This window comes from Sminthopsis crassicaudata, chromosome 6, assembly GCF_048593235.1.
Source record: "Sminthopsis crassicaudata isolate SCR6 chromosome 6, ASM4859323v1, whole genome shotgun sequence".
Lineage (NCBI taxonomy): Eukaryota > Metazoa > Chordata > Mammalia > Dasyuromorphia > Dasyuridae > Sminthopsis > Sminthopsis crassicaudata.
This window is the reverse complement of record NC_133622.1, coordinates 62,770,140-62,842,228: the sequence shown is the minus strand read 5'-3', so window position 1 is coordinate 62,842,228 and position 72,089 is coordinate 62,770,140.

Below are 72,089 nucleotides of genomic sequence, written 5' to 3'. Positions count from 1 at the left end.
TACTGAGTCTGTATCCCAAGGACATCTTAAAGGAGGGAAATGGCCTCATAAGTTTAAAAAAATGTTTGTAGCATCTCTTTTTTGTGGTGGCAAAGAATTGGAAAAGAATAGATGCCCATCTGTTGGGGAATGGCTCAACAAGCTGTGGTTTCTAAAGATAATGGAATATTTTGTTCTGCAAAATTGAAAGGCTTAGAAAGATTTATAGGAACTGATGCTGTGCAAAGCAAGAAGAACCAGGAATGCATTATACATAATAAAAGCAATGTGCAGGATAAATTATGAAAAACTTAGTCTTTTCTCAGTGGTTCAGTGATCCAAAACAATCCTAATAGAGTTTGGATAGAAAATGTCATCTGCATCCAGAAAAAGATCTTAGGATAATGAATGTAAATCAATATATGTTATGTTCACTTCCTTTTTCAATTTTTTTAAAGTTCTCCCATGATTTTTCCCTTTTATTCTGATTTTTCTCTCCCAAAATCATTCCTAAAGCAATGTGTATTAAAAATAAACAAATTTACTGGGGAAAAATAATGGAAGTAATAGAGATCAATGTGAAACAAAAGAACAAATTTAGGGACACAATGAAATGACACCAGATAATGATCAGTTATAAACTTTGGAGTTTATAAATAAAAACAACAAAGATGGATTACTTGTAGGTGATGACCAAAACAAGAATTAGACCAAATCTGTGTTAGCTGAAGTAGAGTGATCATGGAAACTGAGCTGGATAAGAAACTAGAATGTTAGGGTACTTGAATACAAACTGCTCAGCACAACTGACAAATACCTAGAAAATATCTATTAAATTTAGTGTTGAACACCCTTAGTTTTTACCTTGATAAGAAAGTATTCATTCTCCATTCTTTTTTTTTTTTTTTTTAAGAGGTAAGCTGGTCATTGTGATTTTGTGGAAAGCTTTCTATTGCTATTCTTTTATGTTATTTTTAGCCATTATGTGTATTGTTTTCTCGGTTACATTTGCTTCAATTTTAATCATAAATCAGATAAATTATGCAAGTTAGAATATACCAGAAATGTACAAAGTGAATGAACTCTCTGACTGAGAGCTTGATGTCTTAAACTAAAATGAAAATCATCCATCCCATTCAGCAGAAAATTCCTCAAAGTCTGTATGAGTCAAAACACAAAGTCACAATCTTATTGCAAGACTATCTTTCCCCTATCTGCCTTTTAAAATCTTTTCTCTTTCTTTTCTGTTTGCTCTTGTAAGAGGATATAATACCATGTATTACCTTTCTCAAAAAAAGTTCTCTCTTCTTTCAAGGTTTTACCAGTTTCACTCCTCAAGTGTAAAAAGTGAACTAGTTGAGTAATGATAATAAAAGTATAATATAAAATTTGACTGACACTGCTTGCATTGAAGACATGAAATCTTAAATGCAAAGTTGGGAATCTCTAGCACTTAGAGGAGATTCATCAAAGATGATTTTTAAAAAGAACCTATATAAACACCATACATCATGAGGAAGTATAATGAACATGTTATGGTTTTAGCAAAGAAAAGATCAATAATGTTACATCAATTTAAGAAATAACACATAGGCTCTGGTCCAGAGGTAGGACCTGTGGTTTTCAAGATGAGGCTCATTCTTGGAGGCTTTTCAATAGTTATGTGTAGTATAAGCCATATCAAATCATACCTAAGATTTTAAATTGTGTCTAGTCTCTACAGAAAAGATAACAAATTTTAGTCTTCATAAAAGCATGGATACTTATTATTGATCACATATAGAACAGACTTTACTCATCTTGATAAAAATAAAAAAGCATACATTTTGAAGAAAATAGTCAAAATAATTTCCTTCCTTTTCTGTTAAACTGTGCCTTCTCAAGGAAGTTATAACATCCTCCTGACCATTCTCTTAGGATTAAGGTCTTTCTCTCCCTACAAATAGGTGGAAGTGTTTAGCACTGCTCAGTAGCCCTTTCCCCACACCGAGCCATATTCATAACTCATTACCAGTGAAAACTTCAATTTGTTCCTTCATACTATTTCTTTGTTTCCTGTTCCAAAACTCTGCCTCCCAACTGTCAGAAGAACATACTAGTATAGACTAGTATAGAAATTCTTCAACTTGACCAGATCACATCATTGCTAGGAGGAGCCAAACATTTTTTTTTTCTCTCTTTTGTCAACCTGTCCTTCCTAGAGTGGCTTTACCACTGGAAAAGTAGCTCAGTTTGTTAGTATATTCCTTTTTTTTTCTTTTTTAATTTTCCATTTCTAGGCATGCAATATTGATCTGTAACATATAATAATTAGCATTTCTATCTTCTAAAGGTATGCAAAATGATTTACACATATACTCTCATTTTATCTTCAAAGCAACCCTGAAAGATAGGTACTATATTTTTTTTTTTATTAAGAAATCAAATAGGACTTCCGGCCAAGTTGGCAGCATGGAGGCAGACAGCTGCTTGAGCTCCCTGTTTTCTCTCAGGACTTACTTCATGACAAGCCTCGGAGTTAATGCTTGACCGGAAAAGAAACGCACAAATAATCACCAGCAGAAGACATCCTTGAAATTCCCCAGAAAAGGTCTGTGTTTGTTCAGGAGAGGGTCAAACAGACTGGGCACAGATTGAGGGCAGGCAAGCCAGAGTGAGACAGACAGATCACACAGCTCAGACCAGAGGGGGGAGGGGTACAATCTCTGCCATTTCTGCAAAAAGACTTTTACCGCAGTGTGGATATTCTGTCTTGGCAGCAAGCCAGGAGCATCAGAGAGGGTGTAAACACTAGAGGTGAAGAATAAAACCCTGGAAAGCTAGCATCTCTCAGGACCCAGCCACCCCCAACCCCCACCTGGAGTTACTCAGCGCATTCTTAGAGCCTCAGAGCACAGACCTGGCACAGTCATCTCTATTCTGTTAGTGGCTCGCTGCTGCCCTCCCCACCAGTCTGTAGAGGAAGCCCATTAACAACATCCAGCCACATCCCCCAAAAAACAGACCAATTGTTTCTCTTTTCATTTTGTTTTCTTTCATTCCCGCTCTGACAAAATGAACAAAAAATTCAAAAGGGCCTGAACCATTGACAGCTTCTGTATGGAGAGAAAGCAGACTTCAAATACTGAGGAGACTAAAAACAGACTGTCCCCTGAGGAATCCTATAAGGGGGATATAATCAGCTCCTCAATACAAAAGAATCTCATAGAGGAAATCAAAAAGGCTTTCAAAATAGAGCTAGAAGAGAAATGGGAAGATTGGTAAGAGAGCCTGGAGAAGTCATTCCACACATTTAAAGACAGAGTGGATAAAGAAAACAAATCATTGAGAAACAAAATTAGTGAATTGGAAAAGGTAAACAACTCCAAGGAAAACAGGATTAGTGAGCTAGAAAAAGAAAACAGCTCTCTAAAAAAGAAAATGGATAAAATGGAACAAATTTCATAGAAGAAAAAAACTCACTTAAAAATAAAAGTGGACAATTACAAAAATGTATAAAAAAGTGAGTGAAGAAAATATATCATTGAAAATTAGACTTGAACAAGTAGAAATAAATGAATCAGAAAGTAACCAAGAAGCAGTCAAGCAAAACCAGAGAAATGAAACAATTGAAAAGAATGTCAAGTACCTTATTAGAAAGACAACAGACCTGGAAAAAAGATCCAGGAGAGACAATTTGAGAATCATCAGACTCCCTGAAAAATGTGAGGAGAAAAAGAGCCTGGACAATACTTTCCAAAAAATTATCAAAGAGAACTGCACAGACGTTTTGGAAACAGAGGGTAAAATAGACATTGAAAAAAATTCATCGATCACCTACTTAAAGGGACCCTAAAATCAAAACACCAAGAAATATAGTGGCAAAGTTCAAGAACAATCAGACAAAGGAAAAATACTGGAAGCTGCTAGAAAAAAGCAATTCAGATATGGAGGAGCCACAATAAGGATAACCCAGGATCTAGCAGCATCCACATTAAAAGAACATGATATTCTAAAAGGCTAAGGAACTTGGTATGCAGCCAAGAATAATTTACCCAGCAAAAATGAGCATCATTTTCGAGGGAAGAAGATGGACATTTAACAAAATAAATGAATTCCATCTATTCCTGAAGATAAAACCAGACCTACATAAAATGTTTGATCTTCAAATACAGATCTCAAGAGATTTCTAAAAAGGTAAAAAGAAATCTTGAGAACTATACTTCTGCTATAAAAATATGTAAAGAACATATGTATAATTTGTCCTAGAAACTACAGGTGGAAAGGAAATTATATCATAAAAAAGTGTAAAGTGGTGGTACTACATCTCATGAAGAGGCAAAGGTAACCTAGTATATCTGAGAGAAAGAAAGGAGGAGATGACCATAGTGTGTACCAATAAACATATTCAATTTATGGTGAAACTTCTTCCACTTCACTGAAAAGTGAGAGGGAAGGAGTAAGCTAAAGGAAAGGAAACACAGAAATTGTGAGGAAAAGGGGTAAAATAAGGGAAGGAACTTTAAAGTGGAGGAGGGATACTAAAAAGGGAGGGCTGTGAAAACAAGTGGTATTCACAATTTTAATACTGGATAGGGGGGGTAAGAGGGAAGGAAAGGAAAAAAAGCATAAGCAGGGGTAAACAGGATGGCAAGCAATATAGTATTAGTCATTCTAAACATAAATGTGAATGGGGTAAACTCCCTCATAAAGTGGAAGCAGTTAGCAGACTGGATTAAAAGTCAGAATCCTACTGTATGCTGTTTATAGGAAACACATCTGAAACAGGATGATACAATCAAACTACAAGTAAAATGGTGGAGCAGAATCTACTATGCTTCAGGTGAAGCCAAAAAGCAGGGGTAGCCATCCTCATCTCAGATCAAGCAAAAACAAAAATTGATCTACTTAAAAGTGATAAGGAAGGGCATTACATCCTGCTAAAGGGTAGCATCAATAATGAAGCAGTATCAATATTAAACATATAAACACCAAGTGGTGCAGCATCAAAATTCTTAAAAGAGAAATTAAGAGAGCTGCAAGAAGAAATAGTCAGCAAAACTATAATAGTGGGAGATCTCAACCTTGCACTCTCAGAATTAGATAAATCAAACCACAAAATAAATAAGAAAGAAGTCAAAGAGGTAAATAGAGAAGTTTGATATGATAGATCTTTGGGAAAAGCTAAATGGAGACAGAAAGGAGTATACTTTTTTCTCGGCAGTTCGTGGAACCTATACACAAATTGATCATATACTAGGGCATAAAAACCTCAAAATCAAATGCAGTAAGGCAGAAATAGTAAATGCATCCTTTTCAGACCACAACGCAATTAAAATTATATTTAATAAAAAGCCAGGGGAAAAGAGACCAAAAAATAATTGGAAAATAAATACTCTTATACTAATGAATGATTGGGTAAAACAGCAAATCATAGGCATAATAACTTCACCCCAAAAAATGACAATAATGAGACATCATACCAAAATGTGAAAGTAAAAAAAAAAAAAAACAAAGAAAAAACAAAAAACACAAACAAACAAACAAAAAAAACTATTGAATTAATTAATAAAACTAAGAGTTGGCTCTAAGAAAAAAACAACAAAATAGACAAACCCTTAGTAAACCTGATTCAAAAAAGGAAAATGAAAAAGCAAATTGTTAGTCTAGAAAATGAAAAGGGAGAACTCACCACTAATGAAGAGGAAATTAGAACAATAGTTAGTAGCTACTTTGCTAAAGTGTATGCCAAAAAATTTGATAACTTAAATGAAATGGCAGAATACCTTCAAACATATAGCTTGCCCAGATTAACAGAGGAAGAACTAAGTATTCTAAATAGTCCCATCTCAGAAAAAGAAATAGAACAATCTATTAATCAACTCCCCAGGGCCAGATGGATTCACATGTGAATTCTACCAAACATTTAAAGAACAATTAGCCCCAATGTTATATAAATTATTTGAAAAAATAGGGGATGAAGGAGTCCTACCAAATTCCTTTTATGACACAGACATGGTATTGATACCTAAACCAGATAGATTGAAAACTGAGAAAGAAAACTATAGACCAATCTCCTTAATGAATATTGATGCTAAAATCTCAAATAAGATATTAGCAAAAAGACTTCAGGCAATCATCCCCAGGATAATACACTATGATCAAGTAGGATTTATACCAGGAATGCAGGGCTGGTTTAATATTAGGAAAACTATTAGTATAATTCACCATATTAATAATCAAATTAATAGAAACCATATGTTCTTCTCAATAGATGTAGAAAAAGCATTTGATAAAATCCAACATCCATTCCTACTAAAAACTCTTGAAAATATAGGCATAAATGGACTATTCCTTAAAATAATAACGAGCATATATTTAAAACCGTCAATAAACATCATCTGTAATGGAGATAAACTAGAACCTTTGCCAGTAACATCAGGAGTGAAACAAGGTTGTCCAATATCATCATTACTATTCAATATAGTACTAGAAATGCTAGCCTAGGGAATAAGAACCAAGAAAGAGATTCCAGGAATTAGAGTAGGAAACGAGGAAATCAAACTATCACTCTTTGCAGATGACATGATGGTATACTTAGAGAACCCAAAGACTCTGCTACAAAGCTATTAGAAATAACTCAGAAGTTTAACAAAGTTGCAGGATACAAAATAAATCCACATAAATCCTCAGCATTTTTATACATTACAAACACAATCCAACAGCAAGAGATAAAAAGAGAAATCCCATTCAAAATAACAGTCGATAGTATAAAATATTTAGGAATATATCTACCAAAGGAAAGTCAGGAATTACATGAGCAAAATTATGAATCATTTGCCACAAAAATAAAGTCAGATTTAAATAATTGGAAATACATTCAGTGCTCTTGGTTAGGCCGAGCGAATATAATTAAGATGACAATACTCCCTAAACTAATCTATTTATTTAGTGCTATACCAATCAGACTCCCAAGAAACTATTTTAATCACCTAGAAAAAATAACAACAGAAATCATATGGAACAACAAAAGGTTGAGAATTTCAAAGGAAGTAATGAAAAAAAAAATTAAATGAAGGTGGTCTATCTGTACCTGTTCTAGAACTGTATTGTAAAGCAACAGTCACCAAAACCAATTGGTATTGGCTAAGAAATAGACTAGTTGATCAGTGGCATAGATTAGGTTCACAGGGCAAAATAGTGAATAAAAATAGCAATCTAATGTTTGTCAAACCCAAAGATCCCAAATTTTGGGATAAGAATACATTATTTGACAAAAACTACTGGGAAAACTGGAAATGAGAATGGCAAAAACTAGGCATGGACCCACATTTAACACCAGATACTAAGATAAGATCAAATTTGGTCCAAGATTTAGGCATAAAGAACGAAATCATAAATAAATTGGAGAAACATTGGATGCTTTACCTCTCGGACTTGTGGAGGAGGAAGGAGTTTGTGTCCAAGGGAGAACTAGAGACCATTATTGATCACAAAATAGAACATTTTGATTACACCAAATTAAAAAAGTTTTTGCACAAACAAAACTAATGCAAACAAGATTAGAAGGGAAATAACAAATTGGGAAAACATTTTTACAGTTAAAGGTTCTGATAAAGTCCTCATCTCCAAAATATACAGAGAATTGACTTTAATTTATAAGAAATCAAGCCATTCTCCAATTGATAAATGGTCAAAGGATATGAACAGACAATTTTCAGATGATGAAATTAAAACTATTTCCACTCATATGAAAGTGTTCCAAATCACTATTGATCAGAGAAATGCAAATTAAGACAACTCTGAGATATCATTGCACGCCTGTCAGATTGGCTAAGATGACAGGAACTTAAAATAACGATGAATGTTGGAGGGGCTGTGGGAAAACTGGGACACTGATACTTTTTTGGTGGAGTTGTGAAAGAATCCAACCATTCTGGAGAGCCATCTGGAATTATGCCCCAAAAGTTATCAAACTGTGCATACACTTTGATCCAGCAGTGCTACTACTGGGCTTATATCCCAAGGAAATACTAAAAAAGGGAAAGGGACCTGTGTGTGCCAAAATGTTTGTTGAAGCCCTTTTCATAGTTGCTAGAAACTGGAAAATGAATGGATGTCCATCAATTGGAGAATGGTTGGGTAAATTATGGTATATGAATGTTATGGAATATTATTGTTCTTTAAGAAATGATCAACAGGATGAATACAGAGAGGCTTGGAGAGACTTACATCAAATTATGCTGAGTGAAACAAGCAGAACTAGTGGATCATTATACACTTCAACAATGATACTGTATGAGGATGTATTCTGATGGAAGTGGATATCTTCAACATAGAGAAGAGCTATTCCAATTCCATTTGATCAATGATGGACAGAATCAGCTACATCCAGAAAAGGAATAGTGGGAAATGAGTATAAAATGTGAGCATTGATTTTTGTTTTGTTTTGTTTTTCTTCCCAGATTATTTTTACCTTGCAAATACAATCCTTCCTTTGCAACAACAACGACAACAAAATTCGGTTCTGCACATATATATTGTACCTAGGATATACTATAAGATACTTAATATGTATGGAAATGCCTGTCATCTAGGGGAGTGGGTAGAGGGAAGGAGGGGAAAAATTCAGAACAGAAGGGAGTACAAGGGATAATGATGTTAAAAAAATACCTATGCATATGTACTGTCAAAGAAAATGTTATAATTATATAAAAAAGTTAATAAAAAATAAACATGAAAAAAAAGAAAATAAAGAAAATATCAAGTAGTTAACATGTCTTGCCCAGGGTCATGTAGTGAGTAATTGTCTGAAGCAGGACAGGAACTCAGGTTTTTCTGATTCCATGTCCAGCCATCTTTTTATTACTTAGCTGCCACCTAGGTTTTTTTGATAAAGAAAACTGCCTGAGAGCAGAGAGTTCACACAATATCAAAAATATGTTGTCATGTTGCATAACCTTATGGATACACAGAATCCCAGAGGCAGGTATCACCAGTGTATGCATTGTACACATTATATCCAAACATTTGTTGTATGTTTCTTAATCAGGCAAAAAAATAAACTGGAAGAATAGTTACTTAAGGGTGTCTAATAATCTGTCAGAGAGTAGTTTGAATTCTAGAATCTGAAGATAAATATTTTATTTATCTTTGATAGAGCTATACAGCAATTATTTAATGATACTCTATAGACACAGTCTATTAATAGTGATTTTGACTAATCTAACTGTGGCTTAAGGCTTATTTTCCAGTTCTGACACACCAGCTTTTTTAATGACCTTTTTTTTTCATCTCTTTTTCACCAGTAGCTATTTTGAGTAGTTACTCAACTAATTCAGCACTTTATATGCTTTCTGTTGCTAAATTTCCCATTTCACTGTAATATGAGCAGAAGAAATGGTGCACTTAAAGCATGGTAGAGAAATGTCAAAATATTTGATGAGTTGGTTCAGACAAGGAAAGTTATCTCAACCCTAGCTGATTTGGCTCTATCTCTGTGTATCTGTCTCTGTCTTTCTCTCTGTGTGTTTCTGTCTCTTTCTCCTGAATCTTCAAAGTGAAAATTTGAGTTCTTCCCACCCCTTATTCTTAAGATTTTTTTTTTTTACTTTCTTCTTCCCAGGGATTTCAGATTATTTTTCTCAAACAAGTATTTGGAAAATGTCAATGGAAAAAGGGGTAATGAAAACAGAATGCATTTTTTTTCTGATTATGATTTGACAGTATTTAAATTTCACCTATTCTAAATTTAAAATTAAATTCCCTAATATTTAAAAAGTTGTGAATTGTCACAAGCTCATGTTTAATAAAAATTTGTTTTTTCTTGACATTGTTGCTTTGCATAGTGAAATATACTCCTATAAATCATAATCCCTGATGACAGACAATCATAGAGATAAAGCTTTTCTGTTAAACAATTTTATTTTAAAATAATCTGTTTGGCAACATGGGTTTAAAATTTTTATACAGATCCCTAGGTTTTATTTAAAAATAGATATAAAAGGAATATTAGAATACCTAACAATATGTAAATTACTGCTTATTATAGTCAAATAGATACCTGAACATCCATATCATGCTTCTGTTAAGAGTACTTCCTTTTGTGCTTGCCTAGACCTCTACTAAAAATATGAAAATGCCACTGTTCTTGCTCATTACTAGTGAAGATCTGATAAATGTTATCCCACCCTCTTCATGTTCTCAATTTTCTTTTACTCTTATATAGTGTTCAATTTATTTTTCCTGATTCTTTCATTTTATTAAGTAATATAAATATAAATTGTGATTTTAAAAATAATACAGTTCAACAACCATTTAAAAACATTTATGAGTACCCTATCTGAATTCCCAACAATTGCTTTCATTCCTCTGATAAACACCTCTCCTTCAAGTAAATAGATAAATCAAAAATAAATTTAAGACAGTTCAATTCTAACAATTGGTTCCCACCACATAAGGCTCTTATAGAAGAAATTTCAAAAGCATCTTAAAAGAGAGCTAGAAGAAATTAAAAAAAAAGGAAAGGAAAGGGAAGCTTTGAAAGATGATCTGGATAAGACATATAACTCATTAAAAGATAGATTGGAAAAAAGAAAACAACTCCCTGAAAAACAGAATTTGTGAATAGGAGAAAGAAAATAATTTCCTTTAAATAACATTCCTGGTGAAGTGGAAAAAAAAACCCATAGAACAAAATGACTCATTTAAAAGTCAATTGGACAAATACAAAGAGAAATTTAAAAAGTAAATGATAAAAATTCATTAAAAATCAGATTTGAACAAATGGAGATAAATGACTTGAGGATACACAAAGAATTAGTCAAGCAAACCAAAAAAAAAAAAAAAAAAAAAAAAAAAAAAAAAGAAATAAAGAAAAAATGTTAAATACCTACTACTTGGAAAAAAAACAACAGACCTGGAAAATAGATCTAAGAGAGATATTCTAAACATTATTGGACTTCCTGAAAAGCATGATAAAAGACCCCTAGATACTATTTTTCAGAAAATTATCAAAGATAACTGCCCAGATGTCATATAATTAGAAAGAAAAATAGAAGTTGAAAGAATTCACTGATCACCTACTGAAAAAGATCCCAAAATAAAAACTACAAGAAATGTTGTGGCTAAAATCCAGAACTATCAGATCAAGGAAAAATTATCAGAAGTAGCTAGAAAAAGTAATTCAAATACCAAGGAGCAACAATAAAGATTAACCAGGATATAGCAGTGTCCACATTAAAGGATCAAAGGGTCTGGAATTTTGGGAGTACAATACTTTAACAACAGAAGATAATCTTGAAATTCTCCAGAAAAGGTTGTTTTTGCTCACAGCTGGGGATGGAATGGGGGGTAGGTCAAGTACAAACTTCAGGCAAACAGTAAGAGCATGGAAAACAGTTCACTTTTGAGCAGATTGACAGTGGTGGAGTGTGGTCTCAGCTGGAAGAAAATCTGCAGGAAGAACTTTATCATAGTGTGACCTACTTGATCCTGGCAACAAGAAAGATCAATAAAGAAACTCTAAACACAGAAGGTAGAGACTATAACCCAAAAGCTAGAGTCTCTTGGGAACTGACCACACAAACCCAACACCTAGAGTGATTTAGTGTGATCCAAACACAGCTGTAGTAGTTGGTCCCAGTGTAGCTCTAGTAGCTGCATTTCTGCTGATGATGATTTCAGGGCCCACCACAGCCAGTTAGTGCTGTCCCACTGCATCTTCACTACCATTTCCTGTTATCTATAGAGGCAGCTTGAAAATACCCCACTGCCCCCTATATGTGGACTGTAAGTTTTTTTTTTTTTATTTTCTTCAAAATGAGCAAAAAAGCAAAGCACACTTTAAGCATTGATAGCTTCTACTTCGGGGGCGGAGCCAAGATGGCGGAGAAGAAACACACGACTCAGTGAACGTCCTCACTCCCTCACAATCAATTAGATAAATTAAGTCTCAGAATTAGCCCAGGACTGATAGATACCACAAGAACTGGAAGCACGACTTACCAGCTGAAGAAAATCTGGAGTTTCAACAGACAAGGTCAGTCCCCAGGGGAGGAAGAAGAGAGGCCAGCACAGACGGCTAGGTGCTCGTATACTGCGCCCATTGCACTGGGAGGGGCTCTGGGATCAGAGAAGCCACTGAGGTAAAGGAATCTGGCACAGGCTGTTAGCTCTTCTCTGCTAATTATTTAGCAGTTCAGAAGAGAAAGCCAAAATATTTTAAAACTCAGATTAGATTTTCCCCGGACCATGGAGGTGACTCAGCAGATCTCTGAACCAGGGGGTGTGGCCTCAGCTACCACCTGAGAATAGTTAAGAGATTGACAAGTGGGTGGATACGGCCCAAGGCAACACACACTGCCTAGCTTAGCTGGAGGGAGTGGAACTCAGCTCCAGGAAGTCCCAGAGAAATGGAACCTTTGAACTAGGGACCGCGGTTTCTGGCAGACATTTCCAGTTTGAGCACAGGGGCTTTTCACATCACCTGCTGCAGACATCCACTCCTCACCCGGACACATAGGCTGGGCTTTGTGCTGTCTTTACTATTCAACGCCCTCGAAGCACAGTAGTGCTAATCACCTCTGAGGCACCTCCAGGGAGGGGTGGGGAACTGTCTCCCAGAGCTCTATTTTAGCTCAGGCACAGGAGCCGCTGCATCCATCCTGTCTGGGAGGAAGCTGGTAAAGCAGTAAATAAATAATTTCCTACCCCAGGGACAGACCCCAAAAGATTTTTTAAGTATGAGCAAAAAGCCAAGAAAAACCATAGATTCCTTCTATACAGAGAAAGAGCGGGTATCCAACCCCGAGGAAGTTAACAGCAGAGAGTCAGCAGATAACAACCTAAAGGGGAACAATTCCTGCCCCCCATCACATAACTCTCTCCTAGAAGAAACTCTTAAAAAATTGAGGGAGATTGAAGAAAAATGGGTAAAGGAAAGGGAAGCTATGATAGAGAATAACAACGTCCTGAAATGGGAGTTGGAAAAAATAAAGAATTCACAGGAGATGCAGGGAAACAAAATTTATGAATTAGAAAAGGTTAAAAAAACACAGGAAAGTAGGATTTCTGAATTGGAAAAGATAAAAATGTCTCAAGAAAATAGAATTTCTGAATTGGAAAAAGAAAATAATTCTCAAAAAAAAAAAATTAGGGAAATGGAAAAAAATTCAATAGAGCAAAATAATTCATTTAAAAACGAAATTGGGCATTTACAAAAAGAACTAAAAACTGTGAAAGAAGAAAATAACTCCTTAAAAGTCAGGATGGAACAAATAGAAATGAATGATTCACAGAGAACCCAAGAATCAGTCAAACAAAACAAAAAAAAAATGAGAAGCTGGAGAACAATGTCAAATACTTACTGGGAAAATCTATAGACCTGGAAAATAGATCTAGGAGAGATAATCTGCGGATTATTGGACTTCCAGAAAACTATGACCAAAAAAAGAGCCTAGATTCTATTTTACAGGAAATTATCAAAGAGAACTATCCAGAGATAATAGAAACAGAAGGGAAAGTCGATGTGGAAAGAATTCATCGAACTCCTTCTGAAATAGACCCTAAAAAAAGAACACCACGGAATATAGTGGCTAAGCTGCAGAATTATCACACAAAGGAGAAAATCCTGCAAGCAGCTAGAAAAAAACAATTTAAATACCAAGGTGCCACAATAAGGGTCACCCAAGATCGGGCTGCCTCTACATTAAAAGATAGAAGGGCCTGGAACCTGATATTCCGTAAGGCAAAAGATCAAGGACTGCAACCAAGAATGAACTACCCAGCTAAGTTTAACATCTTTTTCCATGGAAGAAGATGGTCATTCAACGAAACAGAGGAATTCTATATGTTTCTAAGAAAAAAACCAGACTTAAACAAAAAATTTGATCTACATCCACAAGACTGAAGAGAAACAGAAAAAGGTACACAGAACCCTTGAGAACTGTAACTCTGTTGTGGGTATATAAAAAATACTCAAGGATAATTTGATTTTACTGATATAAAAGAAAAAAAGGGGGGTGTGGTAAAGGGAAGGAGATCGGTTCAGAAAAAGGGGAAGGAGTGATAAAAAGAGGGAAACTACATCCCAGGAAGAGACATAGAAAATACACCATATCTGAGGGAACTTAGTGAGGGGGAGAATCATTGTGTGAATCTTACTCTCATCAGAAGAGGCTCAAAGAGTAAATAATTAACATATTTGTTTTTCAGAGAATTTTCTCTCACCTCATTAAAAGGGGGGAGAGGAAAAGGGAAAAGGAAAAGGAGAATAAGTGAAGGGACTTGGAGGGAGGGGGGAGGGATCCTAAAAAAAAAAAAAAAAAAGAGGGAGGGTTGCGCGTCACAAGGAGGGTCTGTAAATTAAATATCGGGGAGGGGGATCAGGGGGGTCAAGGGAAAAAAGTATAATCTGGGGATAATACGACGGCAGGAAACACAGAATTAGTAATTTTAACAGTAAATGTAAATGGGATGAGGGATCCCATCAAACGGAGACGGATAGCAGACTGGATCAAAAAGCAGAACCCTACAATATGTTGTCTACAGGAAACACACTTAAAGCAGGGAGATACATACAGAATAAAGGTAAAAGGTTGAAACAGAGCCTATTATGCTTCAGGTAAAGCCAAAAAAGCAGGGGTAGCTATCCTTATCTCAGATCAAGCAAAAGCAGAAGTAGATCTTGTTAAAAAAGATAAGGAAGGAAACTATATCCTGCTGAAAGGTAGCATAAATAATGAAGCCATATCAATACTAAACATATATGCACCAAGTGGTATAGCATCTAACTTTCTAAACGAAAAGTTAAGAGAACTGCAAGAAGAAATAGACAGAAAAACTATAATAGTGGGAGATCTCAACCTTGCACTCTCAGATTTAGACAAATCAAACCACAAAACAAACAAGAAAGAAATTAAAAAAAAAGTAAATAGAACATTAGAAAAACTAGGTATGATAGACCTTTGGAGAAAACTGAATGGCAATAGAAAGGAATATACTTTCTTCTCAGCAGTTCATGGATCCTATACAAAAATTGACCATATATTAGGACATAAAGATCTCAAAATTAAATGTAGGAAGGCAGAAATAATAAATGCCTTCTTCTCAGATCACAATGCAATAAAAGCTACATTCAGTAAAAAGTTAGGGGTAAATAGACCAAAAAGTAATTGGAAACTGAATAATCTCATCTTAAAGAATGACTGGGTGAAAGAGCAAATTATAGAAACAATTAACAATTTCACCCAAGATAATGACAATGATGAGACATCATATCAAAATCTTTGGGATGCAGCTAAAGCAGTAATAAGGGGAAATTTTATATCTTTAGAGGCTTATTTGAAGAAAATAGAGAAAGAGAAGATTAACGAATTGGGCTTACAACTTAAAAGGCTAGAAAAAGACCAAATTATAAACCCCCAACCAAAAATTAAACTTGAAATACAAAAATTAAAAGGAGAAATCAATAAAATTGAAAGTAAAAAAAAAAAAAACTATTGAATTAATAAATAAAAGAAAGAGTTGGTTTTATGAAAAAGCCAATAAAATAGATAAACCTTTGGTAAATTTGATCAAAAAAAAAGAAAGAGGAAAATCAAATTGATAGTCTTACAAATGAAAAGGGGGATCTTTCCACCAATGAAGAGGAAATTAGAGAAATAATAAGGAGTTACTTTGCCCAACTTTATGCCAATAAATTTGATAACTTAAGTGAAATGGATGACTTCCTCCAAAAATATAGGCTCCCTAGATTAACAGAGGAGGAGATAAATTGCTTAAATAGTCCCATTTCAGAAAAAGAAATAGAACAAGCTATTAATCAACTCCCCAGGAAAAAATCCCCAGGGCCAGATGGATTCACATGTGAATTCTACCAAATATTTAAAGAACAATTAGCCCCAATGCTATATAAACTATTTGAAAAAATAGGGGATGAAGGAGTCCTACCAAACTCCTTTTATGACACACAGATGGTACTGATACCTAAACCAGGTAGATTGAAAACTGAGAAAGAAAATTATAGACCAATCTCCTTAATGAATATTGATGCTAAAATCTTAAATAAGATATTAGCAAAAAGACTTCAGAAAATCATCTCCACGATAATACACTATGATCAAGTAGGATTTATTCAAGGAATGCAGGGCTGGTTTAATATTAGGAAAACTATTAATATAATTGACCATATTAATAATCAAATTAATAACAACCATATGATCATCTTAATAGGTGCAGAAAAAGCATTTGACAAAATCCAACATCCATTCCTACTAAAAACTCTTGAGAGTATAGGAATAAATGGACTATTCCTTAGAATAATCAGGAGCATATATTTAAGACCTTCAGTAAGCATAATATGCAATAGAAATAAACTGCAACCTTTCCCAGTAAGATCAGGAGTGAAACAAGGTTGCCCACTATCACCATTACTATTCAATATAGTACTAGAAACGCTAGCCTCGGCAATAAGAGCCGAGAAAGAGATTCAAAGAATTAGAGTAGGAAATGAGGAAATTAAACTATCACTTTTTGCAGATGACATGATGGTATACTTAGAGAACCCCAAAGACTCTGCTAAAAAGCTACTAGAAATAATTCAAAATTTCAGCAAAGTGGCAGGATACAAAATAAATCCACATAAATCCTCGGCATTTTTATATATCACTAACAAAATGCAACAGCAAGAGATACAAAGAGAAATTCCATTCCAAACAAATGTTGAGAGTATAAAATATTTGGGAATCCATCTACCAAAGAAAAGTCAGGAATTATATGAGAAAAATTACAAAACACTTGCCACAAAAATAAAATCAGATTTAAATAATTGGAAAGACATTCAGTGCTCCTGGATAGGCCGAGCGAATATAATAAAGATGACAATACTCCCCAAACTAATCTATTTATTTAGTGCTATACCAATCAGACTCCCAAGAAACTATTTCAATGACCTAGAAAAAATAACAACAAAATTTATATGGAAGAATAAAAGGTCGAGAATTGCAAGGGAACTAATGAAAAAAAAAAACTCAGAGGAAGGTGGTCGTGCTTCCAGTCCTTGTGGTATCTATCAGTCCTGGGCTTATTCTGAGGCTTAATTTATCTAATTGGTTGTGAGGGAGTGAGGACCTTTACAGAGTCGTGTGTTTCTTCTCCGCCATCTTGGCTCTGCCCCCCAAGATTCTATTTTTCAGGAAATAATCAAAGAGAACTGTCCAGAGATAATAGATTCAGAAGGTAAAATAGGCATTGAAAGAATTCATTGAACACCTTCTGAAAAAGACCCCCCCCAAAAAAAAAAAAACAAAAAAACAAAAAACCTTAGTGGAATATTGTGGCCAAATTGCAGAACTATCAGACTAAAGAAAAATATTGCAACCAACCAGGAAAAAACAATTCAAATATTGAGGTGCTACAATAAGGGTCACTCAAGATCTGGCTGTATCCACATTAAAGGAACAAAGGGCCTGGAATGTGATATTCTTAAAGGCAAAAGAACTTGGGAATGCAGCCAAGAATAAACTACCCAGCTAAGTTTAGCATTTTCTTCCATGGAAGAGGATGGACATTTAATGAAACAGATGAATTCCCTTTGTTTCTAAGAAAAAAACAGATCTAAACAAAAAAATTGATCAAGCAAGAAAAGCAGAAAAAGGTAAAAAGGAACTATTGAGAAATGTATTTCTGTTGTGGATATACAGAAAGTCCACATGTATAATTTGATTTTACTGATATAACATGAAAAACTATTAATATAATAATCAAATTAACAAAAAAGTATATGATCCTCTCAATAGATGCAGAAAAAGCATTTGATAAAATAAAAACATGCATTCCTACTAAAAACACCTGAGAGCATAGGAATAAAGGACTATTCCTTAAAATAGTCAGGAGCATATATTAAAAAACTGTCAGTGAGCATCATATCTTATGGGGATAAGTTGGAACCTTTCCCAGTAAGATCAGGAATGAAACAAAGTTGCCCAGTATCACCATTACTATTCAATATTGTATTAGAAATGCTAGCCTCCGCAATAAGAGTAGAGAAAGAGCTTCAAGGAATAAGAGTAGGTAATGTGGAAATCAAACTGTCACTCTTTGCAGATGATATGATGGTATTTTAGAGAACCCCAGAGATTCTAATGAAAAGCTATTAGAAATAATCCACAGCTTTAGCAAAGTTACAGGATACAAAATAAATACACACAAATCCTCAGCATTTTTGTACATTACCAACAAAATGCAACAGCAAGATATACAAAGAGAAATTCCATTCCAAACAAATGTTGAGAGTATAAAATATTTGAGAATCCATCTACCAAAGAAAAGTCAGGAATTATATGAGCAAAATTACAAAACACTTGCCACAAAAATAAAGTCAGATTTAAATAATAGAAAATACAATAAGGTGCTCTTGGAGAGGCCAAGCGAATATATTAAAGATGATAATACTTCCTAAACTAATCTTTTTATTTAGTGCTATACCAATCAGTCTCCCAAGAAACTATTTTAATGACCTACAAAAATAACAACAAAATTCATATGGAAGAACAAAAGTTTGAGAATTTCAAGGGAATTAATTGGAAAAAAAAATCAAATGAAGGTGGCCTATCTGTACCTGATATAAAACTATATTATAAAGGAACACTCATCAAAACCATTTGTCATTGGCTAAGAAATAGACTAGTTGATCAGTGGAACATGTTAGATTCACAGGACAAAACAGTGTACAACTATAGCAATCTAGTGTTTGACAAACCCAAAGATCCCAAATTTTGGGATTAGAATTCATTATTTGAAAAAAAAACTGTTGGGAAAACTGGAGATTACTATGGCAGAAATTATATATTTGGCCCACACTTAACACCATATACCAAGATAAGTTCAAAATGGATCCATGATTTAGGCATAAAGAATGAGATCATAAATAGCTTAGAGGAACATAGGATAGTTTACCTCTCAGACCTATGGAGGAGGAAGAAATTTATGACTAAAGGAGTACTAGAGATCATTATTGATTAAAAAATAGAAGACTTTGATTACATCAAATTAAAAAGCTTTTGTACAAATGAAATGAATACAGACAAGATTAGAAGAGAAGTAACAAATTGGGAAAATATATTACAGTTAAAGGTTCTGATAAAGGCCTCATTTCCAAAATATATAGAGAACTGACTCAAATTTATAAGAAATCAATTGATAAATGGTCAAAGAATATGAACAATTTTCAGATGATGAAATTGAAACTATTACCACTCATATGAAAGAGTGTTCCAAATCACTATTGATCAGAGAAATGCAATTTAAGACAACTCTGAGATACCACTACATACCTGTCAGATTGGCTAGGATGACAGGAACAAATAATGATGAATGTTGAAGGGGCTGTGGGAAAACTGGGACACTGATGCATTGTTGGTGGAGTTGTGAAAGAATCTAGCCATTCTGGAGAACAATTTGGAACTATGGCCAAAAACTTATCAAACTGTGCATACCCTTTTTTCCAGCAGTGCTACTCCTGGGCTTATATCCCAAAGAAATAGTAAAGAAGGGAAAGGGACCTGTCTGTGCCAAAATGTTTGTGGCAGCCCTTTTTGTAGTAGCTAGAAACTGGAAGATGAATGGATGCCCATCAATTGGAGAATGGTTAGGTAAATTGTGGTATATTAGTGTTATGAAATATTATTGCTCTGTAAGAAATGACCAGCAGGATGAATACAGAGAGGCTTAGTGAGACTTATATGAACTGATGCTGAGTGTAATGAGCAGAAGTAGGAAATCATTATACACTTCAACAACGATACTATATGAAGATGTATTCTTATTGAAGCGGATATCTTCAATATAGAAAAGATCTCATTCAGTTCCAGTTGATAAATGATGGAGAAAAACAGCTACACACAGAGAAGAAACACTGGGAATTGAGTGTAAACTGTTTGCACTATAGTCTTTCTACCCAGGTTACTTTAACTTTCTGAATCCAATTCTTATCATGCAACAATAAATTTGATTTTACATACATATACCCTATCTAGAATATACTGTAACACATTTTACATGTATGGGATTGCCTGTCATCTAGGAGAAAGAGTAGAGGGAAGGAGGGGGAAATTTGAGAAAAGAAAAGTGAATACAAACCATAATATAAAAAAAAAAATTACCCATGCATATGTACTGTTAAAAAAGTATAATTATAAAATTAATAAAAAAAATTAAAATGAAGAACTCTCCACCAAAGAAGAGAAAAGTAGAGCAATAAGAAGGAGTTATTTTGCACAACTTTATGCCAATAAATTTGCTAAGGTTAGGGAAATGGATGACTACCTCCAAAAATACAGGCTTCCCAGATTAACAGAAGAGGAAGTAAATTGCTTAAAAATTCCCATTTCAGAAAAAGATCTAGAACAAGTGATTAATCAACTCCCTAAGAAAAAAATCCCCAGGATCAGATGAATTTATATGTGAATTCTAACAAACATTTAAAGAACAATTAGCCCCAATGCTATATAAACTATTTGAAAAAAAAAAAAAAAAAAGGTTATGAAGCAGTCCTATCAAATTTCTTTTATGACGCAGTCATGGTACTGATACCTAAAACCAAATAGGTTTAAAACAGAAAAAAAATTATAGACCAATCTCTCTAATGAATATTGATGCTAAAATCTTAAATAAGACATCAGTAAAAGACTTCAGAAAATCATCCCCACAATAATACACCATGATCAAGTAATATTTATACCAGGAATGCTGGGTTGGTTCAATATTAGGAAAACTTTTAGTGTAATTGACCATATTAATAACCAAATTAACAAAAAAATATGATCATTTCAAAAGATGCAGAAAAAGCAGTTCATTAAATTCAAAATCTAGTCCTAATAAAAACACCTGAGAGCATAAAAATAAATTATCTTTTCCTTAAAATAGTTAGTAGCATCTATTTAAAACCATCAGCAAGCATCATATGTAATGGGGATAAACTGCAACCTTTCCCAGTAAGATCAGGAGTGAAACAAGAGTGTCCACTATCACCATTAATATTGAATATTGTTTTAGAAATGCTAGCTATGACAATAAGAGTAGAGAAAGAGATTAAAGGAATTTGAGTAGGTAATGAGGAAACTAAGTTATCACTCTTTGCTGATGATATGATGGTATACTTAGAGAACCCCAGAGATTCTACTAAAAAGCTGTTAGAAATAATCCACACCTTTAACAAAGGTGCAGAGTACAAAATAAACAACATAAGTCATTAGCATTCTTATATATCACTAACAAAATCCAACAGTTAGAGTTATTAAAAGAAATTCCATTTAAAGTAATTACAGATAGTATAACATATTTAGTAATCTATCTGCCAAGGGAAAATCAGAAAAACTGTATGAGCAAAACTACAACACACTTTTTGTTATGATTCTTACAAGGTACAAAGACAGTGGAATTGATAGAGGCAATAATTTAGTATGTTTCTGTATAATCAGTCTTATCCTACAAGGAGATGTTATGGGGCAGAACTTGAAACAAGTTACTAAGTGGAATTGAGTAGGCAGTGGTTAAATTTAATTTAGCATTGATTTAATTTTACAACAAATAATATTTTCCTAGTGATATAGTGATTGTAGTGTACTCAGTGTACAGAATATAAGGAAGAAGCTTTCAGGGTGAGACCCAGAAGCCCACTCTTGGAGGTGGCGATAGATTCATTCAATTTTTCACCATTGTGCTGCCTGGAGGCTTTGGATTCAGAGGGAGCTAGAGGCAGAAGTTGCAAAAGACAGAGGGCTAGTGGCAAGAACTCTTGGAACCAAGGAGAAATATAGGCCTCCAAGAAAGCTAATGGGGCTATTTTGAAGGAGACAATAAAGGATCTGAACTTTTAGCTCCTGGCTTCATTTTGGGTGATTATTGAACTGAATTGAAACTAAGGCTGCTCCCAGAAGCTCCCCAAGAAACCTGTTCCCAGAGAACATTATAATTTTGAGGAGAGCATTAAAAATTTCCATATGAATCCAATTGGGAAAATATTAAATGCTCTTGGATAGATGAGCAAATGTAATAAAGTGATTTATCTAAATTAATCTATTTATTTAGCATTATACCAATAAGACTCCCAAAAACTATTTTAATGGCCTAGAAAAAATAACAACAAAGTTAATATGGGAAAAAAAAAAGGTCAAGAATTTCAAAGGAATTAATGAAAAACAAAACAAAACAAAACAAATAAACAAACAAATAAAACAAAACAAAACAAAAAAAAGAAACAAACAAACAAACAAGCAAACAAAAAAAACAAATGAAGGTGGCCTCGCTGTACCAAATCTAAAATTATATTATAAAGCAGCAGTTCCCAAATACATTTGGTATTGGCTAAAAAATAGACTAGTTGATAAGTGGAATGTTAGGTTCAAAAGACAAAATAGCCAATAACTTTAATAATCTAGTGTTTGACAAACCCAAAGACCCCACCTTTTCAGATAAGAACTCACTGTTTGATAAAATAATTGCTGGGAAAATTGGAAATTTGTATGGCAAAAACTAGGCATTGACCAATATTTAACATTATACTCCAAGATAAGGTCAAAATGGGCTCATGACGTGGGCATATAGAATGAGATTATAAATAAATTATAACGTAAGATAATTTACCTCTCAGACTTGTGGAAGAAGAAAGAATTTATGACCAAAGAAGAACTAGAGATTATTATTGATCACAAAATAGAAAGTTTTAATTATATCAAATTGAAAAAATTTTGTACAAACAAACATAATGCAGACAAGATTAGAAGGGAAGCAATAAACTTACAAAACATTGTTAAAGTCAAAGGTTCTGATAAAGGCCCCATTTCCAAAATATAGAGAATTGACTCTAATTTATAAGAAATCAAGCTAGTCTCCAACTGATAAATGATCAAAGGATATGAACAGATAGTTCTCAGAGGAAGAAATTGAAACTATTTCTAGCCATATGAAAAGATGCTCCAAGTCATTATTAATCAGAGAAATGCAATTTTAATAATTTTAAATTAATTTTATAATTATAACATTTTTGATAGTACATATGCATAGGTAATTTTTTACAACATTATCCCTTGTACTCCCTTCTGTTCTGAATTTTCCATTCCTTCCCTCCACTCCCTCCCCTAGATAGCAGGCATTCCCATACTTATTAAGCATGTTATAGTATATCCTAGATACAATATATATGTGCAGAACCGAATTTGTTTTTGTTGTTGTTGTTGCAAAGGAAGAAGTGGATTCGGAAGATAAAAAGAACCTGGGAAGAAAAACAAAAAATTCAAAAAGTTTACAATCATTTCCCAGTGTTCCTTCTCTGCGTGTAGCTGATTCTGTCCATCATTGATCAACTGGAACTGAATTAGATCTTCTCTATGTTGAAGATATCCACTTCCATCAGCATGCATCCTCATACAGTAATGTTGTTGAAGTGTATAATGATCTCCTACTTCTGCTCATTTCACTCAGCATCAGTTGATCTGAGTATCTCCAAACCTCTCTGTATTCATCCTGCTAGTCATTTCTTACAGAAAAATAATATACCATAACCTTCACATACCATAATTTACCCAACCATTCTCCAATTGATGGGCATCTATTCATTTTCCAGTTTCTAGCTACTACAAAAAGGGCTTCCATAAATATTTTGGCACATACAGGTCCCTTTTCCTTCTTTAGTATTTCCTTGGGATATAAATCCAGTAGTAGCACTGCTGGATCAAAGGGTATGCACAGTTTGATAACTTTTGGGGCATAATTTCAGATTTCCCTCCAGAATGGTTGGATTCTTTCACAATTCCACCAACAATGCATCAGTATCCCAGTTTTCCCACATCCCTCCAACATTCATCATTATTTGTTCCTGTCATCTTAGCCAATCTGACAGATATGTATTGGTATCTCAGAGTAGTCTTAATTTGCACAGAGAAATGCAAATTAAGATAACTCTGAGATACCACTACAAAGCTATCAAGAATGGATCCCCATTAATTGGAGAATGGTTGGATAAATTGTGGTATATTAATGTTATGGAATATTATTGTTCTGTAAGAAATGACCAGCAGGATGAATACAGGGAGGCTTGGAGAGACTTACATGAATTGATGCTGAGTGAAATGAGCAGAACCAGTAGATCATTATATACTTCAACAACTATACTGTATAAGGATATATTCTTATAGAAGTGGATATCTTTGACAAAGATAAGATCTAATTCAGTTCCTATTGATCAGTGCTGGACTGTTAGGTTCTTACTAAGTGCTAATGAGTCGGTACTTAACAATTCGCTAGTTCTGGCCTTTGGGGGGAGTTTTACCCCTTTGAATTTCGGTGGAGGAGCTCGTATGCTTAGGAGGAGCAAGTTCATTGGTTGAAGTATTTTTACCCAGAAGCCCCTGAGTTATCCCACACCCATTCTCTGGTAGGATAAAAGAAGGAACATTGAGCAAAGGGGAGGATTCTCTACTCTAGGTCAGAGTTGGTGGCAGTTGAGACAGCAGATCTCCTCCAAGAGAGTGAATGGCAGTTTCTGGACACAACAGAACATTACAGGGGACAGATTCAGTTATATCCAGAGAAGGAACACTGGGAAATGAGTGTAAACTGTTTGCATTTTTTGTTTTTCTTCCCAGATTATTTTTACCTTCTGAATCTAAATCTTCCTGTGCAACAAGAAATTTGGTTTTGCACACATATATTGTTTCTAGGATATGCTATAATGTATTTAACATGTAAAAGATTGCCTGCCATCTAGGGGAAGAGGTGGAGGGAAGGAAGAGATAAATCAGAACAGAAGTGAGTACAAGGGATAATGTTGTAAAAAATTACCCATGCATATGTACTGTCAAAAATGTTATAATTACAAAATAAAAAGAAATTAAAAAAAAAAAAAGAAATGACCAGCAGGATGATTTCAGAAAAGGCTGGAGAAAGTTACATGAACTGATGCTGAGTTAAATGAGTAGGACCAGGAGATCATTATATGCTTCAACAGCAATACTATATGATGATCAATTCTGATGGACTTGGCCCTCTTCAACAATGAGATAAACCAAATCAATTCAAATAGAGTAGTAATGAATTGAACCAGCTACATTCAGCAAAAGAACTCTGGGAGATGACTATGAACCACTACATAGAATTCCTAATCCCTCTATTTTTGTCTGCCTGCATTTTTGATTTCCTTCACAGACTAATTATACACTATTTCAAAGTCTGATTCTTTTTGTGCAGCAAAATATCTGTATGGACATGTATACATTTATTGTATTTAACATATTTAAAATGTATTGGTCAACCTGTCATCTGGAGGAAGGGGTGGGGAGGAAGAAGGGAAAAGTAGGAACAAAAGTTTTTGCAATTGTCAATGTTGAAAAATTGTTCATGCACATATCTTATAAATAAAAAGGTGTTATAAGAAAAGGAACTCTGGCTGAAATAGATTGAAACAGTTATTGTTTTGGAAAGATTTAACTAAGCAGGCCTTACATTCCTTTATATTTTAAAAAACTATAAAAAAAAAGAAAAAAATGTCAATAGTATAAAATATTTGGGGATCTATCTGCCAAGGGGAAGTCAGGAATTATATAAGCAAAACTACAAAACTCTTTCCACACAAAAAAAGTTAGATCTAAACAAATGGAAAAATATTAAATGCACCTGGATAGGTACAGCAAATATAATAAAGATTATAATACTACCTAAACTAATCTATTTATTTAGTGCTATAACAATCAGACTTCTAAGAAACTATTTTAATGACCTAGAAAAAGTAACAACAAAATTCATCTGAAAGAACAAAAAGTCAAGAATTTCAAGGGAACAAATGAAAAAAAAAAATCAAATGGAAATGGCCTAGCTGTACCTGATGTAAAACTATATTATAAAGTACCAGTCACCAAAACCATTTGGTATTGGCTAAGAAAAAGACTAATTAATCAGTGGCATAGATTAGGTTCATAGGACAAAATAGTGAATAACTATAGCAATCTAGTGTGTTACAAACCCAAAGACCCAAACCTTTGTGATAAGAATTCATTATTTGACAAAAAATTTCTGGTAAAACTGGAAATTAGTATGGGAGAAACTATACACTGACTCATAATTAACATTTATAATGAGATTATAAATAAATTAGAAGACAAAAGTATCATTTACCTCTCAGTCTTGTGGAGGAGGAAGGAAATTGTGACCAAAGAAGAACTAGAGGTCATTATTGATCACAAAATAGAAAATTTTGATTATATTAAGTTAAAAAGCTTTTGTACAAATAAAACTAATGAGGAAAGGATTATAATGGAAGCAACAAACTGAGTAAACATTTTCACAGCTAAAGCTTCTGCTAAAGGCCTCATCTCCAAAATATACAGAAAATTGGCTCTAATTTATGAGAAATCAAGCCATTCTCCAATTGATAAATGGTCAAAGGATAAGAACGGACAATTTTCTGATGAAGACATTGAAACTATTTCTAGTCACATGGAAAAGTGTTCCAAAATATATTTGATAAGAGAAATACAAATTAAGAGAATTCTGAGATACCACTACATACCTGTCACATTGACTAAAGTGACAGGAAAAGAAAGTGAGGAATGTTGGAGGGGATATGGGAAAACTGGGACATTGATGCATTGTTGCTGGAGTTGTGTATGGATCCAACCATTCTTCAGAGCAATTATGAACTATATTCAAAATGTTATCAAACTGTGCAAACCCTTTGATCCAGCAGTATTACTACTAGGCTTCTATGCCAAAGTGATATTAAAGAAGGGAAAGGAACCTATCTGTGCAAAAATGTTTGTGCAGCCCTTTTTGTAGTGGCTAGAAAGTAGAAATTGAGGGGATACTCACCAGTTGGAGAATGGCTGAATACATTGTGATATAGGAATGCTATGGAATATTATTGTTCTATAAGTAATGACCAGCAGAATGAATACAGAGAGGTTTGGAGAGACATACATAAACTGATGCTAAGTGAAATTGGCAGAACCAAGAGATCATTATATACTTCAACAATACTACATGATGATCAATTCTGATAGATGTGGCTCTTTTCAACAATATTATGATTCAAATTAGTTCCAATTGATCTGTAATGAACAGAACCAGCTACATCCAGAGAACAAACACTGGGAAATGAGTATTTACCACATCATAACATTTTCAGTTTTTGTTATTGTTTGCTTACATTTATGTTTTGTTTTGTTTTGTTTTTCTTCTCAGGATATTTTTACCTTCTTTCTAAATCCTATCTTTCCTGTGCAACAAGATAACTATATAAATATGAATACTTATATAGTATTTAACATATACTTTAACATATTTAACATGTATGGGACCATTTGGCATCTAGGGGAGGAGGGAAGGGAAAGGAAGGGAAAAGTTGGAACAAAAGTTTTTGCAAGGGTCAATGTTGAAAAATTACCTATGCATATGTTTTGTATACAAAAAGCTATAATAAAAATAAAATTTTAAATATTTAGAGAGTCAAAAATAAACAAATAAAGCCATCAGTAAGCATCATATATAATAAGAATAAACTGGAACAATTTCCAATAAAATCAGGAGTGAAACAAGCTTTCCGACTATCACCATTACTAGGCAATATTGTATTAGAAATGCTAGCTTCTGTAATTAGAGATGAAAAAGAGAATAAAATATTAGAGTAGGCAATGAAGAAACTGAATTATCACTCTTTGCAGATGATATGATGGTATACTTAAAGAACCCTAGAGATTCTACTAAAAAGTTATTAGAAATAATCCACAAATTTAGCAATGCTGCAGGATACAAAATAAATTCACATAAATCATCATCATTTTTATGTATCACTAACAAATTCCAATAGCAAGAGATACAAAGAGAAATTCCATTTAAAATAGCAGTAAATAGTATAAAATATTTGGGAATCTATCTGCCAAGGGAAAGTCAGGAACTATATGAGTAAAACTACAAAACACTTTCCACACAAATACAATCAGATCTAAACAATTGGAAATATATTAAGTGCTCTTGGATTGGTCAAGCAAATATAATAAAGATGAAAATACTACCTAAACTAAGCTATTTATTTAGTGCTGTAACAATCAGACTCCCAATAATCTATTTAAATGACCTAGAAAATGTAACAACAAAATTCATTTGGAAGAATAAAAGGTTAAGTATTTCATTGGAACTAATGAAAAAATTAAATTAAGGTTACCTGATCTAAAACTATATTATAAAGGAAAGGTTACCAAAACCATTTGGTATTGGCTAAGACATAGACTAGTTGATCAGTGGAATAGGTTAGCTTTAAAGGACAAAATAGTGAATAACTATAGCAATCTAGTGTTTGACAAACCCAAAGACCCTAACTTTTCGGATAAGAATGCACTGTTTCACAAAAACTGCTGGGAAAATTGTAAAGCAATACAGCATAAATTAGGCATTGGCCCACACTTAATACAGTACACCAAGAGAAAATCAAAATGCATATGGCAGCATACATTGTAGGTGGAATTGTGAACGAATCCAATCATTCTGGAGAGCATTTGGAACTATGTTCAAAATGTTATCAAAGTATGCAAACCCTTTGATCCAGCACTGTTTCTACTGGTCTTACATCTCAAAGAGATCTTAAAGAAGGGAAAGGGACCCACATGTACTAAAATATTTGTGGCAACTCTTTTTTATAGTGGCTAGAAACTGGAAATTGAATGGATGTCCACCAATTGGAGAATGTCTTAATAAATTGTGGTATATTCCACTACACACCTGTCAGATTGGCTAAAATGACAGGAACAAATAATGATGAATGTTGGAGGGGATGTGGGAAAACTGGGACACTGATACATTGTTGGTGGAGTTGTGAAAGAATCCAGCCATTCTGGAGAGCAATTTGGAACTATGCCCAAAAGGTTGTCAAACTGTGCATACCCTTTGATCCAGCATTGCTGTTATTGGGATTATATCCCAAAGAAATACTAAAGAGTGGAAAGGGACCTGTATGTGCCAAAATGTTTGTGGCAGTACTTTTTGTTGTAGCTAGAAACTGGAAGTTGAATGGATGTCCATCAATTGGAGAATGGTTGGGTAAATTGTGGTATATTAAGGTTATGGAATATTATTGCTCTGTAAGAAATGACCAGCAGGAGGAATACAGAGAGGCTTGGAGAGACTTAAATCAACTGTTGCTGAGTGAAATGAGCAGAACCAGAAGATCACTATACACTTCAATACTGTATGAGGATGTATTCTTATGGAAGTGGAAATCTTCAACATAAAGAAGATCCAACTCACTTCCAGTTGATCAATATTGGACAGAAATAACTATACCCAGAGAAGGAACACTGGGAAGCAAATGTAAATTGTTAGCACTACTGTCAATCTACCCAGGTTACTTATACCTTCGGAAGCTAATATTTTTTTAAAATTTTTATTTTATTTTATAATTATAACTTTTTTTTGACAGTACATATGCATGGGTAATTTTTTACAACATTATCTCTTGCACTTACTTCTATTCAGATTTTTTCCCTTCCTCCCCCAACCCCTTCCCCCAGATGGCAAGCAGTCTTATATATGTTAAATATATTACAGTATATTCTAGATACAATATATGTGTGTAGAACTGAATTTTTTGTTGCACAGGAAGAATTGGATTGAGAAGGTAAAAATAACACTTTACACTCATTCCCCAGTGTTCTTTTTATGGATGTAGCTGATTCTGTCCATCATTAATTAATTAGAATTGGATTAGCTCTTCTCTATGTTGAAGAAATCCACTTCCATCAGCATACATCCTCGTATAGTATCATTGTTGAAGTGTATAATGATCTTCTGGCTCTGCTCGTTTCACTCAGCATCAGTTGATGTAAGTCTCTCCAAGCCTCTCTGTATTTCTCCTGTTGGTTATTTCTTATAGAACAATAATATTCCATAACATTCATATACCATAATTTACCCAACCATTCTCCAATTGATGGACATCCATTCATCTTCCAGCTTCTAGCCACTATGAAAAGGGCTGCCACAAACATTTTGGCACATACAGGTCCCTTTCCCTTCTTTAGTAGTTCCTTGGGGTATAAGCCCAGTATTAGTATGGCTGGGTCAAAGGGGTATGCACATTTTGATAACTTTTTGGGCATAATTCCAGATTGCTCTCCAGAATGGTTGGATTCTTTCACAATTCCACCAACAATGCATCAGTGTCCTAGTTTTCCCACAGCCCCTCCAACATTCATCGTTATTTGTTCCTGTCATCTTAGCCAATCTGACAAGTGTGTAATGATACCTCAGAGTTGTCTTAATTTGCATTTTCTGATCAATAGTGATTTGGAACACTCTTTCATATGAGTGGAAATAGTTTTAATTTCATCATCTGAAAATTGTCTGTTCATATCCTTTGACCATTTATCAATTGGAGAATGGCTTGATTTCTTATAAATTAAAGTCAATTCTCTGTATATTTTGGAGATGAGGCCTTTATCAGAACCTTTAACTGTAAAAATGTTTTCCCAATTTGTTACTTCCCTTCTAATCTTGTTTGCATTAGTTTTGTTTGTGTGGAAGCTAATAATTAATGTGCAACAAGAAAATGGTATTTACACACATATATTGTATCTAGGTTATATTGTAACACATGTAAAATGTATGGGACTACCTGCCATCGGGGGGAGGGAGTGGAGGGAGGGAGGGGATAATTTGGAAAAATGAATAAAAAAAAAATAAAAATTAAAAAAATTAAAAAATAAAAAAATAAAAATAAATTGTGGTATATTGATGCTATGGAGTACTATTGTTCTATAAGAAATGACCAGCAGGATGATTTTGGAGAAGCTTGGAAAGACTTACATGAATTGATGCTAAGTAAGCAGAACCAGCAGATAATTATACAGGCCAACACTAAGATTATACAATGATCAACTTTGATCTATGTAGTTCTCTTCAACAATGAGATGATTCAAACCAGTTCCAATTGTTCAGCAATTAAGACAATCAGCTATACTCAGATAGAGAACTATTGGAAATGAGTGTAGACCACAACATAGCATTTTAATTCTTTCTGTTATTGTTTGCTTGCAGTTTTATTTTCCTTATCAGGTATTTTTTTCTTTCTTTCTAAATCCAATTTTTCTTGTGTAGCAAGATAACTGTATAAATATGTATGCATATATTGTATTTAACATATATGTTAACACATTTAACAGCTTTTAGACTACTTGCCATCTAGAGGGAGGGGTGGGGATAGGAGGGGATAAGTTGCAAATGTCAATGTTGAAAAATTACCCATGCACAGTTTTTGTAAATAAAAAGCTATAATAATAATAAAAAGATCCAGATAAGCTAAGGTATGTAATTTATTGTTACAGAATTGCCAAGATATTATTAATTAAATGAGTATATGTTCTTTCACTTAGGTTGGGTCAAAGCAGTATCTGAATTTAAGTCTTTCTGATTGTAAGTACACTCTCTTAAGTCACAGACTTAATATATTCTACTTGTCAAATATGAAATGCTTAATAAATGTTGATTGATTTATTAAATAGACTATTTCATTACAATGTTAAGTATTTTGTTTTTATAATTTTAATATATTGATTCATCATATTATCATTCAATATTTTCAATTTAAGTATTTTACATATATCATCAAATTTGAAACTAAAAAATCTTATGGCCTATACCTTGCAGATATTATTTTTCCTATTTTATATGTGAGGAAACAGGTTCAGTTGCCTATCACACACATCCAATAAGTATCAGAGGTGGTTTATAAAACCAGAATATTTTGATTATCATTCTGAGAACACTCAGCTCAATTTCTTATCATTTCTTCCCCATTAGACACATTATAAGGTAGATTGTGACCTCTCCAAAGCAAGGACTCTTTCTTTGTTTTCAGAAAACTGCTGCTTAATAAATGTTTGTTAACTATCTGAATGACTGAATAGTAGATAAATCATATCCTTCTTTGGTAAAGAACTAATAAGATCAATAAGAGTGACAGTAAAATAGAAAGTGAAGGAACCTCAAATATATTTCTTTTTAAATGAGATTTTAAATTTATTTCAGATTTTTCTGATATAGTACATGAATAAATGAAACCTTTCTCTCTCTTTTAGTAGGTAGAGAGGGACAGACCAAGAGAGTGATAGAAAGAGATACAAAGAGAGAAAGAGAGAGACAGAGACAGAGATAGACAAAGTGATAGAGAGACAGGGAGACAGAGAGCATGTTTCATTAAGTATAAATACCATAACCATGATGCTCAGTTGATAAACAACAAAAAACAAAGCCAATCCAATTATACTTATCCAGTTATTTTAGATGCCAACTATGACCTAGTTCCTTGTTTGTAATTAGCAGTTCAACTAAATTTCTTACTCTGATTAACTGGAAATGTTTCAGGACCCATGAGTACCAGCAGGGTACCATCTATTTTAGTGATGGCTCAAGAATAGGCAATGAGAGTCTTCATGTACTAAATTACATTTTTTTGAGAAAATAAAAACATAAAGTGCAACTAAGTTCCATAACTCAAGTATAGTTTTATACCTGTTTATACGATTTATACAATTTATGCAAATCCACTATTAGGATATTGAAATTCTGAGTTGAAGAATACAAATTTCTTCCCAGAAGGCAATGTAACAGAGGTGTAAAAATAATGTATTAACAACTCAAATATATATATATTCAAAATAATTCAAAATAGAGACATAAGGAAGTAATAGAATAAAGGAATAATACTTTGTAGAATGATCAGGGATGTTTCCCTGGAAAACTTTGAGAATTCTTGAAGGAAAGGCAAATGGAATGACTAGAGTTTATTTTTCATGCTCTAGGCTCTCAGCCACTAGAAGAATTCTAAGCAGGTGAATTCATGTGATCACTTTTGTGTTATGAATGACATTGAATAGAGAACAAAATGAAAAAAATGAAGTTTCGTTATTCTAATGTTTAAATGACTACTCCTTAAATCCAGGATTTTGATTAAAATTTGTTATATGAAGAGATGTACTGGAATGAGACAACCAATTTGATGATAACCACTTTCAATGTGAGTATACCTTGAAAATTAACAAACATTAAAATCAGGCTTCATATTGTTGTTTGGTTTGTTTGCCAGATTTTAAAAAATGGAGAGAATATTAATAATGAAGATTAATAATAAAATTGTGTAATAAGGCAGTTGTTATACATTTACTTTTATATTATTTGGTATATATACATATATGTGTGTGTATGTGTGAGTGTGGGTGATGTCAAGAGGGCATAAAGTATTTCTAAATTACTTATAATATAATAATCAAAATCAAAATCACTCCTACTCTGCAAATTGGCAGATAAAAAATGAGATAGTCTTTATTGGAAAATGTATTGAAAGACAGAATGACTATGGTGCATTTAATGGTGGAGCCATAAATCATTACAAAATTTTGGAAATCAGTTTGTTACCATGTACATAGGATGACTAAAACATTATATCATTTTATATAATGTTCTATTAGCAAGAACATATTGAAAGGAACTCACTGATAAAAATAAAGTCCCCTTCTATACAAAAGCATTTGTAGCAGTACTTTTTTATGTAATAACAAAGAATTAGAAAAAAACATATGTTAATCAATTGAACAGTGACTAAATAAACTGTGCTACATCAATATAATGAAACATAGATGTAATGAAATATCGCTTTGGTCAAAGAAATGAATGATGTGGATAATCAAGAGCAGCAAAAGAAATCCCCATGGATTGATGCAGAATATCATGGAGTTTAAAAAAAATGAACAAATGTTAAAAAAAAGAAAAGAAAAGAAAAAAAAAAGGTAAACCATATTACATACATTCACACACACACACATATGCGCGCACACACACTCAAAAGTAAATGTTACAAAATTATAAAGACTAAGCACATCTTGAAAATGAAGATTTGAAATATCTTACTCTTTCAGAGATGAGATACTTGTGTTATTCATTGCACATATATTCAGATGTATTTGATGCATTGATCAATTATACTATTTTCCTCTTTTTGTTGTTCTGTAGATTTTAAAACTTTAATATTGGGATGATCCACTGAGAAGAAAACTGAGAGATAATGAAATTATGGGGGATGTTAAGCAAAATAACTAAACCAAAAAAAAAACATAAATAAAACACCAAACATTGACTATTTAAAAAAATATAGAATGAACTATTTTCCTTGAATTCAATTCATCATCCAAGACTCCACATCATTCTAGGAGCACTGTACTTGTTGGTAAGCTGCAAGAGGAAAAATGGAGAGAAATTACAATGAAAAGAATAGGACAAAAAAAAAGAAATTAAGTATGAAATTATCTGCTAGTTGAGCAGATAAGCAGGAGCTTTTGATAAGGAATATGAGATGTAATGAATGACTGCTGGGATAAGCAATCATTTTACACATAAATCTAAGTAACTAAGGACACCTATGACCCCTATAGTGAGTTTCATTAGATTGAAACTTCTTTTTATTTGAGTTTTATAGTCTATGTTCTTGCTAAAAGAATTTGGGAAAACACGGAAAATATTTTCACATAGTTAGGTTCCTAGATTTCTGAATGAGAACAATGAGCCACAAAATGTTGAGAAATACCCCTCAGTATTTTGTAAGGAAGGATCCAAGCATTTATTGAGCATTCTACCATTTGCCATGGACTATGTTGTGTACTTTAAAAATCACAATTTAATTTAATTCTCACAACAAATTTGGGAGATAAGTGAAATTTTTATCTTCATTTTACAGTTGAGAAAATTGAGCCTGAGTTTGAATGACTTTCCCAAGATTAGAGAAGTAATAAATGTCTGAGACTAGATTTGAATTTAGGTCTATCTCATTCCAGACCCCATTGCTTTATACCATCTTTTGTGCTATACAAATGCCTTTGGCACAAAAAAAATATTTTCCATTTTTGATACAAAAAAGAAAAAAAGTCTGTAGATTGCATTGTAGAGCTCTGCTTTTTGATTTTTGTTTGTGTTTTAATTGTTCATTAAACAGCCTTTCCAGGATGGAAGAGATACTTTCCCCATGTTAAAAGTAACATTGACCAATTATAGGAAAGTATCTTTGACATACATCCAGAGAATACAGATGATCCAGTTTGTGCATAAAGTCTTTATTCTCTGATACATATCAATAAACTTCTCTGAATAGTGGCTTCCTACAAAATATTCTCATATTTTCGAAACTCAAGTTAGTTTTGAAACTAATATTAAAAGCCATGAAGCCAAAAGCATTTTTCTAGTTTAAAGTATACTGTATGTAATTCTGATTTATGACAAAATTGGTTAGCTTCTTTTTTCAAGGAATGATATTATTGAAACATGAACTATAATGACTAGGATCATTAACTTACAGGATGAAGTATATAAGATCATTGGAACAAGAAGGATCCTTAGAAATCAATTGGATTCAAACTTTGATAATTAAATCCAGTCCAAAACAATCCAATTCAGTTCACATTCATCTAATCCAATTCAATGATCACTTAGCATGTGCAAAGTACTCTGCCAGGTTCTGAAGACAAAAAAAAAAATTTAAAGAGACAAGAGTTTTGAAGAGCTTTCAATTTACTAAAGGACTTATGCATTTTCATCATTTTATATATGAAGATCATGAGATCCACTGACATTAAATGGCTTGTCCAATTGTATGATAATAAGTAATCTTGCTCTTCTGATTGCAAATCTAGTCCTCTTCCTTCACCCCCTTTTTTTCAAACACAGATATAATTGGTTATATATCCTCTTGGTCAAGTGGTACCTTCTATATCTACAAATGGAATAATCTGAACATCATTTCAATTCAACTAGGGTGAGTCAGAGGAGAGTAGGACTCATCTCAGGTTTTTAATGAGTTAGGCTAATTTGGATCCATTTTCTGTTGTCAATCTGAAATATTGCAAATATTGTTAGCATCCATCAAATTCAGCACCCTACTGTCAAGTGCTATATGCCATTTGTTAGCCATGGTTTTGCTTTTCACTAGATCCACATAATACCCCATGATTCAATTTTAGCCTCAATACAAAATCTGAAGAAATTACTTAGAATTTACACTTTATGTGGTTTTCTCTTCAATGCTATAACATATTAAATTGACTGTTTCCTTCCACACATGTATACTACAATTAATCTGCTGTAATACTCTATTATCTTGCTTAAACTTGATAGTTGATTAGAAAGATAATATGCTGATTCTATATCACAAACTTGCAGAGGGAAAATTATGCACATGAGATTTATTACACTATCTATAAACTTATTCAATAGGATAAAATAAATCCATGCATTGAGGTATCTGTTGATATGGCAAAATATTTCCTAAATTGACTGAACATTGAAACAACTGGGGTATGGTGAAAAAAAAATTCTGGATCAAGTTAGAAAACCAGGATTCATATTTTTCTTTCCTATTTACCTTTTGTGTATTTTTGGACAAGGCTTTAATTTTTTTGACAGTTCATTTTCATGATATGTGACCTGAGGAACTAGGACTATGAGAGTTCAAACTACCTTCTAGCTTCAATACTAGGAAACTCATTACCATAGTTATTAAGTAGTTCTTCTACTTTGAATACTTTAGTCACTTCCCTGATTTGTGTATCCCATGTAGGGATACAATTTTCATCTCCTCCATGCTTATGTATCTGTGCATGGATTCTTGTCCATGTCTTTCCATAAATCAACTATAGAAGGTCTACCAAATTTCTTGTCATCCTTTAAATATATTAGACATTATAGAGATTCCAGTAGTTTGTGTAGAGCAATCTTAAATCATCACTTTTTCTTGCTGGATAATAGATCAAATTTGTTTTCAAATCATACATTATTTTGATAATCTTTTTTGCATTGATTCTTTTGTACAATTCTTTGCTGTTCATATATTGTATGAAGACTGGTTATTTCCACAATGACTCTCTAATAGTTATGAGAAATCACTAGTGGAATGTGATGAAATAAAATGTGTTGTTCACAGTGCCAATATCCCACAACGACTTATTCAAATATTTTTGATTGAAAGACTACATAATAATGTAATATGTAAATAGGATGATGATTTGCAAACACTTCTCTTACAACCAATAAATTTGGTAGGTATCCCAAATATTGTTATCCCAAGTTTACTTAGGACTGAAACCAAGGATCTGAAAGGTTAAATGATTTGTGCAGGGTCAAACAGCTATAAAGTATTTAAAATGTGATTTGCATACACATTTCTAGACTCTAAGCTCAGTGATCTATTCAGTAAGATGTATTTCTGTGAAAATAAAAGGGCTTGCAACATGATAGAATGGAGATCAAATTCCTTGATTATTTTAGGTGTCCTATACGATTAGAGCTATATTACAATTACTTTAATCCTATCATTTTATAACTTGGGAGGAGGAGGTAGTGTCATAATTCTTGCTAGAGAATTCCATAGAAATATCATGTAGAATTTTCAAATATTTAGGGAAAAATACTCTTATTTATAATGCATACTACAAACAAAGATTTCATGGGGAATACTGTAATTAAAAAAAAAAAAGTTTAGAAGAATATTTAAGCCAGAAGATAAATATATACACACATAAGTAACTGAAGTCAAAGTCAGGTCATTACTGTATAGATCTTTGGCAACATCACTTCTTCAGATCATTGATGCTTTCATGTTGAATTGGAACACTGAATTGATAAATGGTTCATTATCTCCTTGATCTTTCATTATTTTTGTTTCCCTGAGGACAAAGTTAACTTCCTAATATATTTTAATATATTGATTTCTTATGGTTATATCCGTGCCACATGGTGTAAGTTGAACATTTGGCAACTGTCTCACAAATCTGAACTAATATTATGGAAAACAAATGTCATGGAACCCTAGAAAACCACTTCAGGCTAAATGCATCCACCAAACTAAGTCATTAACTGACTGATCTGAACCTTGGTTTGCATTATGTAGCTATCCTATATGCTTAACACTTTTTCACATGCATATATGGTTTGGTGCAGCTTTTATTTTCACCCCAAGCATTTCACCTTGTTAAAATGCAAATCAATTCTGGAACTAAAATAGCTTATGAATGCAATGTAATTTAAAACACACACATTCATTTAACCTCTGAAATAGAATGATATAGGTGATGCCTCATAGAGATAGAGAATCATGTCATTATCTAGAAAAACAAAGATTCATATTTTCCCCCTTCAGGGCCAAGGAAATATTTGATTAATTATTAGACAACTTAGAGAGTGAATTCCTTCAAGAAATCACTTCATCCTTTCATTAAAATTTTTAAGTTGTTCAATGGAAGACAGTCTACTATTGGACTGATTTCTCATTACACTACATACTCTATGCTCCAGTCAAAGTGACGTACTTATAATCTCTGGTATAAGTTTTAACATTTTCCACATTCCCTTTTTTTCAAGTGAATCATTCACAACCAGAATTCTGTTCCTCCTCATCTTTGTCTGTTTCAGTCCCTCATTTCAAGACTCATCCCAAGTTATAATATCTTATCTGAGACTATTCTTGATTTCCACTGTGTCTTTGTGAGTACTAATCCATAAACTACTCTCACATATTATATATATTTATGTGTATATATATATATATATATATATATATATATATATATATATATATATATGTATATTTTTTATTTCATAATCAATCAACAAAACATTGTTTTCCTATGAACTGGTGAATACAAATACAAAAATTAGATGGTCCTTAACCTCAAGGAACTACCATTTCACTAATCTCTAGCAGATAGTTTTTTCCCAGTAGAATGAAAGCTTGAAGACAAGGTTTTATTGTCCTTCTATTCCCATCGCTCACACAAAATGACACACATAGTAGGAACTTACTGATTGCTTGTGGAATGAATCATTGAACAAGGATCCCTAACTTGGGAGATTAGTTTCCATAAATATATTTTTAAATAACTGTATAATCACAAATTATTTTTGAAGCCGCTTTGTTCATTTTTTACCATTAAGCCTCATGAAAAGATTGAGAGTATTAATTGAAATAGCTCTTTTTATTTATTTATTTTTTTATTTTATAATTATAAATTTTTGACAGTATATATGGATGAGTAATTTTTTTATAACATTATCGTTTGTATTCATTTTTCCAAATTTTCCCATCCTTCCCTCTACTCCCTCCCCTAGATGACAGGCAATCCCATACATTTTACATGTGTTACAGTATAACCTAGATACAATATATGTGTGTAAATCCAATTTTCTTTTTGCATGTTAAGTATTAGATTCCGAAGGTATAAGTAACCTGGGGAGATAGTACTAACAATTTACATTCATTTACCAATGTTCCTTCTTTGGGTGTAGCTGATTCTGACCATCATTGATCAATTGGAACTGAATTAGATCTTCTTTATGTTGAAGATATCCACTTCATCAGAATACAGCCTCATACAGTTTTGTTGTTGAAGCATATAATGATCTCTTGGTTCTGCTCATTTCACTCAGCATCAGTTGATGTAAGTCTCTCCAAGCCTCTCTGTATTCATCCTGCTGGTCATTTCTTACAGAACAATAATATGCCATAACATTCATATACCATAACTTACCCAACCATTTTCCAATTAATGGACATCCTTTCATCTTCCAGTTTCTAGCTACTACAAAAAGGGCTGCCACAAACATTTTGGCACATACAGGTCCCTTTCCCCTCTTTAGTATTTCTTTGGGATTTAAGCCCAATAGCAGCACTGCTGGATCAAAGGGTATGCACAATTTGATAACTTTTTGGGCATAGTTCCAAATTGCTCTCCAGAATGGCCAGATTCTTTCATAGATGCACCAACAATGTATTAGTGTCCCAGTTTTCCCACATCCCCTCCAACATTCATCATTATTTGTTCCTCTCATCTTAGCCAATCTGACATATATGTAGTGGTATCTCAGAGTTGTCTTAATTTGCATTTCTCTTACCAGTAGTGATTTGGAACACTCTTTCATATGAGTGGATATAATTTCAATTTCATCATCTGAGAATTGACTATTCATATCCTTTGACCATTTATCAATTGGAGAATAGTTTGATTTCTTATAAATTAGGGTCAGTTCTTTATATATTTTGGAACTGAGACCTTTATCAGAACATTTAACTATAAAAATATTTTCCCAATTTGTTACTTCCTTTCTAATCTTATTTGAATTAGTATTACTTGTACAGAAACTTTTTAGTTTGATGTAATCAAAATCTTCTATTTTGTGATAGATAATGATCTCTAGTTCTCCTCTGGTCATAAATTCCTTCCTCCTCCACAGGTCTGAGAGGTAGACTATTCTCTATTCCTCTAATCTATTTATGATCTCATTCTTTATGCCTAAATCATGGACCCATTTTGATTTTATCTTGGTATATAATGTTATGTGTGGATCCATATCTAATTTCTGCCATACTGATTTCCAGTTTTCCCAACAGTTTTTTTCAAATAATGAATTTTTATCCAAAATGTTAGTATCTTTGGGTTTGTAAAAGACTAGATGGCTATAGATGTACCCTTTTTTGTCCTTTGTATCTAATCTGTTCCACTGATCTACTGGTCTATTTCTTAGCCAATACCAAATGGTTTTGGTGAATGCTGCTATATAAGTTTTGATCAGGTACACCTAGACCACCTTCACCTGATTTTTTTTCATTAGTTCCCTTGCAATTCTTGACCTTTTATTCTTCCATATGAATTTTGTTGTTATTTTTTCTAGGTCATTAAAATAGTTTCTTGGGAGTCTGATTGGTATAAAACTAAATAAATAGATTAGTTTGGGAAGTATTGTCATCTTTATTATATTCGCTCAGCCTATCCAGGAGCACTGAATGTCTTTCCAATTATTTAAATCTGACTTTATTTTTGTGGCAATTATTTTGTAATTTTGCTCATATAATTCTTGACTATTCTTTGGTACATGGATTCCCAAATATTTTATACTCTCAACATTTTTTTGGAATGGAATTTCTCTTTGTATCTCTTGCTGTTTCATTTTGTTGTTGATGTATAAAAATGCTGAGGATTTATGTGGATTCATTTTGTATCCAGCAACTTTGCTAACGTTGTGAATTATTTCTAATATCATTTTATTAGCATCTATAGGATTTTCTAAGTATACCATCATATCATCTGCAAAAAGTGACAGTTTAATTTCCTCATTTCCTACTCTAATTCCTTGAATCTCTTTCTCGGCTCTTATTGCCGAGGCTAGCGTTTCTAGTACTATATTGAATAGTAATGGTGATAGTGGGTAACCTTGTTTCACTCCTGATCTTACTGGGAAAGGTTGCAGTTTATTTCTATTGCATATTATGCTTACTGAAGGTCTTAAATATATGCTCCTGATTATTCTAAGGAATAATCCATTTATTCCTATACTCTCAAGAGTTTTTAGTGGGAATGGATGTTGGATTTTGTCAAATGCTTTTTCTGCATCTATTGAGATGATCATATGGTTCTTATTAATTTGATTATTAATATGGTCAATTATACTAATAGTTTTCCTAATATTAAACCAGCCCTGCATTCCTGGTATGAATCCTACTTGATCATAGTGTATTATCCTGGGGATGATTTTCTGAAGTCTTTTTGCTAATATCTTATTTAAGATTTTAGCATCAATATTCATTAAGGAAATTGGTCTACAGTTTTCTTTCTCAGTTTTCAATCTACCTGGTTTAGGTATCAGTACCATGTCTGTGTCATAAAAGGAGTTTGGTAGGACTCCTTCATCCCCTATTTTTTCAAATACTTTATATAACATTGGGGTTAGTAGTTATTTAAATGTTTGGTAGAATTCACATGGAAATCCATCTGGTCCTGGGGATTTTTACTTGGGGAGTTGGTTAATAGCTTGTTCTATTTCTTTTTCTGAAATGGGACTATTTAAATGATTTATCTCCTCCTCTCTTAATCTAGGAAGCCTATATTTTTTGAGGAAGTCATCCATTTCACTTAAGTTATCAAATTTATTTCCTTATTATTTCTCTAATTTCCTCTTCATTGGTGGAAAGATCCCCTTTTCATATTTAAGACTAACAATTTGATTTTCCTCTTTCCTTTTTCTGATCATATTTACCAAAGGTTTATCTATTTTATTGGCTTTTCCATAAAACCAACTCTTGGTTTTATTTATTAATTCAACTTTTTTTTTAACTTTCAATATTATTGATTTCTCCTTTTAATTTTAATATTTTAAGTTTGGTTTTTTGGTTGGGGGTTTTTAATTTGGTCTTTTTTTGGCTTTTTAAGTTGAGGGCTCAACTTCTAATATTCTCTTTCTCTATTTTGTTCAAATAAGGCTCTAAAGATATAAAAGTTCCCCTTATTACTGCTTTAGCTGCATCCCACAGATTTTGGTATGATGTCTCATCATTGTCATTATCTTGGGTGAAATTATTAATTGTTTCTATAATTTGCTGTTTCACCCAGTCATTCTTTAAGATGAGATTATTCAGTTTCCAATTACTTTTTAGTCTATTTACACCTAACTTCTTACTGAATGTAGTTTTTATTGCATTGTGATCTGAGAACAAGGCATTTATTATTTTTGCCTTCTTTCATTTAATTTTGAGTTCTTTATGTCCTAATATATGGTCAATTTTTTCATAGGTTCCATGAACTGCTGAGAAGAAAGTATATTCCTTTCTATCACCATTCAATTTTCTCCAAAGGTCTATAATACCTAGTTTTTCTAATGTTCTATTTACCTTTTAAATTTCTTTCTTATTTATTTTGTGGTTTGATTTGTCTAAGTCTGAGAGTGCAAGTTTGAGATCTCCCACTATTATCATTTTACTGTCTGTTTCTTCTTGCAATTCTACTTTCTGGCAGGGTATATTTTCCTTCTTAATCTCTTTTTATTAGATCAACTTCTGCTTTTGCTTGATCTGAGATAAGGTTGGCAACCCCTGCTTTTTTGACTTTACCTGAAGCATAATAGATTCTGCTCCAACCTTTTACCTTTACTCTGTATGTATCTCCCTGCTTTAAGCATGTTGCCTGTAAACAACATATTGTAGGGTTCTGACTTTTGATCCAATCTGCTTTCCATCTCTGTTTGATGGGAGAGTCCATCCCATTCATATTTACAGTTAAAATTACTAACTCTGTATTTCCTGCAATCATATTATCCCCTGATTATGTTATTTTCTCTTAACCCTCTGAACTCCTTCCCCAATATTTAATTTATAGACCCTACTTGTGATGTGCAGCCCTCCCTTTTTAGTACCCCTCCCCCCTCATTTTAAGTCCCTTCCCTTTTCTTGTACCTTTCCCCTATTCCTCTTTTTCTTTTTCCCTTTTCCTTTCCCCCCTTTTAATGAGGAGAGAGAGAATTCTCTGAAAAACAATTATATCAATTATTTACTCTTTGAGCCAACTCTAATGAGAGTAAGATTCACACATCGTTTCTCCCCCTCTCTAAATTCCCTCAGATGTGGTAGGTTTTTTATGCCTCTTCCTGGGATGTAGAATCCCTCTTTTTATCACTCCTTCCCCTTTTTCTGATACTGCCCCCTTCCCTTTACTACTCCCCTTTTTATATCACTAAAATCAAATTATCTGTATGAACTTTCTGTATATCCACAACAGAGATACTTTTTTCAATAGTTCTTTTTACCTTTTTTTTTCTCTTCAATCTTGTGCATGTAGATCAAATTTTTTGTTTAAGTCTGTTTTTTTTTTCTTAGAAACAAATGGAATTCCTCTGTTTCATTAAATGACCATCTTCTTCCATGGAAGAAAATGCTAAACTTAGCTGGGTAGTTTATTCTTGGTTGCAATCCTTGATCTTTTGCCTTTCAGAATATCAGGTTCCAGGCCCTTTGATCTTTTAATGTGGAGGCAGTCAGATCTTGAATGACCCTTATTGTGGCCCCTTAATATTTGAATTGCTTTTTTCTAGCTGCTTGCAATATTTTTTCCTTTGTTTGGTAGTTCTGCAGCTTAGCCACAATGTTCCGTGGAGTTCTTTTTTTATGGTCTTTTTCAGATGGTGTTCGATGAATTTATTCAATACCTATTTTCCCTTCTGTTTTTAATACCTCTGGACAGTTCTTTTTGATGAGTTCCTGTAAAATAGAATGTAGGCTCTTTTTTTGATCATAATTTTTGGGAAGTCTAATGATCCTCAGATTATCTCTCCTAGATCTATTTTCCAGGTCTATAGAGTTTCCCAGTAAGTATTTGACGTTATTCTCCAGTTTTTCATTGTTTTTTGTTTTGTTTGACTGATTCTTGGGTTCTCAATGAATCATTCATTTTTATTTGTGCTGTCCTGATTTTTAATGAGTTATTTTCTTTATTCACATTTTTTATTTCTTTTTATATATGCCCAATTGAGTTTTTAAATGAATTATTTTGCTCTATTGAATTTTTTTCCATTTCTCTAATGTTTTTTTTTTATTTTTTAATTTCTTTTTCCCATTCAGAAATCCTACTTTCTTGAGAATTTTTTATCTTTTCCAATTGAGAAATCTTACTTTTTCTGTGATTTTTTAACCTTTTCTAATTCACATATTTTTTCCCTGCATCTCCTGTGAATTCTTTATTTTTTCCAACTCAAATTTCAGGATGTTATTATCCTCTATCATAGCTTCTCTTTCCTTTCCCCATTTTTCTGCAAATTCTCTTAAACTTTTTAATAGTCTCTTTCCAGGAGAGAGTTATGTGATGGGAGGCAGGTATCGTTCCCCTTTAGAGTGTTATCTGCTGACTCTTTGATGTTTAACTTCCTCGGGGTTGGATACCTGCCTCTTTCTCTGTGTAGAAAAGTATCAATCGTTCTTTTTCAGCTTCTTACTCATTGTTTAAAATTCTGTTTGGTGCCTGCCCTTGAAGTAAGAGGTTTTATTTACTTATTTTTTATCTATCTATCTATCTATCTATCTATCTATCTATCTATCTATCTATTCATTCATTCATTCATTCATTTATTTGTTTGTTCATTTATTTATTCATTCAATCATTTAATTATTTATTTATTCATTCATCTATCTATCTATCTATCTATCTATCTATCTATCTATTCATTCATTCGTTTGTTTGTTGTTTTGTTTGTTTGTTTGTTTATTTATTTATTTGCCAGCTTCCTCCCGGACCAGATGGATGCAGAGGGTCCTTTGCCTGAGCTAAGAGATAGCTCTGGGAAAGAGTTCTCTTCCTCCCTACCCCCTCCCCAGAAATGCCTCAGAGGTAGTTAGCAGGGCTACACTGTGAGGAGTGCCCAGTGAAGGACCCTGCTGTGTGGCCTAGCGACTGCCCTGAGGTTTAAGGCTAAACAGTGAAGTCACTAATCCCAGCCAATGCTTCCCGTGGGGCGTGGATATCAGCAGCTGAAGTGAAAAGCCCCTGAGCTCAAACTGGAAGTGTCTGCCCAGAAACAGGGTCCCTATTTCAAAGGTTCTCCTTCTCTGGGATTTTTGCTACTCTGGGAATTCTGGGTCTGCTAGAGTTCCACTGCCTCAGGCTGAGCCTGGCACTATGTGGATTAGATGTTGCCTCAGGCTGTGTCTTTGCTGTTCAGGCTCTTAACTATCCCAAGGAGAAGCCCCAGGCTGCAGAAGGTGTCTTCACAGCAGTGCTGAGATCTATTAAGTCATTTCTGGATTGGGGTGGATTAAGGATCTGGCTTTATATTTTAAAGTGGCTTGATTTCTCTTCTGAATTGCTGTTTTATAAGCAGAGAAGAGCTATCATCCTGTGCCAGATCCCTCTATCTCAGTGGCTTCTCTGATCCCAGAGTTCTCCCCAGCCCATTTGGGGCAGTGTGTTTGCACCTAACCTTGTCTGTGCTGGCCTTTTTTTTTTTTTTTTTTTTTTCCCTCCCCTCAGAACCGATCTTTTCTGTTGAAATTCCAGATTCTCTTCAGCTAGTAAATTGTGCTTCTAATCCTTGTGGGTTTTGTCAGTCCAGAGTTATTTTTGAGGCTGATTTAACTAATTGGTAATGAGGGAAGAAGGGAGCTTACAAATTCGTGTGTATCTTCTCCACCACCTAGCTACCTTTTTTTAATGAAGATCAGAGAAACCATGAAGCTCTGGCATATCAACCCTCTTATTGTTCTGGAATTCATCAAAATAATGGAATTATAAGATTATGTGTTTATTTATTAGTGGCAAAAAATAGAAACACCAAAGATATTTGTAAAGAGATTAGGGCTTTTCAACTATACTATGTTTGCTCCTCACGTGGAGTTTTTATCTTCAAGCATATAAAGACAAAATAGAACAGTTAAGTTGCTCCATTTAATTAAGGTCCTTCCAAAATCTATCTTTTATATGCCTCATTATAGATATCTAGAAACATTGGCTTTGACTCAAATATTTGTTTGCTGAACTTGGCGGGCCTTTTTATTAAGGTCAAGCTTTATATGTTTCTAACATTGTCTGTTCTTCTAGTTTTGGTATTGATTTAGCAAATTTTAAATCATTTTTTAAAATTGAATAGAAAGATGCTACTCATAGTTTACAAATATAAAATTGGAAATGTCTTAGAGGATATCCAATAGGATATTATCATTTTATAGATGAGGAAACAGATAACCAAAAAATTTAAAACCCTCCTAATGTCACATAAGTAATTAAATCTTGCTTTAACAAATAAGAGTATCATGGAATAGACTCACTTTTCATGGAATTTAAGAAATATGAATTTGAATAATTAGATCCCATGAAAATAAATTTAATAGAACCATTACATAATTTTGAACAACATTTCTTAATGTTTTTGAATGAAGTCACTTGTTCTTATGCTTTTTTCATGACAGAATGAATACATCACCAAAAATATGTGGGGACAGAAATGTTATGATTTTGTTAAGTGTCCTCACATGGAATGCTAATTTTAGAAAACATATAAGCAAATTACACATGAAATCAAATCAATATCACCATCCTGGTTGTGAGGCTTTGTTTCTGGTGCTGTGGGGAGGCAGAGTTATTCTGCACAGGCCATTTGGTATTCTAAATGTTACATAAACTGTGATATTTATGAAGCATGAACAGCAGCCAGTAATCTCCTCTGTAAATGAATTTGTTCATTTCTGTTGCTATCACTGCTGGATCCATTTTGATATCCTCAGAGGATACATGAGACATTGTATATTCAAAATTCAGACATAGTGTGACTGTGTTCTACCCTCATGAATGCATTAACTATAGAAACATATTACTCATACGTTGAGTATTGAATTAAACTCTATACAAGGTAAATTTAATACAGTCTATTCAGAGATAAAAACATCACCTACTAAATCATGCACAATTATGAATCGGATCTATAAGCCATCTAATCAGCAACACAATATATCAACTCTAATTCATCACCTATTGCAAAGAACACTCTTTGCACCAAATCACATGCACTATCCTGAAAAGCATATTGAGAGATATTTAAATCACATTGAACAGATGCATATTTCAGGGAATTTAATCAGTTCGGTCAATGGCATAGTCCTTGCACATCAAATGTTCTGCTAGATACAAAGATACTTTGAGGAGCTTCTGACAGGGCACAAGGACTCCAGCAAAGCAAACTTCTAAAATAACTTTAAAATCACACTTGTAGTAATACCTAGCTGACTATTGAGCACTAAAACCTTTGCAATTTTGGAACACAATTAGTACCTTAGAAAAACCTAAAATAGCACTTCTGTTCAACTAGGCATAAATAAATTTGTTGCTTCAGAAAATTGTTGAGTAAAATAAAAGGCTGTCAGGACAAAAAAGGAGTGGCTTTTTCCACTTTTTCATTTTGAAAAACATGTGTGTATGTGCATATATGTGTGTGTTTCTCAATGAAGTAAAGGTGAGCACAAGTGAACTGAAGCAGCAAAATAGAGTAAAAAATTGCTTAATAGTAGGACAAAATCTTAGAAATTATTATTCTAGCTTTCTTTTGTTATATGCTAGATAAATGACATGTCCAAACATGATTTATTAAAAGTCATATCAAATTGTTTTCATGGCTAGAAGAATGTGGTGTCCTTCCCTTCCAAACATCTGGGGCAGTCTTGAACATGTGGATCATTATGATACCAATGGTTCTCATGACATGTGTGATTAAGGATAAGGAGCCCTTATGTGTAAAGAATTAAGGTCAGGTCATATAAAAATTAAAATAAGACTTTATATTTTATCTTAGTGGCAACTGAGAAACACTTTAGTTTATTGAACATTTTATGTGGTACTTTCTACATGCCAAGCACTATCCTGACAACTAAATATTATCTCACATCTCATATCTTCACAATGAATTTGAGAGATAGGTGCTGTTATTATCGGTGATATTATAGGAAACTGAGACAGAAGTTAAGTGACTCTTCCAGATCACACAGTGAGTAAATCTGAGGCCTGATTTGAATTTAGATCATCACCTTGGGGAATGATATGTTAGACATGTAGTTAAAGAAGATCACTTTGGCAGCTTTGGAGGATATACTAGAATGGGCATAGATATGAGTAAGGGAGGCATATTAAGATTTTGTAATCCAAGTGAGAAGTTATTATGGTATAAACTAGTATCAGTTGTGTTGGCAGAGTGAATGAGAGATGTAAGCAATGTAATGAAGAATGGAAATGACAACACTTGACAACTGCCTGATATAAGAAGTAAGGAACTGAGAATAACACTGAGGCTTAAAAATCTGGTAGACTGAAAAGTTGATATTACCTTAAATGGGAAGATTATTTCAATTTTAACATTTGAGTTTGAAATGCCTGTAAAACATTCAGTTCACAATCTACCTTAGGCAGTTGATGTTGAGGAAGTGGAGGTCTGGAAATAATTGGAGATGGATACTAAGATTTGGAGATCATTTACAAAGAAATGATAATTAAACCCACCAGGCTTGATGTGATCATTAACTAATGAAAGACTAGAAGAGAACCCAGAATTAAGTATTGGGATATACAAGAAATAAATGAAAATCCAGTAAGAAAGACTCAAAGAGAACAACTAAATGGGTAAAAAGAATTAACTAGTTAAGAGTCATGTTAGAAAAATCCAGAAAAGAAAAGCTAGGTTGAAAGGGTGTTCAATTGTTTCACATGTTTAGAGAGTTCAAGAAAAACATTTAGAAACAACCTTTTGTTTCGAAATTTAAGAGGTTCTTAGTAACTTAGAAAGAACAACTTTAGTTAAATGATGTGACTAGTTGTCAGATTTCAAAAAGTTGGGAAATAAGTGAACTGCTTCCTCTTCCCCTTGCCCTTAGAATTCAATTAAGAAAATTTGAAGAAATTTTGGTTCATACCATAGGGATTTTAGAAGCTAGAGATGATTTTTTTAAAGATGAGTAGACAAATATTTTTATAGGTAACTATGAAGGAACTAATAGAAAAAAAAAACTTACAGGAAGGGGAGAAAAAGTGAATGGGTCAATATATTTATACAAAAATATTCCATTTCTTCTTTGGTTCATCTCATAATTCAGAAAACAAAACGTCCAATGAGAATTAAGAATGGATTCATGGAAAAAATAGATGAATCTGTCTGTCACATATTGAATCAAAATATAGTTGTAGAGAATGTTGAAGGAAAATATCATTCCATGCTTAGAAGTAAATATTGAATTATTATAACAGCAATTTCAACAATAGCAGCATCAACAAGTTATAATCATAATCACAATAATGTAATGGATTAGATTTAATGAAAATGGGACATAGATGAGGATAAGCTAGAATGAACAGATTACAAGTTCAATTGCAGACTAATTTTTTTAATGATCATAAAATCATTAATACATGATGACACTCCAGGGGATCAATGGGAGCAATCTTTATTTAACTTCCACCTGGACAGATGTCTCTATTTCTATGAATACTTATTAGAACTTTGGTGGCAGCTCCCAATAAGTCAAGAATAGAAAGACAACAAAGTGATTTCCCTAAAACAATTCCTGAGACAGAAAAATTACAGGAATTTTGTCACTTTTGCAATATGTGTTGGTAAGATAAATATAGAATTGTTTTGGACAGTCATAAATGGTATTCATTGTTTATCTAACTTTATTTTCATTGTTTTTTAACACAGGAAAGACTTTAATAATTTAATAACTTTTGGTTTACTATATGAATCTTTTTTTTTTTCTTTAGAAGTTTGTTCATACCTGTTTTCTTCAGAAGCTATTTTCAGAGATATTTTTTGGGGGATATCTTTAGTTCTTTCAAGGTGGTATCATCTAAAGAGAAGTGTGCATATGTCTGTCCTGATCTACTCTCTGGTCTCTGAGTGACCCCAAGAACTCTTTTATGCCCTGGAACTGTGAGGGTGGTCTTCTCACTATTATGGTTGTAAGCTCTGGTGTATTAGTGCTCTTCCTTGCTTGGGACTGCCACCCAGGACTTTGATGAGCACAATCAACTGAACACTGACTTAGTGCTTGCAAAGAGAACCTTGTAATCTCCTTTTAGCCTGTAGTTTGACCCTCCTATGGGCTGAGAGCTCCAGCAGCAGTTATGACTGCTGATTCAGTGTCTCCCATGGCCCTCTCTCAATTTTTTGGATCCTGATCTGTTCTGGAATGCATTATGATGGTCTATGATTTACTCTAATATAGGTGTGATAGACGTTTCCTGCTGATGCTCTATATTATCTCTGGGTGGGAAATGATTTCACAACATTCTTTTATGGGTTCTGTTTTTCCACATTATTTAAATACATTTAGAAGGTATTGGGAGAGCTCAGAAAAGTTGTCTTTTCTCTGCCATCTAAGCTCCACTTGTCTTTAACTTTTGGCTTTTTTTTTTTCTTTCCCTTTGGATGACTCTGAAACCTTGAAATCAGGTTGATATAAAATCTCTTAACTTGCTTTTGTAGCAACACTATTTCACTTTCTGATTGTTTCCCATTTTTTTTTACCTTCTAGATGTAGGAGATGAAAGCATATAGCTCATAGTTCACATTTCCCAACCTGAAATCCTATGATCATGTTTACCTACTGTTTCCTTTGTTTTTCTCAATCAGAGATAAATAGTTCTCATTCTTTTGACTTTTGTTCTTTACTTTTGATCTTGGAACTTTTATTATTTTAAATTTCTTAGTACAAACTGTAGAGCTCTACTACAAATGTAACCTTTTAGAACACATATTATTATAGCATACTAATTTAAATTACTATATAAAATAATACTGCAGATAGCAATAAGGGAAACTATGTTCAGGAAATGATTATATACATATTTATAGCTTATATTCAATTATATTTCCCCAATATATAATTTGTTCCTATTGTACAACCTATGTAGTCAGCTAACTATTTCTATTTTGCTTTCTCCACTATTTACTTAACGGAACTTATTCTGAAATGGACATTTTTCCTCAACTTGGAGACTTATACTTTTAATCTCAACCTAAGTCTAATCATCTAGATATGATCATGATCTATTTGAACTCATTCCTTAATAACTAATGAATTTACCCCTTCATTCCTCTTGCTGGTCATTTCTTACAGAGCAATAATATTCCATAACCTTCATATACCATAATTTACCCAACCATTCTCCAACCATCATGTCATCTGCAAAAAGTGATAGTTTGATTTCCTCATTTCTTTGAATCTCTTTCTCGCCTTTTATTGCCGAGGCTAGCATTTCTAGCACTATATTGAATAGTAACGGTGATAGTGGGCAACCTTGTTTCACTCCTGATCTTACTGGGAAAGGTTGTAGTTTATTTCTATTGCATATTATGCTTACTGAAGGTCTTAAATATATGCTCCTGATTATTCTAAGGAATAGTCCATTTATTCCTATACTTTCAAGAGTTTTTAGTAGGAATGGATGTTGGATTTTGTCAAATGTTTTTTTCTGCATCTATTGAGATGATCATATGGTTCTTATTAATTTGATTATTAATATGGTCAATTATATTAATAGTTTTCCTAATATTAAACCAGCCCTGCATTCCTGGAATAAATCCTACTTGATCATAGTGTATTATCCTGGGGATGATTTTCTGAAGTCTTTTTGCTAATATCTTATTTAAGATTTTAGCATCAATATTCATTAAGGAAATTGGTCTATAATTTTCTTTCTCAGTTTTCGCTCTACCTGATTTAGGTATCAGTACCATGTCTGTATCATAAAAGGAGTTTGGTAGGACTCCTTCATCCCCTATTTTTCAAATAATTTATATAACATTGGGGCTAATTGTTCTTTAAATATTTGGTAGAATTCACATGTGAATCCATCTGGTCCTGGGGATTTTTTTCCTGGGGAATTGATGAATAGCTTGTTCTATTTCTTTTTCTGAAATGGGACTATTTAAATGATTTATCTCCTCCTCTGTTAATCTAGGGAGCCAATATTTTTGGAGGAAGTCATCCATTTCACTTAAGTTATCAAATTTATTGGCATAAAGTTGGGCAAAGTAACTCCTTTTCTAATTTCTCTAGTTTCCTCTTCATTGGTGGAAAGATCCCCCTTTTCATTTGGAAGACTGACAATTTGATTTTCCTTTCTTTTTTCTGATCAAATTTACCAAAGGTTTATCTATTTGATTGGCTTTTTCATAAAACCAACTCTTGGTTTTATTTATTAATTCAATAGTTTTTTTACTTTCAATATTATTGATTTCTCCTTTTAATTTTTGTATTTCAAGTTTAATTTTTGGTTGGGGGTTTATAATTTGGTCGTTTTCTAGCCTTTTAAGTTGTAAGCCCATTTCCTTAATCTTCTCTTTCTCTATTTTCTTCAAATAAGCCTCTAAAGATATAAAATTTCCCCTTATACTGCTTTATCTGCATCCCACAGATTTTGGTATGATGTCTCATCATTGTCATTATATTGGGTGAAATTATTGTTTCTATAATTTGCTGTTTCACCCAGTCTTTCTTTAAGATGAGATTGTTCATTTTCCAGTTACTTTTTGGTCTATTTACCCCTAACTTTTTACTGAATGTAGCTTTTGTTGCATTGTGATCTGAGAAGAAGGCATTTATTATTTCTGCCTTCCTACATTTAATTTTGAGATCTTTATGTCCTAATATATGATCTATTTTTGTATAGGATCCATGAACTGCTGAGAAGAAAGTATATTCCTTTCTATTGCCATTCAGTTTTCTCCAAAGGTCTATCATACCTAGTTTCTCTAATGTGCTATTTACTTTTTTAATTTCTTTCTTATTTGTTTTGTGGTTTGATTTGTCTAAGTCTGAGAGTGCAAGGTTGAGATCACCCACTATTATAGTTTTACTGTCTATTTCTTCTTGCAATTCTCTTAACTTTTCCTTTAGAAAGTTAGATGCTGGGGCGGAGCCAAGATGGCGGAGAAGAAAAACACGACTCTGTGAACGTCCTCACTCCCTCACAACCAATTAGATAAATTAAGCCTCAGAATAAGCCCAGGACTGATAGATACCACAAGGACGGGAAGCACGACTTACCAGCTGAAGAGAATCTGGAGTTTCAACAGAAAAGGTCAGTTCCCAGGGGAGGAAGAAGAGAGGCCAGCACAGATGGCTGGGTGCTAGCATACTCTGCCGATCGCGCTGGGGTGGGCTCTGGGATCAGAGAAGCCACTGAGATAAAGGAATCTGGCACAGGCTATTAGTTCTTCTCTGCTAATTATTTAGCAGTTCAGAAGAGAAAGCTAAAATACCTTAAAAACTCAGATAGATTAGATTTTTCAGGACCCTGGGGGTGACTCAGCAGATCTCAGCACCAGGGGCCATGGCCTCAGCTACCTCCTGAGAATAGTTAAGAGATTGACAAGTGGGTGGATACGGCCCAAGGCAACACACACTGCCTAGTTTAGCTGGAGGGTGTGGAACTCAGCTCCAGGAAGTACCAGAGAAGCAGACCTTTGAACTAGGGACTGCGGTTTCTGGCAGACACTTCCAGTTTGAGCACAGGGGCGTTTCACATCACCTGCTACAGACATCCACGCCCCACCGGTACGCATAGGCTGGGCTTTGTGCTGCCTTTACTGTTCAGTCTCAACCTCAGGGAAGCCGCTAAAACACAGCGCCCTTGGGGCACAGCAGTGCTAGTCACCTCTGAGGCACTTCCAGGGAGGGGGTGGGGAACTCTCTCCCAGAGCTCTATCTTAGCTCAGGCACAAGAGCCACTGCATCCATCCGATCTGGGAGGAAGCTGGCAAAGAAGTAAATAAATAATTTTCTACCCCAGGGACAGACCCCAAAAGATTTTTAAAATATGAATAAAAAAGCCAGAAAAACCATAGATTCCTTCTACACAGAGAAAGAGCGGGTATCCAACCGTGAGGAAGTTAACAGCAGAGAGACAGCAGATAACAACCTAAAGGGGAACGATTCCTGCCCCCCATCACATAACTCTCTCCTAGAATACACTATTAAAAAATTAAGGGAGTTTGAAGAAAAATGGGGAAAGGAAAGGGAAGCTATAATAGAGAATAACAACGTCCTGAAATTGGAGTTGGAAAAAATAAAGAATTCACAGGAGATGCAGGGAAAAAAAATTTGTGAATTGGAAAAGGTTAAAAAAACACAGGAAAGTAGGATTTATGAATTGGAAAAGATAAAAAAGTCTCAAGAAAATAGAATTTCTGAATTGGAAAAAGAAAATAATTCTCAAAAAAAAAATTAGGGAAATGGAAAAACATTCAATGGAGCAAAATAATTCATTTAAAAACGAAATTGGGCATTTACAAAAAGAACTAAAAACTGTGAAAGAAGAAAATAACTCCTTAAAAGTCAGGATGGAACAAATAGAAATGAATGATTCACAGAGAACCCAAGAATCAGTCAAACAAAACAAAAAAAATGAGAAGCTGGAGAACAACGTCAAATACTTAGTGGGAAAATCTATAGACCTGGAAAATAGATCTAGGAGAGATAATCTGCGGATCATTGAACTTCCCAAAAACTATGACCAAAAAAAGAGGCTAAATTCTATTTTACAGGAAATTATCAAAGAGAACTGTCCAGAGATAATAGAAACAGAGGGGAAAGTAGATGTTGAAAGAATTCATCGAACTCCTTCTGAAATAGACCCTAAAAAAAGAACACCACAGAATATTGTGGCTAAGCTGCAGAATTACCACACAAAGGAGAAAATCCTGCAAGCAGCTAGAAAAAAAACAATTTAAATACCAAGATGCCACAATAAGGGTCACCCAAGATCTGGCTGCCTCCACATTAAAAGATAGAAGGGCCTGGAACCTGATATTCCATAAGGCAAAAGATCAAGGACTGCAACCAAGAATGAACTACCCAGCTAAGTTTAGCATCTTTTTCCATGGAAGAAGATGGTCATTCAATGAAACAGAGGAATTCTATATGTTTCTAAGAAAAAAACCAGACTTAAACAAAAAATTTGATCTACATCCACAAGACTGAAAAGAAACAGAAAAAGGTACACAGAACCCTTGAGAACTGTAACTCTGTTGTGTGTATATAAAAAGTACTCAAGGATAATTTAATTTTACTGATATAAAAGAAAAAAAGGGGATGTAGTAAAGGGAAGGAGGTCGGTTCAGAAAAAGGGGAAGGAATGATGAAAAGAGGGAAACTACATTCCATGAAGAGACATAGAAAATACACCATATCTGAGGGAACTTAGTGAGGGGGAGAATCATTATGTGAATCTTACTCTCATCAGGAGAGACTCAAAGAGTATATAATTAACATATTTGTTTTTCAGAGAATTTTCTCTCACCTCATTAAAAGGGGGGAGAGGAAAAGGGAAAAGGAAAAGGAGAATAAGTGAAGGGACTTGGAGGGAGGGGGAGGGATACTAAAAAAAATGGGAGGGTTGCACGTCACAAGGGGGTTCTGTAAATTAAATATCGGGGAGGGGGATCAGGGGGGTCAAGGGAAAAAAGTATAATCTGGGGATAATACGACGGCAGGAAACACAGAATTAGTAATTTTAACAGTAAATGTAAATGGGATGAGGGATCCCATCAAACGGAGACGGATAGCAGACTGGATCAAAAAGCAGAACCCTACAATATGTTGTCTACAGGAAACACACTTAAAGCAGGGAGATACATACAGAGTAAAGGTAAAAGGTTGGAACAGAGCCTATTATGCTTCAGGTAAAGCCAAAAAAGCAGGGGTAGCTATCCTTATCTCAGATCAAGCAAAAGCAGAAATAGATCTCGTTAAAAAAGATAAGGAAGGAAACTATATCCTGCTGAAAGGTAGCATAAATAATGAAGCCATATCAATACTAAACATATATGCACCAAGTGGTATAGCATCTAACTTTCTAAAGGAAAAAGTTAAGAGAATTGCAAGAAGAAATAGACAGTAAAACTATAATAGTGGGAGATCTCAACCTTGCCCTCTCAGATTTAGACAAATCAAACCACAAAACAAACAAGAAAGAAATTAAAAAAGTAAATAGAACATTAGAAAAACTAGGTATGATAGACCTTTGGAGAAAACTGAATGGCAATAGAAAGGAATATACTTTCTTCTCAGCAGTTCATGGATCCTATACAAAAATTGACCATATATTAGGACATAAAGATCTCAAAATTAAATGTAGGAAGGCAGAAATAATAAATGCCTTCTTCTCAGATCACAATGCAATAAAAGCTACATTCAGTAAAAAGTTAGGGGTAAATAGACCAAAAAGTAATTGGAAACTGAATAATCTCATCTTAAAGAATGACTGGGTGAAAGAGCAAATTATAGAAACAATTAACAATTTCACCCAAGATAATGATAATGATGAGACATCATATCAAAATCTTTGGGATGCAGCTAAAGCGGTAATAAGGGGAAATTTTATATCTTTAGAGGCTTATTTGAAGAAAATTGAGAAAGAGAAGATTAACGAATTGGGCTTACAACTTAAAAGGCTAGAAAAAGACCAAATTATAAACCCCCAACCAAAAATTAAACTCGAAATACAAAAATTAAAAGGAGAAATCAATAAAATTGAAAGTAAAAAAACTATTGAATTAATAAATAAAACCAAGAGTTGGTTTTATGAAAAAGCCAATAAAATAGATAAACCTTTGGTAAATTTGATCAAAAAAAAGAAAGAGGAAAATCAAATTGATAATCTTACAAATGAAAAGGGGGATCTTTCCACCAATGAAGAGGAAATTAGAGAAATAATAAGGAGTTACTTTGCCCAACTTTATGCCAATAAATTTGATAACTTAAGTGAAATGGATGACTTCCTCCAAAAATATAGGCTCCCTAGATTAACAGAGGAGGAGATAAATTGCTTAAATAGTCCCATTTCAGAAAAAGAAATAGAACAAGCTATTAATCAACTCCCCAGGAAAAAATCCCCAGGGCCAGATGGATTCACATGTGAATTCTACCAAACATTTAAAGAACAATTAGCCCCAATGTTATATAAATTATTTGAAAAAATAGGGGATGAAGGAGTCCTACCAAACTCCTTTTATGACACAGACATGGTACTGATACCTAAACCTGGTAGATCGAAAACTGAGAAAGAAAATTATAGACCAATCTCCTTAATGAATATTGATGCTAAAATCTTAAATAAGATATTAGCAAAAAGACTTCAGAAAATCATCTCCAAGATAATACACTATGATCAAGTAGGATTTATTCCAGGAATGCAGGGCTGGTTTAATATTAGGAAAACTATTAATATAATTGACCATATTAATAATCAAATTAATAAGAACCATGTGATCATCTCAATAGATGCAGAAAAAGCATTTGACAAAATCCAACATCCATTCCTACTAAAAACTCTTGAGAGTATAGGAATAAATGGATTATTCCTTAGAATAATCAGGAGTATATATTTAAGACCGTCAGTAAGCATAATATGCAATAGAAATAAACTGCAACCTTTCCCAGTAAGATCAGGAGTGAAACAAGATTGCCCACTATCACCATTACTATTCAATATAGTACTAGAAACGCTAGCCTCGGCAATAAGAGCCGAGAAAGAGATTCAAGGAATTAGAGTAGGAAATGAGGAAATTAAACTATCACTTTTTGCAGATGACATGATGGTATACTTAGAGAACCCCAAAGACTCTGCTAAAAAGCTACTAGAAATAATTCAAAATTTCAGCAAAGTGGCAGGATACAAAATAAATCCACATAAATCCTCGGCATTTTTATATATCACTAACAAAATGCAACAGCAAGAGATACAAAGAGAAATTCCATTCCAAACAAATGTTGATAGTATAAAATATTTGGGAATCCATCTACCAAAGAAAAGTCAGGAATTATATGAGAAAAATTACAAAACACTTGCCACAAAAATAAAATCAGATTTAAATAATTGGAAAGACATTCAGTGCTCTTGGATAGGCCGAGCGAATATAATAAAGATGACAATACTCCCCAAACTAATCTATTTATTTAGTGCTATACCAATCAGACTCCCAAGAAACTATTTTAATGACCTAGAAAAAATAACAACAAAATTCATATGGAAGAATAAAAGGTCAAGAATTGCAAGGGAACTAATGAAAAAAAACTCAGAGGAAGGTGGTCTAAGTGTACCTGATCTAAAGCTATATTATATAGCAGCAGTCACCAAAACCATTTGGTATTGGCTAAGAAATAGACCGGTAGATCAGTGGAACAGATTAGATACAAAGGACAAAAAAGGGTACATCTATAGCAATCTAATCTTTGACAAACCCAAAGATTCCAACATTAGGGATAAAAATTCATTATTCGGAAAAAACTGTTGGGAAAACTGGAAATTAGTATGGCAGAAATTAGATATGGATCCACACTTAACACCATATACCAAGATAAGATCAAAATGGGTCCATGATTTAGGCATAAAGAGGGAGATAATAAATAGATTAGAGGAACAGAGGATAATCTACCTCTCAGACTTGTGGAGGAGGAAGGAATTTATGACCAGAGGAGAACTAGAGATCATTATTGATCACAAAATAGAAGATTTTGATTACATCAAACTAAAAAGTTTCTGTACAAATAATACTAATGCAAACAAGATTAGAAGGGAAGTAACAAATTGGGAAAATATTTTTAAAAACAAAGGTTCTGACAAAGGTCTCATTTCCAAAATATATAGAGAACTGACCCTAATTTATAAGAAACCAAACCATTCTCCAATTGATAAATGGTCAAAGGATATGAACAGACAATTCTCAGAGGAAGAAATTGAAACTATATCCACTCACATGAAAGAGTGTTCCAAATCACTACTGATCAGAGAAATGCAAATTAAGACCACTCTGAGATACCACTACACACCTGTCAGATTGGCTAAGATGACAGGAACAAATAATGACAAATGTTGGAGGGGATGTGGGGAAATTGGGACACTAATACATTGCTGGTGGAGTTGTGAAAGAATCCAGCCATTCTGGAGAGCAATCTGGAATTATGCCCAAAAACTTATCAAACTGTGCATACCCTTTGACCCAGCAGCGCTACTACTGGGATTATATCCCAAAGAAATACTAAAGAGCGGAAAGAGACATATATGTGCCAAAATGTTTGTGGCAGCTCTTTTTGTTGTAGCTAGAAACTGGAAGATGAATGGATGTCCATCAGTTGGAGAATGGTTGGGTAAATTGTGGTATATGAAAGTTATGGAATATTATTGCTCAGTAAGAAATGACCAGCAGGAGGAATACAGAGAGGGTTGGAGAGACTTAAATCAACTGATGCTGAGTGAAATGAGCAGAACCAGAAGATCACTGTATACTTCAACAACGATACTGTATGAGGATGTATTCTGATGGAAGTGGAAATCTTCAACATAAAGAAGATCCAACTCACTTCCAGTTGATCAATGATGGACAGAGGTAGATACACCCAGAGAAGAAACACTGGGAGGGGAATGTAAATTGTTAGCACTAATATCTGTCTACCCAGGTTGCATGTACCTTCGGATTCTAATGTTTATTGTGCAACAAGAAAATGATATTCACACACATGTATTGTACTTAGACTATATTGTAACACATGTAAAATGTATGGTATTGCCTGTCGTCGGGGGGAGGGAATAAGGGAGGGCGGGTAATTTGGAAAAATGAATACAAGGGATAATATTATAAAATATATATATATATATATATAATAAAAAAAAAATTTAAAAAAAAAAAAAAAAAAGAATTTCAAGTTTGGTATTTGATTTGGGGAGTTTTGTTCTTTTTCTAGCTTTTTAAATTCCAAGCCCAATTCATTGATCTTCTCTTTCTCTATTTTATGCATATAAGCATCTAGAAACATAAAATTTCCCCTTATTGAGGCTTTGGCTGCATTCCACAAATTTTGGTATGTTGTCTCATTATTGTCAGTCTCTTGAACAAAATTATTGTGTTTATGATTTGCTGTTTCACCTATTCATTTTTTAGTATGAGATTATTTAGTTTCCAATTAATTATTGAATGTAATTTTCATTGCCTTGTGATCTGAAAAATTTTTTTAAAAAGTATTTACTATTTATCAAGGGCTACAAATGAGCAGATGCAGGTAATCTGGTACATGAGGCTAATAACCAATTGGACAATTCTCTATTACCACCTGTTTGGAGGATGACCCTCCCCAATTGTTCTGTGCTGATTGGATCAGTGGGTATGGACAAAGAAGGGGAAGTGAGATCAGTGGGTGGAGTAGGAGGAGGAGAGTGATTCATGCTCTTGGTCTGTGGAGAGAGAAGAAGGAGGTGTGGAGATGGCTAGATCTAATCCCCTGACTGCAACCCCAAAAGACCAAGAATAAAGACTTTTGCTTATCCTGACTCCCAGGGATTCTAGTATATACAGAGTCTCAACATTTTGGTGCCCAACTGTGGGTGACCAGGAAATTAGGTGAATATTTTAATAGACAAACAAGGAACTTACTTTGTTAAGGGGTAAACTAGCAAACTCTTATAGCTGAAATGGGGCAGATTCTAGGCAAAGATTCTTCCTATCCCCAGCCCCAGCCCCAGCCCCGCCCCCACCCACAGTGGCGCTATAGAAAGCATGCTTAAGATAATTGAGGAGCAAAGTTTACTTATAACCTGGGTACAGATTGCTAAACTCTTGGACACATTAAAATGCACGTTCCCTTGATAATTAGAGAAAGAAAAAATAAGTGTAGATAAGTGGAAACTTGTTGTAGAACAACTTAAAGAATTTTACACAAAAACAGGTCCTCTTTAATTTCAACAGAGGTATTTTATATATACAACATAATTCAATTGGCTTTAAACTATCTTGCAAGTTGTAGGAAAAGAAAATGTTTTAGAAATGGCCAGATGAGAAAGTGTTAGGGAAAAAAAGAAAGACAATAAGCAATCTCAAGACCTTGCCTTTGGGCAACAGAACTTAAATGAGGTTCAAGGGCATGGTTATTCTGGTTCTCTTGAGGCAGCTTCAACCCAGCCTAGGGAGCAGATTATTGACAGGCCCCTGTCAACTCTACCTTCAGGGATGAAGGGAGGAGGAGTAGTGGGATATCCCCAGCACCTCCCCCCCCCCCCAGCAATCACCTATTCCTGTAATTAGATTGCAAAAGGCATTACTCAAAGCCACTGAAGAAGTGAGGGATATAGGTGACCTGAGAGTTCAAATTTTTCCTGTGATTCAACAGTTAAACTCTTCAGGTTAAGAAAGTAGAAGATACACTCCTTTTGATATAGACATCCCCAAAGACCTGAAAAGAGCTTGTATTCTCTATGGGGCTACATTAGCTTATGTTAAGAAGTTATTACAGAATTTGGCTTATGAAGTCTTAACCCCTAGTGACTGGAAATCCATTGCAAGGGTGTGCTTAGAACCTGGACAAAACTTGTTGTGGTTTTCTGAAGATAGTGAACTCTATAGGAAACAAGCCCAACAAAATAGTCAAAGTGGAGTTAATACTTCAATCACCTGTGACCAACTAACAGGTATAGGTTCTTATGCAGAAGTTTCAATACAGATTAATTACTCCATAGCAGCATTTGATCAAATTGGTGCTGCTGCTTTCAAAGCATGGGCTTCTCTCCCTGATAAAATGACAAGGGTGAGACCTTCACAAAAATTGTACAAGGATCAAATGAACCCTTTGCTGATTTTGTGGGATGTTTTCGGACAGCTGTCATACAAACTAATGGTGAAAATTCAGTAACAGACACTTTGGTAAGGCAACTTGTTAAGAAAATGCCAATGAGGTTTGTAGAAGGATTATACTAGGACTACACAAGGATGCTCCTTTAGAGGATATCATAAGACATTGTGCCACAGTGAACACAAATACCTTTTATAGCCAGGCTATGATGCAGACTTCCCAAGATCCCAACATGGGAAGACAGGGTCCCTTTTGGCAAGGAATTTCCAGAGAGACTCATCAGTGCTTTCAATGTGGTAAAGTAGGGCATCTGAAAGGTCAATGTTGGCATAGAGATAGAGTAAGAAAGCATGGTGGGAGAACAAGACCCAATACACCATGCCCAAAATACAACAGAGGACTCCAAAGGGCATCAGAGTGTAGAATGATTCAGGGAAACGGGTGAGAGGCCCAGCTCCAGGGCCCTAGGCAAAAAAAAACACTTGGGGCATGATGGCAGCCAATGTCACACCCAGAGAGTGCCCACAAGTCCAATGCCCAGACATGACCAATGAGCCACGAAGCCATCTGATGGGAGAAAGGGATTACACAATCAATCAGCCAGGAAGCAACTTGATAGAAGGAAGGAATTACAATTAGGGAGGATAGAGTTGTATGCAGCTGAGACAACTGAGATAAATCCTAGAGAGTTGAAATCTGTTCCCTCTGCAGTCTATGGATCCCTTGCTTCCAGGCAAAGTAGGCTTGAACATTTCACCTACTGAGAGTACTTACAAAACAGTGTTCATTCATACACTGATGTGGGAAACTGGGGAATGTGTAGATAATATCCCAGTCACTTACACAGGTAGACAATGTGTGACTTATCAACCAGGGGAAGTAGAAGCATCAGATTCATTGATATAAAACTCTAATAAGCAACCTGGTGATAGTCACCCACATTCTGACTCCAAGCAGAAAAACCCAGAAATATACTAGACAGCAGCTGTGACAGCTGATCGACCTATGCTCACCATCTATATAAATGGAATACCATTAGAAGGACTGGTAGAGGGGGGCTGAGCCAAGATGGTGGAGAATATACACCTTCTGAAAAAGACCCTAAAAAGAGAACTCCACAGAACATTGTGGCTAAGCTGCAGAAATACCAAACTAAGGAAAAATATTGCAAGCGGCTGGGAAAAACAATTCAAATATCAAGGTCCCACAATAAGGGTAACGCAAGATCTTGCTGCCTCTACATTAAAGGATCGAAGGGCCTTGGACCCGATATTCCAAAAGGGAAAAGAACAAGGATTGCAACCAAGAATAAACTACGCAGCTAAGTTTAGCATTTTCTTCCATGGAAGAAGATGGTCATTTAATGTAACAGAGGAATTCCATTTGTTTCTAAAAAAAAAAAAAAAAAAAAAAAAACAGACAATCAAAAAACTTTGATCTACATCCACAAGACTCAAAATAAGCAGAAAAAGGTAAAAAAAACTCTTGAGAACTGCATATCTGTTGTGGATATAAAGAAAGTCTACATGGATAAATAGATTTTACTGATATAACATGAAAAGGGAAGTAGTAAAAAGAAGGGGATAGTATCAGAAAAAGGGAAAGGACAGATAAAAAGAGGGAAACTACATTCCAGGAAGAGGCACAGAAAATCTATCACATCTGAGGGAATTTAGAGGAGGGAAAAATATTGTGTGAATCTTACTCTCATCAGAGTAGGCTGAAAGAGTAAATAATTGACATATTTGTTTTTCAGAGAATTCTCTCTCACCTCATTAAAAGGGGGGAGAGGAAAAGGGAAAAGGAAAAGGGGAATAAGGGAAGGGTACAAGTAAGGGGAAGGGACTTATAAGGAGGGCAGAGGGATTGTAAAAAGGGAGGGCTGCGCATCACAAGTGGGGTCCATAAATTAAATACTGGGGAAGTGATTCAAGGGGGACAAGGGAAAAATGCATAATCAGGGGATAATATGATGGCATGAAATACAGAATTAGTAATTTTAACTGTAAATGTGAATGGGATGAACTCCCCCATTAAACGGAGGTGGATAGTAGAATGGATCAAAAGTCATAACCCTAAAATATGTTGTTTACAGGAAACAAACTTAAAGCAGTGAGATACTTAACAGAGTAAAGGTAAAAGACTGGAGCAGAATCTATTATGCTTCAGGTGAAGCCAAAAAAGCAGGGGTAGCCATCCTTATCTCAGATCAAGCAAAAGCAGAAATTGATTAAATTAAAAGAGATAAGAAAGGAAACTATATCTTGCTAAAAGGTAGCATAGACAATGAAGCCATATCAATACTAAACATACATGCACCACGTGGTATAGCATCTAACTTCCGAAAGGACAAGTTAAGAGAGTTGCAAGAAGAAATAGACAGCAAAACTATAGTAGTGGGTTATCTCAACCTTGCACTCTCAGATTTAGACAAATCAAACCACAAAAAAATAAGAAAGAAATTAAAAAGGTAAATGGAATATTAGAAAAACTAGGTATGATAGATCTTTGGAGAAAACTGAATGGTGATAGAAAGAAGTATACTTTCTTCTCGGCAGTTCATGGAACCTATACAAAAATTAACCATATATTGGGACATAAAAATCTCAAAATTAAATGCAGGAAGGCAGAAATAGTAAATGCCTTCTTTTCAGATCACAATGCAATAAAAACTACATTCAATAAGAAGTTAGGGGTAAATAGACCAAAAGTAACTGGAAACTAAATAATCTCATCTTAAACAATGACTGGGTGAAACAGCAAATTATAGAAACAATAATTTCATTCAAGATTATGACAATGATGAGACATCATATCAAAATTTGTGGGATGGAGCTAAAGCAGTAATAAAGGGAAATTTTATATCTTTAGAGGCTTACTTGAATAAAAAAGAGAAAGAGAAGACTGATGACTTGGGCCCACAATTTAAAAAGCTAGAAAAAGACCAAATTAAAAACTACCAACGAAAAACTCAATTTGAAATTCTAAAGTGAAAAGGAGAAATCAATAGGATTGAAGAAAAAAACAACTATTGAATTAATAAATAAAACTAAGAGTTGGTTTTATGAAAAAGCCAATAAAATAGATGAACTTTTGGTAAAGGTGATCAGAAAAAAATAAAGAGGAAAATCAAATTGTTAGTCTTAAAAATGAAAAGGGGGATCTTTTCACCAATGAAGAGGAAATTAGAGAAATAATGAGTTACTTTGCCCAACTTTATGCCAATAAATTAGATAACTTAAGTGAAATGGATGATTTCCTCCAAAAATATAGGCTTCCTAGATTAACAGAGGAGGAGGCAAACTACTTAAATAGTCCCATTTCAGAAAAAGAAATAGAACAAGCTATTAATCAACTCCCCAGGAAAAAATCCCCAGTATCAGACGGATTTACATGTGGATTCTACCAAACATTTAAAGAACAATTGGCCCCAATGTTATATAAACTATTTGAAAAAATAGAGGATGAAGGAGTCCTGCCAAAGTCCTTTTATGACACAGACATGGTACTTATACCTAAACCAGGTAGATCGAAAACTGAGAAAGAAATCTATAGACCAATCTGCTTAATGAATATTGATGCTAAAATCTTAAATAAGATATTAGTAAAAAGACTTCAGAAAATCATCCCTAGGATAATACTCTATGATCAAGCAGGATTTATACCAGGAATGCAGGGCTGGTTTAATATTAGGAAAACTATTAGTGTAATTGACCATATTAATAATCAAATTAATAAAAACCATATGATCATCTCAATAGATTCAGAAAAAGCATTTGATGAAATCAAACATCTATTCCTACTAAAAATGCTTGAGAATATAGGAATAAATGGACTATTCCTTAGACTAATCAGGAGCATATATTTAAAACAGTCAGTAAACATCATATGTAATGGAGATAAACTGGAACATTGTCCAGTAAGATCAAGAGTGAAACGAAGTTGCCCACTATCACCATTACTATTCAATATAGTACTAGAAACTCTAGCCTCGGCAATAAGAGCCGAGAAAGAGATTCAAGGAATTAGAGTAGGAAATGAGGAAATCAAACTATCACTCTTTGCAGATGACATGATGGTATACTTAGAGAACCCCAAAGACTCTGCTAAAAAGCTATCAGAAATAATTCAGAATTTTAGCAAAGTTGCAGGATACAAAATAAATCTACATAAATCCTCAGCATTTTTATATATCACCAACAAAATGCAACAGCAAGAGATACAAAGAGAAATTCCATTCCAAACAAATGTTGAGAGTATAAAATATCTGGGAATCCATCTATCAAAGAATAGTCAGGAATTATATGAGAAAAATTACAAAACACTTGCCACAAAAATAAAGTCAGATTTAAATAATTGGAAGGACATTCAGTGCTCTTGGACAGGCCGAACAAATATAATAAAGATGACAATACTCCCCAAACTAATCTATTTATTTACTGCTATACCAATCACATTCCCAAGAAACTATTTTAATGACCTAGAAAAAATAACAACAAAATTCATATGGAGAATAAAAGGTCGAGAATTGCAAGGGAACTAATGAAAAATAGCCAGAGGAAGGTGGTCTAGGTGTACCTGATCTAAAGCTTTATTATATAGCAGCAGTCACCAAAACCATTTGGTATTGGCTAAGAAATAGACCAGTCGATCAGTGAAACAGATTAGATACAAAGGACAAAAAAATGTACATCTATAGCAATCTAGTCTTTCATAAACCCAAAGATACCAACATTAGGGATAAAAATTCATTATTTGGAAAAACCTGTTGGGAAAACTGGAAATTAGTATGGCAAAAATTAGATATGGACCCACACTTAACACCATATACCAAAATAAGATCAAAATGGGTCCATGATTTATGTATAAAGAATTAGATCATAAATAGATTAGAGAAACAGAGGATAGTCTACTTCTTAGCCCTGTGGAGGAAGAAGGAATTTGTGACCAAAGTAGAACTAGAGATCATTATTGATCACAAAATAGAAGATTTTTATTACATCAAATTAAAAAGCTTTTGTATAGACAAAACTAATGCAAACAAGATTAGAAGGGGAGTAACAAATTGGGAAAATATTTTTACAGTTAAAGGTTCTGATATAGGCCTCATTTCCAAAATATATAGAGAACTGACCCTAATTTATAAGAAATCAAACCATTCTCCAATTGATAAATGGTCAAAGGATATGAACAGGCAATTCTCAGATAATAAAATTGAAACTATATCCACTCATATGAAAGAGTGTTCCAAATCACTGTTGATCAGAGAAAGGCAAATTAAGACAACTCTGAGATACCACTACATACCTGTCAGATTAGTTAAGATGACAGGAGAAGATAATGATGAATGTTGGAAGAGATGTGGGAAAACTGGGAAACTAATCCATTGTTGGTAGAGTTGTGTAAGGATCCAACCATTCTGGAGAGCAATTTGGAACTATGCCCAAAAAGTTATCAAACTATGTGTAACCTTTGATCCAGCAGTGCTACTACTGGGCTTATATCCCAAATAATTACTAAAGTTGAGAAAGGGACCTGTATGTGCCAAAATTTTTGTGACAGCTCCTTTTGTAGTGGCTACAAACTGGAAAATGAATGGATCTCCATCAATTGGAGAATGGTTGGGTAAATTATGGTATATGAATTTTACGGAATAGTATTGCTCTGTTAGAATTGACCAACAGGATGAATACAGAGAAGTTTTCAGAGACTTATATGAACTGATCCTGAGTGAAATGAGCAGAACCAGAAGATTACTATACTCATCAACAACAATATTGTATGGAGATATATTCTAATGGAAGTGGATATCTTCAACATAAAGAAAATCCAACTCACTTTGAGTTGATCAGTGATGGACAGAAACAACTACACCCAGAGAAGGATCACTGGAAATTGAATGTAAACTGTTAGCACTACTATCTTTCTACCCAGGTTACTTATTCCTTCGGAATCCAATTCTTTTTTTTTTTTTTTTTTTGTTTTAATATCAGAAATTCCTTTAATTGATACTATAAGGAGAATTTCCCCCATTTATTTTTCCTTACTTTGAATATATTGTGTCTATACATACATATATATATATATATGTATTATTAATTTTTTATACTTATAACATTTTTGACTGTACATATGCATAGGTATTTTCTTTCTTTTTTTTTTTTTTACAACATTATCCCTTGTACTCCCTTCGCTTCCAAATTTTTCTCCTCATTCCCTCCACCCCCTCCCCTAGATGTCAGTATTCCCATACATATTAAATATCTTATAGTATATCCTAGGTACAATATATATGTGCAGAACCAAATTTTGTTGTTGTTGTGGCAAAGGAAGAATTGGATTCGGAAGGTAAAAATAATCCGGGAAGAAAACCAAACCAACAAAAAATGCTCACAGTTTACACTCATTTCCCAGTATTCCTTTTCTGGATGTAGCTGATTCTGTCCATCACTGATCAATTGGAATTGGATTAGCTCTTCTCTATGTTGAAGATATCCACTGCCATCAGAATACATCCTCATACGGTATCATTGTTGAAGTGTGTAATGATCTCCTAGTTCTACTCCTTTCACTCAGCATCAGTTGATGTAAGTCTCTCCAAGCCTCTCTGTATTCATCCTATTGGTCATTTCTTACAGAACAATCATATTCCATAACATTTATATACTGTAATTTACCCAACCATTCTCCAATTGATGGACATCCATTCATTTTCCAGTTTCTAGCCACTACAATAAGGGCTACCACAAACATTTTGGCACATACAGGTCCATTTCCCTTCTTTAGTATTTCTTTGAGATATAAGCCCAGGAGTAGCACTGCTGGGTTAAAATGTATGCACATTGTGATAACTTTTTGGGCATAATTTCAGATTCCTCTCCAGAATGGATAGATCCTTTCACAACTCCACCAAAAATGCATCAGTGTCCCAGTTTTCCCACAGCCCCTCCAACATTCATCATTATTTGTTCCTGTCATCTTAGCCAATCTGACAGGTGTGTAATGATACCTCAGAGTTGCCTTAATTTGCATTTCTCTGATCAATAGTGATTTGGAACACTTTCATATGAGTGGAAATAGTTTCAGTTTCATCATCTGAAAATTGTCTGTTCATATCCTTTGACCATTTATCAATTGGAGAATGGCTTGATTTCTTATAAATTAGAGTCAATTTTCTGTATATTTTCGATATGAGGTCTTTATCAGAAACTTTAACTGTAAAAATATTTCCCAATTTGTTACTTCGCTTCTAATCTTGTTTGCATTAGTTTTGTTTGTGCAGAAAATTTTTAATTTGGTGTAATCAAAATTTTCTATTTTGTGATCAATAATGGTCTCTAGTTCTCCTTTGGACACAAATTCCTTCCTCCTCCACAAGTCTGAGATGTTAAACTATCCTATGTTCTTCTAATTTATATATGATTTCATTCTTTATGCCTAAATCTTGGAACCATTTTGATCTTATTTTAGTATGTGGTGTTAAATGTGGGTCCATCCCCCTGTATGTGCCAAAATGTTTGTGGCAGCCCTTTTCATAGTGGCTAGAAACTGGAAAATAAATGGATGTCCATCAATTGGAGAATGGTTGGGCAAATTATGGTATATGAATGTTATGGAATATTATTGTTCTGTAAGAAATGACCAACTGGAGGAATACAGAAAGGCTTGGAGAGACTTATATCAACTGATGCTGAGTGAAACGAGTAGAACTAGGGAATCATTATACACTTCAACAGTGATTCTGTATGAGGATGTTTTCTGATGGAAGTGGTTATCTTCAACATAGAGAAGAGCTAATCCAATTCCAATTGATCAATGATGGACAGAATCAGCTACATCCAGGAAAGGAATACTGAGAAATGAGTGTAAACTGAGAGCATTGTTTTTTTGTTTTGTTTTGTTTTGTTTTGTTTCTCTTCCCAAATTATTTTTGCCTTGTGAATACAATCCTTCCTTTGCAACAACAACAACAAAATTCGGTTCTGCACATATATATTGTACTTAGGATATACTATAAGATTTTTGATATGTATGGGAATGCCTGCCATCTAGGGGAGGGGGTGGATGGAAGGGGGGGGGAACTTGGAACAGAAGGAAGTATAAGGGATAATGTTGTAAAAATAAAAAATTTACCTATGCACATGTACTGTCAAAGGAAATGTTACAATTATAAAAATTAAAAAAAAATGTGGGTCCATGTCTAGTTTCTGCCATACTAATCAGAATCCAATTCTTAACGTACAACAAGAAAATTGGATTTACACACATAAATTATATCTAGGTTATACTGTAACACATTTTATATGTATGGGATTGCCTGTCATCTAGGGGAGGGACTAGCGGGAGGGAGGGCAAAATTTGGAAAAAAATTAATACAAGGCATAACGTTATAAAAAATTACTCATGCATATGCACTGTCAAAAAATTTTATAATTATAAAATTAAATATAAATAAATAAATAGTTAAATAAATAAATAAAAAAGAAGGACTGGTAGACACTGGTGCATATTGTGCAATCATTAAAGGTGCCATCTGCCTCAGTTACTGGCCAAAGATTAAGGCACACACCTACATGTCTGGGGTAGGAGGATCAATAGCAACTGAAGTTAGTGCTACCCCTTTGAGATGTGTATTTGAAGGTGAAACAGGAGATTTTACTCCTTTTATAGTTGAAAAAAATCCCCATCAATCTCTGGGGAAGAGACATTTTACAACAATGAAGGTTAAAAATGAGTACTTCTTTTTTTTAGGCAGGGCTGCTGTTGAAGGCCTGCCAACACTTTCACCTGTTCCTATTCAATAAAAAACTGATACACCCATGTGGATAGAAGAGTGGCCCTTAAGTAGTGATAACATCCAGGCCTTATTAGACATAGTACAGGAGCAACTTTACCAAGGACACTTACAACCTTCTCTAAGTCCTTGGAATTCCCCAGTATTTGTTGTAAACAAAGAAATCTGGAAAATGGAGGATGTTGACTGATTTAAGAAAAGTAAATGAACAGAAGGAAACTATGGGAACTCTTTAACCTGGACTCCCATCTACTACTCAAGCCTCATTGGGTTATAGACAGTAAGGATTGTTTCTATTCTATCCTTCTAGATAAGGAGGATATGAAAAGATTTGCTTTCTCATTGCCCAGCGTTAACTTACCTGAGCCTCATAAAATATATGAATGGACAATTTTGTTACAGGGTATGACAAACAGCCCTACTTTGTGTCAAATTTATGTTTCTGCTGCTCTTACTATAGTAAGAAAAACATTTCCAAAAGTAATATTATTACATTACATAGATGACATATTGGTATGTGCACCTGAGGAACAAATGTTAGAAGCATTTCTACAAAAAACAAAACAAAAAAAACAAAACAAACAAACATATAAATACTAACCAATTATAAATTGCACATAGCTACAGAAAAAATTCAAAGATATGTTCCTTTTCAATATTTAGGATATGAAGTATATCCTAAGGTGCTTACAGCACAAAAACTCTCCTTAAGAACAGAAAAGGTAAACACCTTAAATGACTTCCAGAAATCAATAGGAGATATCCATTAGATGTGTCCCTTGTTAGGCTTGACTACCTGTTGATTGCAACCATTATATGGCATTTTAAAGGGAGGACAGTGCTTTAAATTCATCATGCCAGCTTAAAAAAGGAAGTTCAAGAGGCTTTGAAAGAAGTTGAACTGGCTTTATCCAATGTGGTTGAAACTGTCACTCAAAAACCCTTGAAGATATATCAGTTTTTGCTACACAAGAGGCACCCACAGAAGTCCTTCATCAAGGAGACAGTGTGATGGAGTGGATGAACCTCCCAGCACAACCAGAACAAAGCCTTACTCTTTACCCAGTGCTTGTGGCTAGAATTTTATTAAAGGCCATTAAAGGAGCAGTATAATTATCTGGGATAAGACCTGACAAGTTATACCTTTTATACTAATGCACAAGTTAATGTGTGCTGTGAAATCATCCCAGAGTGGCAAATTTTATTAGCCATGGCTCCAAATTTTACACACAGGTCTCCATTAAAGATAACCAGACTGTTACATAATTGGAGACGGATTACAGAAGAAAAGGTTTCTAAAGTTCTTCTTAAAGCACCAACTATCTTTATAGATGCATTCAA